At 46.5% G+C, this 61,346-nt stretch overlaps 1 long non-coding RNA gene and 3 pseudogenes across 1 annotated transcript; all 4 read left to right on the forward strand.

The window, feature by feature from the left end:
- Window positions 1–14,679: 14,679 nt before the first annotated feature.
- Window positions 14,680–18,584, forward strand: LOC123404816. The gene is made up of 4 exons (XR_006611920.1): window positions 14,680–15,595; window positions 15,672–15,856; window positions 15,963–17,862; window positions 17,932–18,584. It is a non-coding gene; the product is annotated as an uncharacterized LOC123404816 (long non-coding RNA).
- An 8,585-nt stretch (window positions 18,585–27,169) lies between these two features.
- LOC123395554 lies at window positions 27,170–29,303 on the forward strand (annotated as a pseudogene).
- Window positions 29,304–37,761: 8,458 nt separating this feature from the next.
- LOC123395563 lies at window positions 37,762–39,572 on the forward strand (annotated as a pseudogene).
- Window positions 39,573–54,755: 15,183 nt separating this feature from the next.
- On the forward strand, window positions 54,756–60,122 carry LOC123395573 (annotated as a pseudogene).
- Window positions 60,123–61,346: the final 1,224 nt, after the last annotated feature.

The following is a 61,346-nucleotide window of genomic DNA, read 5'->3' on the forward strand; positions in this document are numbered from 1 at the left end:
TTTGGCTCGGACGTTCGGAACACCTTCATCATTGGATAGAAGTAGCGACATATGTTGTCAAGATGACGGCTTCAAACATACTGATGTATTACTTTGTAAGATCTTTATGAATAATTAATAAAGTGGTTGCATGCATCTACCAAATGCAGAGGCCGGGGTCATCCTCCTTTTCTAAACAAAAGCCCATGAGTGGCATGCTCACCTCCAATGTATATTGTTAAAAACTTAGACACATACGACCTACACAATTTGACAACACAATGTTCAGTCCATTTGGATGATTGTCCAATAATAGTTAGGTTATATATCATCCTATTATCGATCAACTATTGTTAGGTTATATATCATCCTATTATCGATCAACTATTGTTAGGTCTTGTCATCACTTTGTAAAACATTTCAAACATTTGTTATGATACTTTAATGAAAATGGTTACGTGCGTCGAGTGATGCATATGACCACCGGGGGAAGGGCAGTTCAACCTCATTTCCAAAAAAGAAATTTCACAACAAGAGAGAAAATATAACTATCGCTACTTTAGAGGGCTGTTATAGTGGGTTTAGACGCGTGGACCACTCAAGCGAGAAATCCCAATAAATAAGTAAAGATGACTTCGGCCAATTGAATCATTCATGTCAAGGCCAGGATGAATACACTATGCCATCATGGTATAATAGTGTCGGACTACCTACCAAATAAAGAAACAAGATCCTTCGTGTCAATCGAGTCTGAATCCCAGGATTGGTCTATGGCTCCTGGACGTCAGCCATGTTTCTCTTAACATATATCCTTGGCATATGCTCACTTTTTCATGTCTTAGAGAGGCGCCTACTTTCACACATAGAAGTGTTTGCAGCACAATGTTGTTATAATTAAGTCATGTTGCAATTCGGAATTCAGTTGATTTTTTTTTTTTTGAGGAACCGACAGGAGCACTGCCTTTTCAATATAGAAGGAAAGCGGAAAACGCGATGTGCAGAGGGGCACACGTTTTTAGGGAACGCGGCAAAAAACCCAAACATGGCACTACCACAAAAAAACTAAATTAGCCAATCCCCTCGGTTGGCATGGACCCAACAAATGCTAGCTCGCGTTGTTTAATTGCCTCGAAAGCCAGCATAGCAACCTTCGTGTGCGTCATACGAATACCGGTGAAAACACGCCTGTTTCTCTCCTTCCATACTGACCATAGGGTGTAGATGATCCTCCCGCTACGCCGCCGGCGCACCTGCTTTGATTGGTTTGCAAGCAAGGCATCCCACCAATCCGACACGCTTCCGGGCTCAGGTAAGAAACCTGAAATCGGCAAGCCCTCGTCCGTCCATGTGTGCACTTGGTTCCATACCACGACTGTAAAGGGACATTCCTTGTAGAGGTGGCTTGCAGTTTCTGGCTCCCGAAGGTAGAGCAGGCATCTGGGGTCAAGCGGCCAGCCCCGCAATGCCAGCCTGTCCGCCGTCAAAATCTTCCCGTGAAGGGCCAGCAAGGTGAAGAATTTGCACTGGGCTCAGCATGAGCAGACCAGACCTTGATGGGGGTAAACCTAGGATGAGAGCCATAGAATTGCGCCCCATACGCTGACGCGGAGTAGTAGGCCCCGTTGGCAGTCAGGTTCCAGGAAATGTGATCCTCAATGGCCGGCAACAGGGTGGTTTGGCTGATCCAACCCCAAACGGACACGAATTCCCCCAGCTGATGTATGGACCGAAGGCTAGAGACCACCCTGATCCAACTCTCGTTCGATAACTCTTCGTGCACTGTTCTGTTCTTCCTGGAGGCTATCTTGAACAGCTCACGGGCGATAAGCTTGAGGGGCCCATTGTTGGCTTTTGAACGTGCGTATGCAGCTGTACAGGCGTGCCTACGCGATTCTTGCTTCGGCCGGCTACTTGACGGAACTTGCGTAACTCGCGACACGAATAAAACTGATCGATGGATTTGATGGCTAAAGGCCCGTGTCGAGCCTTTGCTTTGTATTGCTTTTCGTTTTTCTGGTGTTACAATCAACACCCATAGGGTGTCTTTTATACACGTCCACAAGGGACTATGGAAATAGACTAGGACTAGGAATCCTAATACTACTAGGACTCGGTTTGGCTTTCTTTCCTAATCCTAAAGAAACAACATGATTAACTTCTACATTCACCTCCTTAATCTTGTTGCTTGACTTCACTTCTTGCACTCCGACTTTCCTCCTCATCTCGATGAACTTCTGTCGACCGAGGGACTTGGTGAAAATATCGGCAAGTTGGTCTTTTGTGTTCACATGTTGAACCTCGATCAACCCTTCTTCAATGCACTCCCGTATATGGTGGAACCGGGTATCTATGTGCTTGCTCCTTTCGTGATGAACCGGATTTTTGCACAACGAGATTGCAGCTTGGCTATTGATCTTCAGTGACACCTTCTACACCTCCCGCTTTGCAAGAATAGCTAGGAGTCTTCTCAGCCACACTGCTTGACAAGCCGCCGTGCTTGCCGCTATGTATTCTGCCTCGCATGAAGACAGTGCCACCACCTTTTGCTTCTGAGAATTCCAGCTAATCGGATTCGGGCCAAGGTAGAAAACCATGCCCGTTGTGCTCTTTCGGTCATCCACATCACCTGCCATGTCGCTATCTGAATATCCACGAAGGATCAATCCTTCCTTTCCCTTTCTATACGTGCAGCCAAGATTAATTGTGCCTTTCACATAGCGTAGAATTTGATTGACCGTGCTCATGTGTTCGGTTGTCGGATTCTCCATGAAACGACTCACGATCCCGACTGAATACGCCAAGTCAGGTCGGGTATGCACCAAATATCTTAGGCTGCCCACAACGCTTCGATACATTATGGTGTCCACCGGCGGATTTGAGCTACGCTTGCTCAACTTGTGACCTTGGTCCATTGGAACTTGTGTCTCGTAGCAATCTGACATGCCACACTTTTTCAATAACTTGACCGCGTAGGCCGATTGACATAGGGAAATCTCTCTGGAGCTTTGCTTCACTTCGATGCCCAAGTAATAGCTGAGTAATCCCAGATCACTCATGCTAAACTTGTTCTTCATTTGCGCCTTGAAACGTTCAATTTCTTGTACGTTATCTTCGGTGATAATCAGATCGTCGACATAAACTACAACTAGCAGGTTTGAGCCTTTGGAGTTCTTTGTATAGACTGCGTGCTCGAGGGGACATCTCTTGAACCCGAGCGAGACCAGACTTCGGTCTAACTTTGAGTTCCAAGCTCTTGGCGCTTGCTTCAACCCGTAAAGTGCCTTCTTGAGCTTGTAAACTTTCCCTTCTTCGCCTTTCTTCTCGTAGCCGAGGGGTTGTTCCACGTACACTTCTTCTGTGAGATCGCCGTTGAGGAAAGCGGATTTAACATCCATATGATGAACCTTCCAATCCTCTTGTGCTGCCAAAGCTAGGAGCACTCTCACCGTCTCGATTCGAGCAACCGGTGCAAACACCTCATCATAGTCAACTCCTTGACGTTGAACGTAGCCCTTTGCAACGAGTCTTGCCTTGTACTTCAAAATGGCATCCTGCGTGTCCTTCTTTAACTTGTAAACCCACTTCAAACCTATCGCCTTTTGGTTTGGAGGTCGGGTTACCAAAGTCCACGTGCCATTGCTCTCAATCGCTTTCATCTCCTCATCCATGGCGTGCGTCCAGCTAGGACTTTTGCTGACCTCTACGAAGTTCGCCGGCTCCTCAACTCCGAACAGACATAGTCCGGAGTACTCGAGCGTAACTGGCTTTGTGTACTTGTAGACTTTCTTGAGGGTCTTGTAGCGACGAGGCCCTGAGGAGTCCGTTGTGTCTTGCGAAGGAGGCGACACAAATTGTGTCGGTGTTGATGCCCTTGAGGAAGATGGCTGAGACCCTGGTGTGTCATCGACATCCGTGTCGTCGGCGTAGTCGTCGTGACCGTGACCATCATCTTGATTGTCGTCGTCACTATGCGCCTCGTTGTCGATGTTGTCGTCGAGATCTCCGCCTGTGTCGTGCGCGGCGTTGTCGCTATCTCCTTGCGACCTATGCGCGTCGTCGTCGGTGTCGGCACCATGATGATCACTACCATTGTGGTCACCTTGGTTGGGCGTCTTGCCAACCACCTGGAAATCTTCTCCTGCATCATCGTCAGTTGGAAATTCAACTGCAAATATGTTACTGTTTGGAGCATCGTCGGCTGCGGCGCTCCAATTCCACGGTTGGTTTTCTTCAAACACGACGTCGCGTGAAATCCGTAGACGCTTGGTTTGTGGATCATAGAAGCGGTATGCCTTGGTGCCGGAACTTCTCTCGTATCCGATGAACACCATCTTGGTGCTACGATCGGCAAGCTTCGAGAGGTGCGGCTCCGCCGTCTTCACATGTGCCACGCACCCGAATGTCCGTAGATGAGACACATTCGGCTTACGTCCGTAAATTGCTTCATACGGAGTCTTGCCGATCACCGCCTTCGTTGGAGCCCGGTTGAGAAGATAGACCGCCGTCGAGACAGCTTCTCCCCAAAAAGTCTCCGACAGGTTCTTGCTCTTGAGTAAACTCCTTGCCATGTCAACGACGGTTCGATTGCGCCTTTCAACGACTCCATTCAGCTGCGGCGTGTAAGGTGCCGTGAGGAACCTCTTTATGCCAATCTTTTCGCAGTAGTCGTTGAACTCATTCGACGTAAACTCTCCGCCGCGATCTGTCCGTAGAGCGCGAACCTTCAGCTTGTGTTCCATCTCTGTTGCAGCCTTCAGCTTCTTGAATGCTTCAAACGCCTCATCTTTAGACCGTAGGAGAACGACCCACATATATATCGAGTAGTCGTCTACCACGAGGAAGAAATACTTCTTTCCCGCGTGAGTTGTTGGGGTGATAGGGCCACATAGATCACCATGGAGCAGCTCGAGTGCATCACTTGCACGATAGGTAGACTGAGCAGGGAACGGCCTGCGGTGCTGTTTTCCAACCAAGCACCCGTCACATACTCGATCAACATGGTCGATAAATGGCATCCCGGATACCATCTCCATCTTTGACATCTTCAAGGCGTAGAAGTTAACGTGTCCAAATCTAGCATGCCATAACCATGAATCATCATCACTCTTGGCGAGCCAACACTCCGGTTGAGATTGATCAAGGTTGAGGATATAGAGCCTATTCCGTGTGCGATTAACACGAGCTAGCACGTTTCGGAGGTTGTCGAAGATCGTCATCACTCCGTTCTCGATATTCACCTTGCATCCATTCTCGTCAAGCTTCCCAATAGAGATAATGTTGTTGCGAAGCCGTGGGATGTAGTACACTCCGGTGAGTATGCGATGTTCGCCTATAAGACCCTCGAAGAGGACAGATCCTTGCCCGCAAATCTCCACAGCTGAACCATCGCCGAACTTGACCGAGCCTTCAACATCGTATTCCAGCTCGAGGAATTTCTCCTTGCATCCCGTCATGTGGTTACTGGCACCCGTGTCGAGATACCACGACCCATTGTGATCCCCGGATAACTTAGGTGTCACATTCTTCTCATGAAGTAGCACCTTCCGGGTTGGTTTCACAAGCACCGTTTTAGCGAGATCACAAACTTCGACCATCAGAAGACCTGGGCCTTCGTCTTCCTGCTTTGCCAAATTTGCCTTGATCTCCCGCTTGTTAGGCTTCGGACAATCCTTTGCAAAGTGACCCATCTCGTTGCAGTTATAGCACTTAACCTCAGATAAATCCAAGTTCCGTGGCTTCCGCCCTTTAGATTGGTCCGCCTTACCACGACCTTGTGGCTTGCCTTTTCCTTTGCCTTTTCCGGTTTGTCCGTCGCGCTTCACGTTGCTTGAGCCTTCGCCACCATCACGCCTTCCTTTGCTACTTGGGGCCTCCCAATCTGCGCGCGAGTACATGAGTTGGTCGCTACCTCCTCCTTTGCCTTTCCGACAACCACGAGCATTCTCTTCCCATGTCCGCAAGCGTCCGATTGCCTCCGTTATGGTCATGTCGTCGATGTCGTAAAGCTGCTCGAGTGTGCCGATGATGTACGTGAATTTATCAGTCACCGAACTGAAAAATTTCTCCACAATCTCGGTCTCATTGAGCTTTGCACCAAGCGCGTGGATCTCTCCCACCAAAGTAGTAAGACGCATGGCATAGTCGTTCACCGATTCAGTTTCCTCCATCTGCAACTTGTGAAATTGGCGCTTCAACACTTGTGCCCGAGCCTTGGTGACGCGATCTTCTCCGATCCTCATCTCCTTGAGTGCGTTCCATGCCTCTCTTGCCGTCTCGAACTCCGCCAATGTCATTAGTACGGAATCCGGCACGGACTGGGCTATGGTGGCCATGGCACCTTCGTCGGACTTGTCATCGACGTCGTCGTCCGTGATTGCCTGCCACACTCGAAGGGTTCGGAGAATAATTTTCATCTTCACCGCCCACACGCCTTAGTTGGCGTCGGTGAGCATCGGGTACTGGATGGGGATGTTGCGATGCGCCTGGACGTTGGCGCCGCTCGTTTCTCCACCACTGGTTGCTGACTTGACGCCCTTCTTCACCTTGTCGTCATTCTTGCCGGACTTGACCGACTCAACGTCGCTGTCCGTCATCGTAGATCGTCGAGGCTCTAGATACCAATTGTTGGCTTTTGAACGTGCGTATGCAGCTGTACAGGCGTGCCTACGCGATTCTTGCTTCGGCCGGCTACTTGACGGAACTTGCGTAACTAGCGACACGAATAAAACTGATCGATGGATTTGATGGCTAAAGGACCGTGTCGAGCCTTTGCTTTGTATTGCTTTTCGTTTTTCTGGTGTTACAATCAACACCCCTAGGGTGTCTTTTATACACGTCCACAAGGGACTATGGAAATAGACTAAGACTAGGAATCCTAATACTACTAGGACTCGGTTTGGCTTTCTTTCCTAATCCTAAAGAAACAACATGATTAACTTCTACATTTACCACTCCAGTTGTCATGCCAGAAAAGTGCCTTTTTCCCATTGCCCAACGAAATGGTAGTGCAGGCACGAAAAAGGTTCAGGGCAGCTGAGAACCCACCCAAGGCCTTTCAGGGTTCGTCCACCGAAGCCATGGCTAGCGGAGACGAAGCGCCCGGCCAAATCTCTCAAGGTCCATAATCCCGAGACCGCCCAGATTCTTGGGGCGTCAGACCGTCTTCGAGCTAACCAGGGCGTGCCCGCCAGATGTCTGAGTTTGGTCCTCTTTTTGCCAGACGAAGTCGCGTATTATCTTGTCAACCTTACGCAGGGTTCCCTTTTGGAAGGCTAAGGGCGGTGATGTGAAAAGTTGCCATGGCCGTAAGGACTAATTAGCAAACACCAGCGGAATTAAGCAAAAGAGATTAATTACCCGAGCAAGGCACTGAAGAAGAGGTAGACGAAGATCTCGGTGGTCAGCTTAGCTCTGCTCTTCCTACATTGACACCACATAGAAATTAGCTAATTTACGGACGGAAATTGGTGACTCCAGGCCTCTTCATGGATGATGCATATGCCGCAAGTGATCGAAATACAATTAACTACTCCCTTCGTCCTAAAATTCTTGTCTTAACTTTGTCTGGAAATAGATGTATCTAAATACTAAAACTTAACTAGATACATTTATATCTAAACAAATTTAAGACAAGAATTTTGAAACGGAGGAAGTATAACTCTAAGGTAATCAACGAGTGCTTACACAAACCTCTCTTCGAAAAATGCGACCAGGACGAGAAAGAGGGTGGCGACGAGCAGATGGAGGACGAGGAGGATGGTCAGGGGCGGAGCCAGTGTATGAGCGTTGGGTTCAAGTGAACCCAAGGGAACATGCCTCGTATGTGCATGTAGATACAATTTGGTTCACTTGAATCCAATGAAAAGTGGTCGCTGACCCCATCAAATTTTCTTTGAAATGACGATGACCACATCATAATCATGTCACGTGGGTTGCAACATAAAGGGCCCAAAAGCCCATAAGCAAACGTCAATAAATCCATAGCCCTCCCTTTGTGGTTGATTAGCCTAAACTAGCAAAATGGCCCGTGCATTGCCACGAAAAAAAAACATAATCTTCAATGATGGTGACCACATTATGTTCACATATCATCGCTTGATTTTGAAATTTTATGCACAAATGCAAGAAAATGTTTCTTATTTTAAATTTATTCACAAGTTGAAGCAATCTTTACATTTTCAAAAAATATATATTATGGTTGTCAAAAATCTTGGTAACTCTAAGATTTATTCTGAATTTCAATAATTGTTTTAGAAAACATACAATAATAATTTGATCCATCTAACAGTTAATTCTTCAAAATTCACATAGTTATATTGTCACAAAGACTTAGAAGCATTAATGTTTAACTACATACATTAGATCTTTCGTGAATAATTTTACAAATATGGGAACAATTTTAAAATCGAGAACATTTTTTACAATTAATATTATTTTTGAATTTTTGAATTTTCCGGGCGGTACCCAAAACCTGATCAGCAGTACAACACTACACTATTTGCTCTAAGTTGTGCACGCTGACGAATGATGCCAATATGTGCAGTTGAGTACTTGCATAGTGGCATTAAGTTATCTAGACAGGTTATCAAAAGTAATCTAATAAGACAAAAATTTGTGCTTCTGTATTTGTTCTTTATTCTACCTCTATGCAATGTTAGGGATATCACTTATCGGCAACTTATCGGTCGACCCAAGATAAGGGGTAAATCGCCTGATTTATCGGCATATATCAGCTGATTTATCTTACGCCGATAAGCGATAGATCGGCTAATTTATCAACATGTCGGTTGATTTCTTTAACAGTGCCTCTATGTGTATTTTGAATTTGGATTTGAACTTTTTGTGGATTGTAAACGGGTGTGTTGTGAAGATTCACAAACAAAATTTTGAATTAAAACATGGTATCGTGTGAGTTGGTATAACTGGATATCTTCCTAGCACGGGGTAGACTAGAATGGGATCTCACAATAGGTGACAACTTCTTGACACTATTCACACCAGATTTTGTCTTTTTTGTTTCTATCAGTGTAGGTCGAATTAGGAGCTGAAACTTTGATAGGTTCTACATCAAACATTGATATGTGCCTACAATTTTTTTTGAGAATGTTTGAACATGTTTTGTATTTTCAATTTTTTTGATCTCACCTAATGTGAGATCCTATACTTGCCCCTCCCTGCCTAACACATAGGGAACTACTGTTTGTATTAATTCCGTCCCTGCAAATCATCCAAGGGAGGGGAAATTGTATATAGTTATTAACGTAGGAAGAGGATGGTAGGGTAGTGAGACTTCCATTACTCAGAATATCTGATTTTAGTAAGGTACCTTCTAAATAAAAAAGGGATAACTAATCTTATGCATCTACTTGTGTTCCATTCGACTGCTTTGATTCTAGTTTCTAGAAAACCTTGGTTCTGTCCAAGGCCACTTCGTTCCTCTTATGCATTTTCCTTTTCACCGTCCTTTTACCATTTGACCGTCACTTGGAGAACTCCATAACAAGTTGATATTAACACACAAAATATAAAAAATATATTAAAATATTCAGAAAACGATGGCCTATACGTGCATGTCATTCGCATTCAGGACAAAAGTGTTGTTTAAACCACATGAGGTTATTAATATTATTAAATCTAAAAATGTATGAATAATAATAATTATTATTTTCATGAAGGCAAATAACATCCACATATAGGTCAAATGTATGAATAATATTTTGATATCCTTTTTTTGCATATGAATTCGTTATGAAGTTTTTAAAATAATGGTCAAATGGTCAAAAGACGGTCAAAGGCCAAGTGCATAAGAGGAGAGAAATCACTTGGGTAGGACCAAGGTTTTTTTTAATATTAGGAGCAAAACATCCAAGTGAGACATGACTAGGAGCATAAAATTAACTACCCCAAATACAAATGAAGGGAGTTAAAAATAGACGACAAGTTTTTTTAGCAAAGCAACAAGGATATTTTATGGTCTGGATACCTTAGGAACAATGAGGGCAGCGTTTCAGTGCCCAGGCTCATCTGCACACGCGCCAAAGAAAAAATTCAAAGCAAATACTATAAAAATTCAAAAATAAATAAATTGTATGGTAAATATTTTGGTGTGTGAGATGCGTTCCAAATTTCAAATCATTTGGACATATGATTATCTCTCAGCAAAAAAAAAATAGGGTGTGTAAAAAAGTTACTCTTCATGTACTATTCTGACCAAATTTGTCTTTTTGCTGAAAGCTACATATATGTTAAAATGATCTAAAGTTGGAGCACACTTCATGCATCATGTTATCTACTATGCAAAAAATATTGTTTTATTATTTGTTTGTATTATTTGTTATTTATTTTGATCACCATGGGTTCAGAAATGGATATTCGGAAATAACAATCTATAGAGCCATCCAATTTTACACAAATCAAGTACTACACTCTTGGGGCCTAGAATTTATGCGCACTGAAGAATGATCCCAATATGTTGGGCCATGAATGATTATTATTAGTTTTATAGACCAATCCAAAATTACTGGAATGAGAACTTAGTTTTCATCTTCCAGAGGAAATGGAAGAATTCCTGCATCTAACTAGTTTCTTGTGTGTGTGTGTGTGTTTGGGGGGAGGGGGGGGCTCGCACATCTAACTATCTTTATGCGAGAAGGAAAGACAGGAAATGATTAAGGCTAGATGCTATAAAAAAAGAGAGGAGGTGCAAACTTAGTTTTTTTATAGGAGGAGTACCTCGTGTCTTTATATCAACCGATGCACACAACCATTTTTATTACATTATCCAAAATGATCCAATAAAATACATAGATTAACCTAAAGCCCCTTGACAACCAATGTCGCTATACCTACAAACCCGATGATGTGTCGTGACCTCGCATCAACACACACCATCTAATTCGATGGACTCATCAAGTCATCCACAGGCAAGACGAGAGCATCAACTGGTCTAGTAGACCCTTTGCGCGCATCGCATGCACACGCTTTAGAATTAGTTGCTTCCATCTTCTGCCTTCCCATCTTCAGGAACGATCACCACATTCACCTTGCCACATCAGTCTGCCATCAATGCCACCACATCACGGATAGCGCCACCGTCGTGCAGTCGTCCATCAAGACACATCCACCGCTAAGACTCTGTCGTACCATGCCGCCAAGACCCATCTTCATCGACACGATAGATACGAGACCGCTCCACCTTAGGACCCATCCATCCATCACTTGCTCCAAGAACGATGGCCCCAAGAGGGGCTGCGATGCCAGACGCTATCATCATCTGATCTCAGAGACACAAATCCAGGGTTTCCCCTAGAGAAATGATCCTTCTCGGCTAGTCCAACGTCGCTACGCCTCCGAGACCACCCCCCTAGAGGATATGAGATCGAAATTAGTGCCTCCAAATAGGTAAATGACTCCACATGCTGCCACTCTCCGTTTTGGCAAGCCAAATCCATGGTCTCCCTCAGAGCTCGACATGACCGTCACCGTGACGATTCCCTCCAAGCATGTTAGTGGCTTCCGTAGACATCGCCGCACCATTTGCACCGGCAGATCCAGGCAAAGGATTTCTCCTTGGTGGTAGTCCTTTGAAGATCAGAACGCAAAACGGTCGTCGGAGAAGCCCACTGACATGGAAGGAACGACCGCATCTGAAGAAACAAATCCGGGAACATGGCCCAAACCCATCCAACCCAACCCGACTAGAGAAGCCGCCGCCGATAGGGAGAGCATCAGGACGCGCCAGCCCAGGATCCATCGCCACCATCTACGGCCCGACCCCATCACGACCACCGGAGATCCGCCACCACGCTTCGCCCAAGCACCTCTGTGCAGGCCGCATTACATCTAACCTCCGAGTTGCCACTGATGCAAGCACTGCGAGAGCCGCCACTCACGGCCTAGAAGAACGCCACGGGAGAAAGCCCTGTAGTCGCCGCCGTTCACGTGGGCTTTGCTCAACGGCCTAATCCGGCAACGGCGTGGAGAAGAGATTGAGAAGGCGGCGACTGTTCTAGGGATGGCAGGTCGCCCTCGATTTGCGTTTGGTAGGAGCGGCACCCTTTTTTTGCATCCGCAAACTTACTTGAGTATATAAAAAATTAAATTATTGTGATTTCTAAGCAAAATTAATTTTCATAGTTGTCATCTATTTTTTTTCAAAGTTGCATTAGACATGCGGCATATAATTTGGATCGGATGGAGTAGTACATTCCTCCATGGGTCATGTGTTTGCAGAAGAAAATGTCCATTTTTTAACAATAATGTGTTTATAGTGGACTTCGAACTTCTCAAAGCTGTTTTAACTAAGCCCTATCTCGGTTTTGGATAGTAGTTTTATCGCTCAGTACCTTTAAGAATTATGGTTGCAACAAACACTGTGAAACGATACCTACAGAAATTTGTCAAAAGATATGTTTATTAATTTGTGTTCTAGAGAAGATGATATGTGATCTTTTCATTTATCTCATGTCCTTTTTGTTAGAAAAGATGACAGAGAGCTAAAGATTAAAGATCATCCGCACCAATAAATCAACATAGCAACTCAAGGCTAAGCCAACACATGACTTTTCAGGAATCTGTGGTATGAAGGCCTAATTAAACCGGAAATTCGCAGGGGCATGTAAGTGCGGGGGCACTCAAGTGCCAAGCCCTACTGTCCGCTCTATTTACCTCGCAATTCGTGAAGTAGTCGAATCCTGCATGAGGGCAGCGTAAAAAACAAAATTCCTAAAGATGATTTAAGTTTCAATGATATGAAAATTATGGGTTTTGCATCTAAAACTGCCCATGTCACAGAAAACATGAATATGAAAACATAAGTTAATTTGGAATTTGCGTTTAAAAGATATAAAACTTTAAAATCGGAAGCCAAAATAAAATGCCGGCATCAGGGGCCTGGGTGCCCTAGCATTTGTGCGTCGCAAATCCTCGTCCCTAATTAAACCAACATCTTATTTCTTTCGCATACTTCAGATCAAGTTTGTCACGCGTTTGGAATCCTTGGCAATTCCTCCAAAAACAAAGGAAGTGAGTTTTCCTCTCCTACAATGTCCAAATTTCCTGTGGCCACTCCCGTGTTCCAAAAGCTAGGATATGACTTTTCTCCCTTACGAATAGTATCCCTGACATTTCCACGTTTTCCCCGTGACCAGAACATGTTTCATTTGGGAGGAGCTCTCAGAGCTTGGGACAAGTTTTGTGTCGGCAATACAGTTGAAAAAGCACAATAGAGACCGGGCTCCAGTGAGGCCGATATTTTTTTACCAAAATACTATTTCCATAAATTGAAAAAATCTGAAAAAAATTATATACATAGATGTGTATTTCTAATACACGCGTATTAATTTTCACTAGCATTTATGCTTTCATGTAGCATACACAAAAATGATAAATACACAGATAAAAATGGGCTTTATCTTTGTTGTGTCTGGGTCAGATATTTATCTATTTTATGTAGCGTGCAAATAGACGAATTACCTGATGAAATTTTTTAGTATGTTTTGAAACTTTTAAGTATATACTAATTTTTTTAGTATACCAGGCTCACTGGAGCCTGGTCTCTGCGACGAGAACCTTTCTGTGTACGCGATAGCTCGGGATCACCATCTCTCGACCATTAATTCAACCACATCGCGTCCCGTCATGCAGGAAGATACCCCGTTGCAGTGTACCATCACCATCTCTTCGGAGCACGTACCATCATATCGGAACGAAAAAGATGTACTCCTTCTCATCTTTTCTATTTTGCGTGTTAGATTTATGTCAAGTTAAACTTTGTATGATTTGAGCTAATTTAAATTTAAAAATGTCGACACCTACAGTACCAATATATGTACTATGAACATTTCATAATCTATACCTATAATTAAGCACTCTCAAAGAATTACCACGTTAATTAGAATTTATGAGCCGTTTATTTTGGTGGGACCAAATTATTACGTGAAGATTAACCCAGTTGGCCTATTTTTCTTTCTCCCCTAATAATAAAGCACGCACTGCTTCCGACGTCCATCGCGGCTTTTTTGCAAAAAACACCCCTGTAGTTTCCTCTAATTAACCCGTGGTACGTTTTTAAGTGAGGCCGAACCGTTTTTTCACATTTTACACAAAAGCCCCTTACTTTCGTGCTAAATAACCCGCGGTCCAAATTATATTCAGAGTGAATCGTTTTTTAAAATTTTTGTGCACACCCCTCACATATGCGTTAATAACCTCGAAGTCCACTCAGAATAAATATGCATTTTCAAATAACAATATCTTTTAAACCATAAATTCAATTTAAACATGTTATATATGAAACTTGATTAGAAAAATGTGCAGAGTTTGAATATGTTGTTATTTTACATATTAAATATTTTAAAAAATACTATTTAGGATACAATGCTAATCAATATTTGTCTTTATTTCGTACCGACTATTTGTATTATAACATATTAACTTAAGCATCAATATTTGGGAAATGTTATAATCTTTGGACATGATATACTTGCACTAGGTTCTTTCTTTGTACATATTTTATAATCTAAGACCTTACGTACGTGTCTTTTTTTGACAGTATCCACGCGTGTTTTTATCAATGGACTACACTTTTTTTATTGTTCACTTTTCTTCCGTTGCAACGCAAGGGCATTTGTGCTAGTTTATAGAAATCCAAAGGAGCCACGTCAATCAGAATCTCCTTCGCTCTCCCCGTTAGGAAAAACAACAACAATCTGAGCCCACTATTTTCTTAATTATAGAAAACCAAAGGAACCACTTCAATGTCTATCTCCTTCTCTCCCCGTTAGAAAACACAACAACAATCTGAAGCAGATCTTGCGGCCTGAAATATCTACTTTCACCCCTCCCCACGAGATCTGGATCAAGATAAGATTCTCCTTTGGTTTTGGTTCTCTGGATCAGGATGAGGTTCTCTTTTTGTTTTTGATTCAGTTTTTTTTTCTTGCTTTCTACAGATTGAATCTCAAAGATCTCCGCAAGCTCTTCGCCTTTGTTTGATTTCTGCTACTGATTCTCTCCCACGTTTACCTACTGTCGTGGATTGGTTCGTCTGTTGATATCCAATAAAACACATGAGCATGTGTGCGTTCCACCCAGATTCTCCATGTGTTCTCCAATCTGATTCTTGATTGGGTGATGGTGGAAAAGTTGTTATTTAAAACAACAACAATCTGAAGCTGATCTTGCAGCGTGAAATCTCTACTATCACCCCATCCCCCGAGATCTGGATCAAGATGAGGTTCTCCTTTGGTTATGGTTCTCTGGATTAGGATGAGGTTCTCTTTTGGTTTTGGATTCAGTTTTTTTCTTGCTTTCTATGGATTGAATCTCGAAGATCTGCGCAAGCTCTTCACCTTTGGATTTCTGCTGCTGATTCTTTTCCACGTTTACCTATTGTCCTGGATTGGTTCGTCTGTTGATGTCCAATAAAATACATGAGCATGTGTACGTTCCGCCCAGGTTCTCCATGTGTTCTCCAAACTAATTCTTGACTGGGTGATGGTGGAAAATTTATTATTTACGTCTTGAAAGTGGGGTAGCAAGATTTGTGCGAAGAGTACTTCAAGTCCAACAATTTCTTTCCTGACAAGTTCCGATCAAAGTCAATATGCAGGAATCGGTACGGGCTTAGTCTCCATGGATTGATTCTCGAATCTCTCCCCAAGCTCATCTCTTCCACTGCCTATCTTATGCAGTTCTTTTTTTGCACGTTACATGGCTGCCACCTCCCAAGTAACTATGATGCGCCTCAGCCCGGCAATTGCCCCCACTGCACCCTTACCTCCTGCAGCCATCTTCTAAGCATGTACCTAAGTGCTTAGCAACGTCCTCTTGGAACAACAACGACCACATCACTATCATGAAGACTGGCAAGGAAGAGGTCGGTGGTTTGCTTCAATTTCTTCTTAGAGTTTTGAACTGATAGATTTATCGTTCCTGTTATCTCCTGTAATATCTATGGGTGATGTATTGCATATTTTTCATAGAGGTTGATCAAGGCGCGGGACTATGCCTGAGTTATATTTCAGCGTGTCATGCAACCACATGTTGACACCCACTATTGCATGTGACTTGCAAGAAGCAATAGCTTGCCATCCATCGACATAACAAGCACGATGCTGACCCCCATCTACATGCATTACTCGCGTGGCACAATACAATAAATGTTGCAGCATATATCCCTTTTCTCCAGTCAGTTTCAAACATCCCTCTGTCTACCTGTTTGACCTGCTCCCCATGCATGTGCTTGAGACTTTGAGCCTTTGAAGTGATGTTTAGAGGAAATAGCTATGAGTGGGTCTTTTCTTTTCTGATGATTGTTTAGAGAAAATAGCTATATATATATATATCCGATATAACCTTTGAACCAATGCTCAAGGTCCTATATGTAAGACACAGTGCATTACATGGTATACTCTAAGTAAGAGTAGCTTCTGTTGTGCAGGTATTTCTCCTACATGCAGATTCTTATCAACAAAGTGAATCTCATAGAATATTTATACTCATCATGTAACAGTAACATTAGCTATTTTGTTATGTGTATATTAAACAGTTTGTCTACCAACCATTATTTTCGATTATGTACTTTAAACAAAGTCGATCCTCATCTCCCTGATGTTTACTGCTACAAAATTGGTGCACGCATGGTTCTGGCACTCAATTTCTTTTATGATCCGCCAAGTAGTAGTTAAATTTTTTCTTGCAAAGTATAGTTGACTAAATTTTAACATCCGCTATTTTGAAGGAACGGTTTAGAGAAAACAGCTATAACAGTTTTTTCTGGTCCTATTATACTTGGATCTGGTTTCTTCTAATATCGTGTTACTCCTAAATAGTTCATGTTTCATTTTTCTCTTCATTGTATGTAATCTTGTCAAATGCCAGTTGTGCGCCTATCTAAATATTATAATTTCTTTACTATTAGAACTTGGTTTAATCTATATGATTACTTTCCTACTAGATTTGTACTGTCCATGTTTAGACATTTACTTAGATGAACAAAATCCACTTATTTGGCAAGATGAGCATCTATAGATGGTTCTTTATTTATCAAGTATCCCATAAGTCATAATGCACAAAAACGGATGTTCATAGTGTCAATCAGTATCTCCAGGTCGTGTGGTACAAAGTCAGGGATGGCCGGCCTAAGAATAAGAACATTTTATATCAACGATCAATGCAACATTCCCTGAGCTTATTAATCTATATCTATACTTCTACTAATTAGGCACTTCCTAGAAATTCCCACGTTAATTAGAAATTACGAACCGCTAATCTATGTGGGGCCAAATTATTACGGTGTAGATTAACCCAAAAGGACTCAATAAAAAAATCATTTTTCTCAGTTGAAAAACATAGTAAGAAAAAAAAAACTTTATCTCCATCTATTCACATAATAACAAAAAACTTTTCCTCATGTTGTCACGCCCTAGATGCCATCTAATTCTTCAGATGAAATTTTTTTCATATCTATCCTCACCGATCATAAAGTGAAGCGCTCACGTCAAGGAGCCCTCTATCTTCCATCTCAGAAAATAAATCACGTTAATCCTCACCCCCCGTTTAAAAAAAACACATCTATCCACACCTGCCAATCCTACAAAGAAGCAGTCACGCCCAAGTCCCCATCTATCTTTTGTCTCAAAGAAAATATCACGTATATCCTCACAACAAAATCCCCTTCTACATGCAAGGGACTCCTCTTTCGCTATTATTTATCCAGCAAGCAACGTGTTCCAGCCTGCAGGAGAGCCGCCCAATTTATTTCTGGATTGCTTCAGTCTCATGGTCATGCAGGTCCAAACTGATGGGTTTTTTTTCTGGTGAACTTGCATGGACTACTTGCTGCAATTGTTCTCGGGCGAGGGAAACAAATACATACAATGGGTAAGCAGATTCATTGATTCCTTCCATGAACATACGTATATGCAATTAACAGTGATTGCATTCTTCTAGGTGGATGTGCATGAGGCAACACAGTCAATTGATCACCGACAGGTTGATTGATTCTTTCTATGAACATACGTACATGCAGTTGACAGTGATTGCTTTCTTCTAGGTTGATGTGCATGAGGCAGCGCACTCAATTGATAACCGGCGGCACATGACGCGCCCCGACCCGTCAAAGGTTGAATCAAAGAAGGCATAAGTTCTTCTACTGATATGAGTTCATGGAGTCAATCATTGGTTCAGATTTATAATGCTCATTATGTCTAGAAACATTAAGGGTACAATAAGTTCACTTGCAGATGAGACACTTTCAACGTATATGCATGACACTTCTGATTTAATCATGGTGATACATATAGGTCGTCGATAATGCCAAAACATGCACATACCTTTCATGGTAGATTAATTGTTGACTAATAAGATAGTATCTTTACTTCATGCATCTCCCTTTACTAATCCGTCCGTCTTTAACTAATTTATATTCACATGGCGCTATATACGTGTTCCGACATGTAGAAGATACGCCCAATTTGTTGGTACGCTGAAGACACCATGTAGTGAATTTTTTTACATACCTGACTACCATGTATATGTAGTTGTATAAGAAATTTAGTATGTTTTGAAGCTTTCAAGTATATACTAATTTTTTTTAGTATACCGGGCACATTGGATCCCGGTCTCTGCGACGCCGTTCTCGCAATACAGTGTCCTTTCTGTGTACGCGATAGCTCGGGATCGGTATCTCTCGACCATTAATTCAACCACATCCATGTCCCGTCGTGGAGGAAGATACCCCGTTGCAGTGTACCATCACCATCTTTTCGGAACACGTACCATCATATCCAAACGAAAAAGCTGTACTCCTTCTCATCTTTTTTATTTCACGTATTAGATTTATGTCAAGTCAAACTTTATATGATTTGAGCTAATTTACATTTAAAAATATCGACACCTGCAGTATCAATATCTGTACCATGAAACTACATTTCATAATGAATCTAACAATGTTAATTTGGCATTTTAAATTTTGATACTTCTTTTATAAATTTGATTAAGGTAGAGATACTTTGATTTTAATTTTTTTATATGCATACTAAAATGCACCGGGGTACTAGCAGAATACAGTAGCGTGCTACAACATACAAATAAAGAGGAAAATGACAGGACCACTTGCAATATCTAGTACAGCCACCCGCAAAATAAAAAAATACTAAATACTTCAGTAATTTTACTGGTCATTCTGACAAGTCATTTTCCAAATGTACCATCACTGACTCGTGATTGAAAACAGGCTATTCATCATGTGTTCAAAAAATGAAAAAAAAAACGCTTTCATCAAAGGAGCATCTTCTATTCTATCTTCTAATTAGAGGCACCATGAGGCACCCCCTTAATTGTCACACTTAAATCATTACTAACCATTGGATAAAAATATGATTAAATGAACAGTTGAGATGTCTCCTTTCACCCCGTAAAAGCAAAAGAAAAAAGATGACTCCTTTCACCGTAATCATCCTCACCAAGAGTCCGGAGCAATATCATTATCAAACTGTTATCTGCCTCTCTCTTCTTTCTATCCATGTCGTCATGTCGTCCTACTTCCGATATCTATAAGATTACCTATAGGATCGAGCCGCCACACCCACCACATCCTCCTATGTCAATTTTCTTTGCAGGGTCCGATGTCTCTATCTCCTTTCTCTTCATGTTGTGATGTTGGGGTCCTCTCAATTTCTATCAGACTGGCTCTAGGTCCTCCTCTGCCTCTTTTCTCTCCACGATCTATCAGGACTAGACATTTGATCAGGGAGCTAGACCTATAAGAGCAACTTTAGCAGATCTCGTGTATTGCGGACCTGTATCACATAATTACAGTTTGCAAAAATCTTTTTTACAGGCCGATGAGGACCGCGGTAGAACATAACCCGCATCGTGGAACTGTAAATATTCCGTTTTACAGTTCCGCGATGCGGGTTCTGTTCTACCGCGGCCCTCGCCAGCCCACAAACTATAAAAATTCAAACTTACAATTCGACATCAATTCTGCTTATTTGTGGCAAATTTGAACAATCAAACACAGTCCTTATACAAACTACACCATAGTTTTCGATCAAGACTCTAAAGAACGTCATCTAAAAGCATCCATATCTTCACCACCGTCTTACTATTCCTCCATCTCACAATACTCCCTTCACGTATAAGATTTCTATGAAGTTATACTTTTTAAAGTTTGACCAAATTTATATTAAAAATTATTAACATATATAATACAAAATATGTATAGTATGGAGTGCAGCGCTTCGGTGTCCAGGTTTACCTCCACCCGGTCAGAAATCACCGGACGAAGGGAGTATTTTGGAGAGCTAGATCGGTTATCGCCACCATCCATCACCACAAAAAAGGGTTTCCCCTCGGTTTGTATTACAAAGCGATCAACCGATACAACCAACGATAGATGCTGGGGCGGAAGCAGTACAGTCACTCACAAAAAAAAATGAAAGACATAAACAAAAGAAGTAAATGCCGACAACGGCGGATCGATCAAAACAAAGTAGCCTCGCGATCACTGCACGCACCGAAGACCGTTCACCAAGCTCCAAGACTTCGGAGCGCCGTTACCAATCAAAACCTTCATGAAAGAACGCGACGATGACGACTCTGATGCCAAGGGTTTTCCCCGGTACGCGACGAGGCGAGAGGAAAGGTAGTCCCCGACGCCCTTCAGGAAGGTCTGGAGGCACCCACAGGCGCCACCGCGTCGGTGTCGGCCAGGCCGACAGGGGTTTCCCCCAATCCCCGCCTTCACCCCGGACGCTCTGGAGACTGTCACCAAACCGACCACTACCCAGCGCCAACGCGATCTTGAAGCCTCCACGATGTCTCACCACGGCACCTCGAGGTGAGATGTGCACAACGACGAAAAAGAGCCGTGACTAGAGGTAGCAGCATCGTCGACACGCGGGAGGGCTCAACCTCCACCGTCAACGACGGTAGCCGATCGGACACAATAGCAGGAGCATACCAGGCTTGTGGGCCCACAAGCTGGCCGGGTCCTCATACGCCCATAAAGCTCCCGCCATCGCGCTACAGCAGGCACGCCATCGGTGTCGCCGCGCCCCATCCGAGCTGCTCCTCCTCCTCACCACACAGAAGACCACAAAGTCATGCCGGAGGCCGGTCCGCTAGGACCCAGATGGGGCCCGTAAGGCCCAGATCTGGGCCGTGGGCGCGCCACCGGCCACTCCCCGCCAGCACACCATCCCGTTGCCAAGAGGCTACGCCACCACCTCGCGTGCCGTTGGCCACAACCGCGGGGCCACCGGGCCGTCACCATACCGAGGAGCACCGCCCCCGCCCCCTACCCCGGGAAGGGGAGACGCACGCGCGGGTCTGAAGTTCCCGCCACAGCCGACCCCACCTGACCCAGGGCCGGGGGCGGTGGGGGGGGAGGGAGGGAGAAGGGGCCGACGAAGGGAGAGGGAGCATGCCGCCTCGGCAGCCTCCCGGGGAGGCGGCGTTAGGGTACCGGGTGGAGGATCAGATGCGGGTAATCACACAAGGCAAGAACTTGGAAGACAAGAAAGCATTAGTGAGACCACCATCCATGACCTCTCTAAGGCTGAACGTAATGGGAGTATCATATGTGGTATCATGCATGCCAACTGCCGCCGCTGCCGCCGTCGCCTGGATCGCCGCCGCGATCTCCGCCTCTTCCCTCGCCGCCGCCGCCGTCGCCTGAGACGCCCGCATGGCGATGAGTAGCCCCGGCGAGTCGTCAGGGTCGCCGTCCTCGCGGAGGACAAACTCTTCCGGCGGCACCTCGTACTCCGCCGGGACAGCCGGGGCCACCACCGGGGCCGCCGGAGGTGGGTGGGGGATCGCCGCCGCCTGTCGGTAACGCGTGATGACGTCGTTGTAGTTTTTCCCGTCCCAATAGGCGTGCCGGCCGCGGGTGTTGTAGGGGTCGCCAGGGTGGACCCGGAGCTGCTCCAGCGTCGCGGGGTTGTCCAGCGTCGGATAGCCGTCCTTGCAAATACTCCACGGTTTTGCAAGGCGGCACCCCGGCGGGACGAGGAGGCCGAAGTTGTACAGCTCTTGTGTCAGCGGCTTGTCGAGGCTCTAGCGCCAGTTGCTCTCCGGCGCGCCGCCGCCGCCGGAGCTGCTGCCGCCGACATGATCCACCGTCGGGACGTCGGAGAACGGGGGAGGGAGGAAGAGAACGTCGGGACGACGGGGATCTGCGGCGGGACGACGAAGAGCGGGGGAGAGAAGGAGAGCAGGGGAGCGACGGGTGTGCCGACGAGCCGCGGGACGACGGGTATATATAGCGCCGCGACGGTAGGGGAGGCGACGGGGAAGCTGGCCGGCGTAACTCCCCCGGAGTGAATGCACGTCGCCTCGGGAGCCGTCGAACCAACGGGCCAACGACGACGGTCTCGAGAACCGACGCGATGGGCTCTGACGACGGGGCCGTCATTAATGGCGTCACCTCGGGAGCCGGCGAACCAACGGGCTAACGACGGCATCGGACGACGAGGCGCTGACTGGTGATTAATGTCGTCTTCGGGAACCGACGCGATGAGCTGGCGACGCGGTGGTTAATGGCGGCGGCTTCGGGAACCGGCGCGGACTGGCGACGCAGCGCGGGATTAATGGCGGCGGCGTCGGGAACCGACGCGAACTGACGACGCAGCGCGGAATTAATGTCGCGGTCTCGGGAACCGACGGATTGACCGCTGTCAGACCGACGTGAAGACGCCACGTCGCAGCGGGTGGACGCGGGTACGACGCGTGTACCGGGCCTCCTGTACGTCGCCGTTTCGTCAGCTGGCGCCCGTCGGGCTGACGTGCGTACGTCGGGACGGGGAAAAGACAATTCTGCTCTTTGTTACGAAGGGGTATCGTTTAATCTCAGCCGTCCTTGTATTTGGGGTTGTACCGAAGAAGAAGTGTATTTATATATAGAGTGTAAGTACGAACTTTCCTTGCTTCATCAAATGTCACGTGTACACCTGTTTATTTTCGGTCCTTCAAGTGTATTCATACTTTTCAAGGAAGTAACATCTCCAAGATACATTACTGCTGCCACAAGCTGGGATCCACCATGATAATTAAAATAAGGCCCACAGGGTTAAAAAATGTCTCCATGCAACTACAAGTGCCATTCATCTTGCCAACCATTTTTGCTCTATCTCCATAGAATTCTCCTTATGTGGTTTCCTGACACATATCTGTTATAGTTTCGAGCATTGCTTTTACATGCATAAAGAAACTAGCTAAAATTCATGCAAGGATTTTTCCTTCTTGAACCAAACAAGGATGCTCTCAAGTCAGGTAATGACAATCACCCTTGGTTTGAGTCTGTCTGAGGGCCCTCGAGTCTAAAATTCAAGCAAGAATTTCCCTTTCTGAACCAAATAAGCTTGCTCCCAATCTGGAAGATGGAAATATGGTTGGGACATGGTGCAAACCACTTGTTGTTCCCCTCATCACAACCCTTATCTGTCAAGACTTCAAGCTTCGAACATCCTGGACCGTCAGCACGGTTTGGTCTTGCATCCATCCGTGTTCAACCACGCGGTTGGATCAAATTTTGCTTTCCCCTCTAACGTGCTGACCTATTGTTTCTGTATGTGAGCTCTGGAGTGAATCTAGTTTTTTCCGTAACCCACTCATCTTTCTAGAACATGCTATGTGTCACATGTTAAATTTCAACCTTTTCAGAATTTATTTATAGTGCTTTTCAATTTCAGGGTCATTTAGCTAAAAAATTCATTAAGTGCATGGAAAATAGAAAATGATGTTAGAAAGGGTTGAAATTTAAGGATGTGTCATTGAATGATGCATATTAAATTCACAAAAAGTGTGGAGTTGAAATAATTTAAAAAAAAATGCCTTTGTAACAGATGAATTTTCGTCCGAAACCCTCATTCTTCGAAGTAGATGGTCCAGCTTGTACACAAAGTGCATCCAGTTTTTGCCGTAACCCGCTCAACTTTTTAGTACATGCTATGTGTGTGAAATTATGACACCATGCCATATTTCAACCTTTTAGCATTCATTTGTAGTCCTTTTCAATTTCATGGTCAGTTAGCACAAAAACAAATCACCAAGTGCATGAAAAAAAAAATGAATTTAGAAAGGGTTGAAATTTGAGATGTGGCACGACGACAAGATATTGGACAGCGACAAAACAGGGTGATTTAGCACGAAGAAAAAATGATCAAGTCTCACGACGACAAGATATTGGACAGCGAAGACAGGGTGATTTAGCACGAAGAAAAAATGATCAAGTCTCACGATGACAAGATATTGGACAGCGACGAGACAGGGTGATCTAGCACGAAGAAAAAAATTATCGAGTCTCACCATAACAAGATATTGGACAACGACGAGACAGGGTGATTTAGCACGAAGAAAAAATGATCGAGTCTCACGACGACGAGATATTGCACAGCGACGAGGCAGCGGTACTGTGGAAAGTGATGGGCATTCAGCCATAGTTGAACCGAATCACATGAATGAGACAGATTTCGTACGAAGAAAACTGTTGAGTCTTACGCGGGGCATGCAGCCTTACGTGGACCTAATAACATGAATGAAGCGACCTGGTGATTTCGCACTAAGAAAATTAGTTGTAGTAAAGTGTGAAGATTTGAGTGCGAAATCTTCGGCTATAGTGATAGGGACAAATCGTTATGTGAGATATGTGCAACCATGAACCAAAGTGGTCTCCAGCTATCGATCATATGTGCAACCATGAACCAAAGTGGTCTCCAGCTATCGATCGCTGCCGTGGTTGTTGAGATGTCCTCTTGAGATGTCCTGTGGTTGTTGAGATGTCCTCTTCCTACGTACATATTCCATTCATTGTCACGTATAGTTATGTAGTTCTTTTTTAATTCTTCAATTGTAACCAATTATTGTCGCTTTTGCAATTTACTATGAAATGATGGGCTTATCGGGTATGAACCATACATACATGTGTCTTCTATTCCTATGCATTAACACCGTGTATTGGGGAAAAAAAATTCCAAGATGACTTTTGAACATGAGCTTAACCATATAAAAGTCTTGGATGATAAAATCGCCTCCCAGATGCTTCAGTGGTTGTGGCTGCCGGCGAGGCTAGGCAGCGCGGGGCGAAGGCAGCGGCCGGCGGGGGCTCCGGCGGTCACGGGCGACGGCGGCGCGGGGCTGGCTCGAGCCCCTCTGCTCGGGCACGGGACTGTAGGGAACGCGGCTCGGCAGGCTGCGGGCTAGCGGCTACGGCATGGATCCGCCCTGGAATCCTGACCGCGGGTTGATTTCGGAAAAGCACAGTGGATTTTCTGTAAAATTACAAAAAAAAATTCGTTTTCTCACTTAAATCCGGACTGTAGATTTTACTGTTCATCCGAGAGCATATGAGCTCGAGCTCAGAATAGCACTTCCCAAAGTAAACGGTATATTCAGTGAAACAAATTATTTTTTCATTTACTCGGGTTGCATAGGTGTAATTATTGGCAATTATAGGGGCAATTTTCATGACACACAGCAAAAATAAATACTCCCTTTATTATTAGGTGTAAATTTGGATTATTACATTTTTAGTCCGACGACATGTTGATAGTTGCAATAAAGGAATAAACTAATATTAATCCATTAAGTCCAGAGAGCTTTACATAAAAAAGTGAGTGGCCACGGGCATTTAAGGTCTTGATGGATGTACCCGTTCTTAGATTGTGATGCAAACATTCGGTTAGTCTTGATTAGATATATTAGTGAAGAAAGAGACTTACAAGAGAAAAACTATTGTTTTTTATGGCTCACGATTCAGCATATCTTCTTTTATATATTAATTTTTTTAATGTTTCTGTGAAGGGTCTTGCATCTAGTTTCACCTTGGCCACCCGAAATCCGAGGACTGGACTTGGTCAGTGGTCTGGTGGCGAGGCCCGGTGTTCGTGTGGTGACCTCTTCGACACAAACAGCAGCATTCGTTCTTCGACGACGACTTCAAATTCATCAGCCACCCCTTTCACTCGACTATAGTGCCTAGATTCTTCTGCCATTCTTGTGGAAAAGAAAATAAGAATTCTTCTAACATTCTTCTCTCACCTTCGGGCCGTGAAAATGCCCCAATCCCATGTTTTCCTTCTCCCCATCGCCGCTCTCCTCACCGCGGTCTTCCTCCTTGCACCTGACCGCTCCGACGCTGCTCGGCCACTCCGCCATGAACGAACCACGACCACAGAGCTTCATACACTCCTAGATATCAAGAACGAGTGGGGCAGCCCCCTGCAGCTTGCGTCGTGGAATACGACTAACCATTGCAGCTGGACTGGTATCACCTGCGTGACACGCGGTGGAGGCCTAGTTACAGGGATTTCCTTTAAGAGGTTGAATCTGGGCGGCAGCATCCCTCCGTCTATGTGCAACCTCAAGTACCTCACCCATCTTGACATTTCATATAATAATCTCACCGAGAGATTTCCTCGCATCCTGCTATACGCCTGCTCCAGGCTCCGATTCCTTGATCTCTCCCACAATGCCTTCTATGGAGCACTTCCTGATGACATTAGTAGGCTATCACCATTTATGAAGTATCTAAACCTAACTGATAACAACTTCAGTGGTGTTGTGCCGCCGGCGATAGCCGAGCTTTCAGCGCTCCAGGAGCTGCTTCTTGACAGCAATGGCTTCACCGGTGAGATTCCAGATTCATTTTCAAACCTAAAGGAGCTACGGGTGTTGGACATGTGGGGGAACCATTTCAATGGTTCAATCCCTGTATGGATCTGGCAACACCAAAAGCTCGAGAAATTATACCTGTATGACAATGAATTCACCGGGGAGCTTCCTCTCAATATCACGATGCTCAAGTTGGAGGAACTTGACCTCTCGAACAACAAGCTCAATGGAAACATACCAGAAGTTCTTGGGACTCTCAAGACACTAAGCTTCATCAGTCTAGGCAGCAATGAGTTCACCGGCCCCATCCCCAAAAGCATTGGACTCCTTCCTAACCTCCAAGGACTTAGGATATATAACAATAAGCTCTTGGGTTCCATCCCCAGAAGCATTGGAGTCCTTCCCAACCTCCAACTCATCCAGCTATATAAACAATATGCTCTCGGGTGAGCTACCACCAGAGCTTGGGATGCATTCGGCACTTTTTGTGATTGAGGTCTACAACAACAGCTTGTCTAGCTCACTCCGAGAGCACTTATGTGACAGTGGAGTATTCTACGACTTAGCAGTCATGAACAACAACTTTTCCGGTGAGTTCCCGACGAGCATCCAGAATTGCCTCTCATTGAAGAACATCATGATCTCGAATAATAACTTCTCTGGGGAGTTCCCAAAAAATATATGGTTGTTGCCATTGCTGACAAAAGTGGAAATATCATACAACAGCTTGACTGGCACTTTGCCGACCGAGATATCTTCGAATATCTCTAGAATTGAGATGCAAAACAACCGGTTCTCCGGTCCCATCCCATCATCTGCGACTGGATTGTTGATCCTGACGGCGCAGAATAACCAGTTCTCGGGAGAGCTACCGGTCGACGTAAACAATCTCCGCACACTTACTGTGTTGTTGTTGTTGTCTGGGAACAAGATCTCTGGACCAATACCAACATCGATTAAATTATTGCAAAGTCTCATGTCACTTGACCTCAGCAATAATAATATATCAGGCACAATACCACCAGTAAGCATAGGGATGATGTCAGCCTTGGGTGTTCTTGATTTGTCCAACAACCAACTAACAGGTGACATTCCGCCTGACTGGGACAGCCACTCATTTACATCCCTGAATTTGTCACTGAACCAGCTCAGTGGGGAGGTGCCCCTCAGTCTGCAAGATGCGAAGTACAACCGTAGTTTCCTTGGCAACCAGGGGCTTTGTGCAACGCGGGACTGGACGATAAATCTCCCAAAATGCCACAAAAGCACCCACATGTCGAAGACTAATATGATAATCTTGTCGGTGCTTGGTGTCACTCTGTTCATTGTTATCATGAGCATCGTAATATGGCGGTTCTTCCGTAGCTGGAAGAACACACAAGTGGTGACAGAGGTCGTCAGTGATTGGAAAATGATATCATTCACATCTTTGGACTTCACCGTGTACGACGTGGTCAATAATATATTTGAGGAGAACATAATCGGCAGAGGTGGCTCTGGGATTGTGTACCGTGTCCACCTCCCTAGCCTTGATGGTGCCACCCAGGATCGCAGTAGCAAAATCGTGGCTGTAAAGAAGATATGCCTCACGATAAATTTGGACCAGAGGCAGTTTGACTCGGAGGTGCAGACATTGGGCAGCGTCAGGCATAGGAACATCGTCAAGCTGTTGTGCAGTATCTCCGGCTGAGATGCCAACCTGCTCGTTTACGAGTACATGGAGAAGGGCAGCCTCCATCACTGGCTGCACCGCCGGGACAATGTGGGTCCAGAACTATTGAACTGGCCGAGGAGGCTGGCCATTGCTATTGATGTGGCCAAGGGGCTGAACTACATGCACCATGAGCGTGGAGAGGCTCCTATCATCCACGGGGATATCAAGCCAGAAAACATCTTGCTTGACCCAGAGTTCAATGCAAAGATCTACGACTTTGGGCTCGCTCGGATGCTTGTTGTACCAGGCGATTCCTATGAGCCACACCTCCAAGGGACATTCGGGTACATGCCCCCTGGTGAGAATCTCAAATCCAGCAAGTCGTATCAATATTTTATAATTTACTATTGAACACTAATTCAGGTGAATTTTGCAGAATCGTCATATGGAAGGGCGAACGAGAAGGTTGACGTTTACAGTTTTGGCGTCGTTCTATTACAGCTGACCACCGGCAAGGCTGCCATTCACGAAAGTCAAAGCTCGGACATTGCCGTTCAAGATTATCAAAGCCTGGCCGGATGGGCATCTAGGCTATCCAATCTATCCGACGACATCATCGACAACAATATCCGTGATCCAGCTCACTCTTCTGATATCTTAGCGGTGTTCAAACTCGGCGTGTCATGCACGAGTGAATACCCGCGTAACCGGCCGACCATGAAGGACGTCTAAACCGAGCTCATTCAGTGGGACAAGAGGCAGATAGAGGCTGAGGCAGAGCTACATAGGTCATGCAACGATGACAGTGCGGCGCTTCTAGCCAGCATGCCCAGGAGCATGTCTGATGTCCGTCAGCGCAGCGGCTGCCGTGAGGTCCTTACGCGCTCAAGAACATCCTAGGGATGAGTTGTTGCGTTGGGGACCATAGTTGATGATATGGCTCCTGTTGTCGATGGGTTTTCAGCTGAGGGTATCTCATCTATGTGAAGCTATTGAAGACGTTAACATACATGATATCCAGGAGGGCGCCCCCTACAATTCTGCTACGTAGAGATATATTAGTTGTGAGCTTGGCTTGTGCCTATCTTGTAAGCAGTTTAAACCACTTGCTTGATTCTCAAGCTTTGTAACAATTTGTATGCAAACCATGGGATAAGCCCCATCATATAACACGCACCCATCTGCCTCAACAGGCATCGATGTGCAGAGAAGTCCACACACCGAGCCAACCATGGTGACATCCCAGAACCGCGCCTCGACGACCATTGGACACTGGTAAAATTGTGGTCATCCCACCGGTAGGGCCACGATGAGGATAAGAGAGGATGAACCACTACAAAGTAGAACAACCCTGCTGGCGTCGCCGCTACGTGATCACTTCCCAGGGACGCCCTCTGGTGAAGGCGAGGGGAGGAGGAGAGTGAAGTAGCAGCTGGGTAGGGGTGCTGCGGGTTCTGCCAGAGGGCTGCTCGTAGAATCAGTTCACAAGCGATATCAAAACAAGGCAACACATATGTTCTAAGAGGTGCTTCCATGTTTCAAGTATTTTACATCCACCGACATGTCACACGGATGAGGTATATCTATTTACTATGTCAATCTGGCTTTAGCTGAGAAAATGCTTTCAACTTTAATTTGTACCCCTTTTTTCACCTGGTAAATCTTGTCCCATTTTAACTTAAAATGATTTCAGCTTCTTCTTAATAAAGGGCAGCGCTCCTGCCTGTTCCATAAAAAAAAAGACTATGAAGGCTAAGGAGGAGACCAAAGAGCGACGACCTCTAATTGAAGGGAGCAATGATGACCGATATTAACAACATGGCACTTTATTTAATTGGTTCGCCTGGTCACTCTCTCGCTTCTCCTCCAGTCGTACCTCCCGATGGCATGCGCGCTGACATGAATGGCGATGTTTCATCTCGATGGAGCCCACGATTTGGAATTATTGTGGATGGGTGTTGTCGGTGCAAGGGTTCGGCAGACAACTTGAACATACGCAGCTGCAAATAAAGCAGACCAAGACGTACCATACGTTTTCTCTCCACGATCTATCAGGACTAGACATTTGATCAGGGAGCTAGACCTATAAGAGCAACTTTAGCAGATCTCGTGTATTGCGGACCTGTATCACATAATTACAGTTTGCAAAAATCTTTTTTACAGGCCGATGAGGACCGCGGTAGAACATAACCCGCATCGTGGAACTGTAAATATTCCGTTTTACAGTTCCGCGATGCGGGTTCTGTTCTACCGCGGCCCTCGCCAGCCCACAAACTATAAAAATTCAAACTTACAATTCGACATCAATTCTGCTTATTTGTGGCAAATTTGAACAATCAAACACAGTCCTTATACAAACTACACCATAGTTTTCGATCAAGACTCTAAAGAACGTCATCTAAAAGCATCCATATCTTCACCACCGTCTTACTATTCCTCCATCTCACAATACTCCCTTCACGTATAAGATTTCTATGAAGTTATACTTTTTAAAGTTTGACCAAATTTATATTAAAAATTATTAACATATATAATACAAAATATGTATAGTATGGAGTGCAGCGCTTCGGTGTCCAGGTTTACCTCCACCCGGTCAGAAATCACCGGACGAAGGGAGTATTTTGGAGAGCTAGATCGGTTATCGCCACCATCCATCACCACAAAAAAGGGTTTCCCCTCGGTTTGTATTACAAAGCGATCAACCGATACAACCAACGATAGATGCTGGGGCGGAAGCAGTACAGTCACTCACAAAAAAAAATGAAAGACATAAACAAAAGAAGTAAATGCCGACAACGGCGGATCGATCAAAACAAAGTAGCCTCGCGATCACTGCACGCACCGAAGACCGTTCACCAAGCTCCAAGACTTCGGAGCGCCGTTACCAATCAAAACCTTCATGAAAGAACGCGACGATGACGACTCTGATGCCAAGGGTTTTCCCCGGTACGCGACGAGGCGAGAGGAAAGGTAGTCCCCGACGCCCTTCAGGAAGGTCTGGAGGCACCCACAGGCGCCACCGCGTCGGTGTCGGCCAGGCCGACAGGGGTTTCCCCCAATCCCCGCCTTCACCCCGGACGCTCTGGAGACTGTCACCAAACCGACCACTACCCAGCGCCAACGCGATCTTGAAGCCTCCACGATGTCTCACCACGGCACCTCGAGGTGAGATGTGCACAACGACGAAAAAGAGCCGTGACTAGAGGTAGCAGCATCGTCGACACGCGGGAGGGCTCAACCTCCACCGTCAACGACGGTAGCCGATCGGACACAATAGCAGGAGCATACCAGGCTTGTGGGCCCACAAGCTGGCCGGGTCCTCATACGCCCATAAAGCTCCCGCCATCGCGCTACAGCAGGCACGCCATCGGTGTCGCCGCGCCCCATCCGAGCTGCTCCTCCTCCTCACCACACAGAAGACCACAAAGTCATGCCGGAGGCCGGTCCGCTAGGACCCAGATGGGGCCCGTAAGGCCCAGATCTGGGCCGTGGGCGCGCCACCGGCCACTCCCCGCCAGCACACCATCCCGTTGCCAAGAGGCTACGCCACCACCTCGCGTGCCGTTGGCCACAACCGCGGGGCCACCGGGCCGTCACCATACCGAGGAGCACCGCCCCCGCCCCCTACCCCGGGAAGGGGAGACGCACGCGCGGGTCTGAAGTTCCCGCCACAGCCGACCCCACCTGACCCAGGGCCGGGGGCGGTGGGGGGGGAGGGAGGGAGAAGGGGCCGACGAAGGGAGAGGGAGCATGCCGCCTCGGCAGCCTCCCGGGGAGGCGGCGTTAGGGTACCGGGTGGAGGATCAGATGCGGGTAATCACACAAGGCAAGAACTTGGAAGACAAGAAAGCATTAGTGAGACCACCATCCATGACCTCTCTAAGGCTGAACGTAATGGGAGTATCATATGTGGTATCATGCATGCCAACTGCCGCCGCTGCCGCCGTCGCCTGGATCGCCGCCGCGATCTCCGCCTCTTCCCTCGCCGCCGCCGCCGTCGCCTGAGACGCCCGCATGGCGATGAGTAGCCCCGGCGAGTCGTCAGGGTCGCCGTCCTCGCGGAGGACAAACTCTTCCGGCGGCACCTCGTACTCCGCCGGGACAGCCGGGGCCACCACCGGGGCCGCCGGAGGTGGGTGGGGGATCGCCGCCGCCTGTCGGTAACGCGTGATGACGTCGTTGTAGTTTTTCCCGTCCCAATAGGCGTGCCGGCCGCGGGTGTTGTAGGGGTCGCCAGGGTGGACCCGGAGCTGCTCCAGCGTCGCGGGGTTGTCCAGCGTCGGATAGCCGTCCTTGCAAATACTCCACGGTTTTGCAAGGCGGCACCCCGGCGGGACGAGGAGGCCGAAGTTGTACAGCTCTTGTGTCAGCGGCTTGTCGAGGCTCTAGCGCCAGTTGCTCTCCGGCGCGCCGCCGCCGCCGGAGCTGCTGCCGCCGACATGATCCACCGTCGGGACGTCGGAGAACGGGGGAGGGAGGAAGAGAACGTCGGGACGACGGGGATCTGCGGCGGGACGACGAAGAGCGGGGGAGAGAAGGAGAGCAGGGGAGCGACGGGTGTGCCGACGAGCCGCGGGACGACGGGTATATATAGCGCCGCGACGGTAGGGGAGGCGACGGGGAAGCTGGCCGGCGTAACTCCCCCGGAGTGAATGCACGTCGCCTCGGGAGCCGTCGAACCAACGGGCCAACGACGACGGTCTCGAGAACCGACGCGATGGGCTCTGACGACGGGGCCGTCATTAATGGCGTCACCTCGGGAGCCGGCGAACCAACGGGCTAACGACGGCATCGGACGACGAGGCGCTGACTGGTGATTAATGTCGTCTTCGGGAACCGACGCGATGAGCTGGCGACGCGGTGGTTAATGGCGGCGGCTTCGGGAACCGGCGCGGACTGGCGACGCAGCGCGGGATTAATGGCGGCGGCGTCGGGAACCGACGCGAACTGACGACGCAGCGCGGAATTAATGTCGCGGTCTCGGGAACCGACGGATTGACCGCTGTCAGACCGACGTGAAGACGCCACGTCGCAGCGGGTGGACGCGGGTACGACGCGTGTACCGGGCCTCCTGTACGTCGCCGTTTCGTCAGCTGGCGCCCGTCGGGCTGACGTGCGTACGTCGGGACGGGGAAAAGACAATTCTGCTCTTTGTTACGAAGGGGTATCGTTTAATCTCAGCCGTCCTTGTATTTGGGGTTGTACCGAAGAAGAAGTGTATTTATATATAGAGTGTAAGTACGAACTTTCCTTGCTTCATCAAATGTCACGTGTACACCTGTTTATTTTCGGTCCTTCAAGTGTATTCATACTTTTCAAGGAAGTAACATCTCCAAGATACATTACTGCTGCCACAAGCTGGGATCCACCATGATAATTAAAATAAGGCCCACAGGGTTAAAAAATGTCTCCATGCAACTACAAGTGCCATTCATCTTGCCAACCATTTTTGCTCTATCTCCATAGAATTCTCCTTATGTGGTTTCCTGACACATATCTGTTATAGTTTCGAGCATTGCTTTTACATGCATAAAGAAACTAGCTAAAATTCATGCAAGGATTTTCCTTCTTGAACCAAACAAGGATGCTCTCAAGTCAGGTAATGACAATCACCCTTGGTTTGAGTCTGTCTGAGGGCCCTCGAGTCTAAAATTCAAGCAAGAATTTCCCTTTCTGAACCAAATAAGCTTGCTCCCAATCTGGAAGATGGAAATATGGTTGGGACATGGTGCAAACCACTTGTTGTTCCCCTCATCACAACCCTTATCTGTCAAGACTTCAAGCTTCGAACATCCTGGACCGTCAGCACGGTTTGGTCTTGCATCCATCCGTGTTCAACCACGCGGTTGGATCAAATTTTGCTTTCCCCTCTAACGTGCTGACCTATTGTTTCTGTATGTGAGCTCTGGAGTGAATCTAGTTTTTTCCGTAACCCACTCATCTTTCTAGAACATGCTATGTGTCACATGTTAAATTTCAACCTTTTCAGAATTTATTTATAGTGCTTTTCAATTTCAGGGTCATTTAGCTAAAAAATTCATTAAGTGCATGGAAAATAGAAAATGATGTTAGAAAGGGTTGAAATTTAAGGATGTGTCATTGAATGATGCATATTAAATTCACAAAAAGTGTGGAGTTGAAATAATTTAAAAAAAAATGCCTTTGTAACAGATGAATTTTCGTCCGAAACCCTCATTCTTCGAAGTAGATGGTCCAGCTTGTACACAAAGTGCATCCAGTTTTTGCCGTAACCCGCTCAACTTTTTAGTACATGCTATGTGTGTGAAATTATGACACCATGCCATATTTCAACCTTTTAGCATTCATTTGTAGTCCTTTTCAATTTCATGGTCAGTTAGCACAAAAACAAATCACCAAGTGCATGAAAAAAAAAATGAATTTAGAAAGGGTTGAAATTTGAGATGTGGCACGACGACAAGATATTGGACAGCGACAAAACAGGGTGATTTAGCACGAAGAAAAAATGATCAAGTCTCACGACGACAAGATATTGGACAGCGAAGACAGGGTGATTTAGCACGAAGAAAAAATGATCAAGTCTCACGATGACAAGATATTGGACAGCGACGAGACAGGGTGATCTAGCACGAAGAAAAAAATTATCGAGTCTCACCATAACAAGATATTGGACAACGACGAGACAGGGTGATTTAGCACGAAGAAAAAATGATCGAGTCTCACGACGACGAGATATTGCACAGCGACGAGGCAGCGGTACTGTGGAAAGTGATGGGCATTCAGCCATAGTTGAACCGAATCACATGAATGAGACAGATTTCGTACGAAGAAAACTGTTGAGTCTTACGCGGGGCATGCAGCCTTACGTGGACCTAATAACATGAATGAAGCGACCTGGTGATTTCGCACTAAGAAAATTAGTTGTAGTAAAGTGTGAAGATTTGAGTGCGAAATCTTCGGCTATAGTGATAGGGACAAATCGTTATGTGAGATATGTGCAACCATGAACCAAAGTGGTCTCCAGCTATCGATCATATGTGCAACCATGAACCAAAGTGGTCTCCAGCTATCGATCGCTGCCGTGGTTGTTGAGATGTCCTCTTGAGATGTCCTGTGGTTGTTGAGATGTCCTCTTCCTACGTACATATTCCATTCATTGTCACGTATAGTTATGTAGTTCTTTTTTAATTCTTCAATTGTAACCAATTATTGTCGCTTTTGCAATTTACTATGAAATGATGGGCTTATCGGGTATGAACCATACATACATGTGTCTTCTATTCCTATGCATTAACACCGTGTATTGGGGAAAAAAAATTCCAAGATGACTTTTGAACATGAGCTTAACCATATAAAAGTCTTGGATGATAAAATCGCCTCCCAGATGCTTCAGTGGTTGTGGCTGCCGGCGAGGCTAGGCAGCGCGGGGCGAAGGCAGCGGCCGGCGGGGGCTCCGGCGGTCACGGGCGACGGCGGCGCGGGGCTGGCTCGAGCCCCTCTGCTCGGGCACGGGACTGTAGGGAACGCGGCTCGGCAGGCTGCGGGCTAGCGGCTACGGCATGGATCCGCCCTGGAATCCTGACCGCGGGTTGATTTCGGAAAAGCACAGTGGATTTTCTGTAAAATTACAAAAAAAAATTCGTTTTCTCACTTAAATCCGGACTGTAGATTTTACTGTTCATCCGAGAGCATATGAGCTCGAGCTCAGAATAGCACTTCCCAAAGTAAACGGTATATTCAGTGAAACAAATTATTTTTTCATTTACTCGGGTTGCATAGGTGTAATTATTGGCAATTATAGGGGCAATTTTCATGACACACAGCAAAAATAAATACTCCCTTTATTATTAGGTGTAAATTTGGATTATTACATTTTTAGTCCGACGACATGTTGATAGTTGCAATAAAGGAATAAACTAATATTAATCCATTAAGTCCAGAGAGCTTTACATAAAAAAGTGAGTGGCCACGGGCATTTAAGGTCTTGATGGATGTACCCGTTCTTAGATTGTGATGCAAACATTCGGTTAGTCTTGATTAGATATATTAGTGAAGAAAGAGACTTACAAGAGAAAAACTATTGTTTTTTATGGCTCACGATTCAGCATATCTTCTTTTATATATTAATTTTTTTAATGTTTCTGTGAAGGGTCTTGCATCTAGTTTCACCTTGGCCACCCGAAATCCGAGGACTGGACTTGGTCAGTGGTCTGGTGGCGAGGCCCGGTGTTCGTGTGGTGACCTCTTCGACACAAACAGCAGCATTCGTTCTTCGACGACGACTTCAAATTCATCAGCCACCCCTTTCACTCGACTATAGTGCCTAGATTCTTCTGCCATTCTTGTGGAAAAGAAAATAAGAATTCTTCTAACATTCTTCTCTCACCTTCGGGCCGTGAAAATGCCCCAATCCCATGTTTTCCTTCTCCCCATCGCCGCTCTCCTCACCGCGGTCTTCCTCCTTGCACCTGACCGCTCCGACGCTGCTCGGCCACTCCGCCATGAACGAACCACGACCACAGAGCTTCATACACTCCTAGATATCAAGAACGAGTGGGGCAGCCCCCTGCAGCTTGCGTCGTGGAATACGACTAACCATTGCAGCTGGACTGGTATCACCTGCGTGACACGCGGTGGAGGCCTAGTTACAGGGATTTCCTTTAAGAGGTTGAATCTGGGCGGCAGCATCCCTCCGTCTATGTGCAACCTCAAGTACCTCACCCATCTTGACATTTCATATAATAATCTCACCGAGAGATTTCCTCGCATCCTGCTATACGCCTGCTCCAGGCTCCGATTCCTTGATCTCTCCCACAATGCCTTCTATGGAGCACTTCCTGATGACATTAGTAGGCTATCACCATTTATGAAGTATCTAAACCTAACTGATAACAACTTCAGTGGTGTTGTGCCGCCGGCGATAGCCGAGCTTTCAGCGCTCCAGGAGCTGCTTCTTGACAGCAATGGCTTCACCGGTGAGATTCCAGATTCATTTTCAAACCTAAAGGAGCTACGGGTGTTGGACATGTGGGGGAACCATTTCAATGGTTCAATCCCTGTATGGATCTGGCAACACCAAAAGCTCGAGAAATTATACCTGTATGACAATGAATTCACCGGGGAGCTTCCTCTCAATATCACGATGCTCAAGTTGGAGGAACTTGACCTCTCGAACAACAAGCTCAATGGAAACATACCAGAAGTTCTTGGGACTCTCAAGACACTAAGCTTCATCAGTCTAGGCAGCAATGAGTTCACCGGCCCCATCCCCAAAAGCATTGGACTCCTTCCTAACCTCCAAGGACTTAGGATATATAACAATAAGCTCTTGGGTTCCATCCCCAGAAGCATTGGAGTCCTTCCCAACCTCCAACTCATCCAGCTATATAAACAATATGCTCTCGGGTGAGCTACCACCAGAGCTTGGGATGCATTCGGCACTTTTTGTGATTGAGGTCTACAACAACAGCTTGTCTAGCTCACTCCGAGAGCACTTATGTGACAGTGGAGTATTCTACGACTTAGCAGTCATGAACAACAACTTTTCCGGTGAGTTCCCGACGAGCATCCAGAATTGCCTCTCATTGAAGAACATCATGATCTCGAATAATAACTTCTCTGGGGAGTTCCCAAAAAATATATGGTTGTTGCCATTGCTGACAAAAGTGGAAATATCATACAACAGCTTGACTGGCACTTTGCCGACCGAGATATCTTCGAATATCTCTAGAATTGAGATGCAAAACAACCGGTTCTCCGGTCCCATCCCATCATCTGCGACTGGATTGTTGATCCTGACGGCGCAGAATAACCAGTTCTCGGGAGAGCTACCGGTCGACGTAAACAATCTCCGCACACTTACTGTGTTGTTGTTGTTGTCTGGGAACAAGATCTCTGGACCAATACCAACATCGATTAAATTATTGCAAAGTCTCATGTCACTTGACCTCAGCAATAATAATATATCAGGCACAATACCACCAGTAAGCATAGGGATGATGTCAGCCTTGGGTGTTCTTGATTTGTCCAACAACCAACTAACAGGTGACATTCCGCCTGACTGGGACAGCCACTCATTTACATCCCTGAATTTGTCACTGAACCAGCTCAGTGGGGAGGTGCCCTCAGTCTGCAAGATGCGAAGTACAACCGTAGTTTCCTTGGCAACCAGGGGCTTTGTGCAACGCGGGACTGGACGATAAATCTCCCAAAATGCACAAAAGCACCCACATGTCGAAGACTAATATGATAATCTTGTCGGTGCTTGGTGTCACTCTGTTCATTGTTATCATGAGCATCGTAATATGGCGGTTCTTCCGTAGCTGGAAGAACACACAAGTGGTGACAGAGGTCGTCAGTGATTGGAAAATGATATCATTCACATCTTTGGACTTCACCGTGTACGACGTGGTCAATAATATATTTGAGGAGAACATAATCGGCAGAGGTGGCTCTGGGATTGTGTACCGTGTCCACCTCCCTAGCCTTGATGGTGCCACCCAGGATCGCAGTAGCAAAATCGTGGCTGTAAAGAAGATATGCCTCACGATAAATTTGGACCAGAGGCAGTTTGACTCGGAGGTGCAGACATTGGGCAGCGTCAGGCATAGGAACATCGTCAAGCTGTTGTGCAGTATCTCCGGCTGAGATGCCAACCTGCTCGTTTACGAGTACATGGAGAAGGGCAGCCTCCATCACTGGCTGCACCGCCGGGACAATGTGGGTCCAGAACTATTGAACTGGCCGAGGAGGCTGGCCATTGCTATTGATGTGGCCAAGGGCTGAACTACATGCACCATGAGCGTGGAGAGGCTCCTATCATCCACGGGGATATCAAGCCAGAAAACATCTTGCTTGACCCAGAGTTCAATGCAAAGATCTACGACTTTGGGCTCGCTCGGATGCTTGTTGTACCAGGCGATTCCTATGAGCCACACCTCCAAGGGACATTCGGGTACATGCCCCTGGTGAGAATCTCAAATCCAGCAAGTCGTATCAATATTTTATAATTTACTATTGAACACTAATTCAGGTGAATTTTGCAGAATCGTCATATGGAAGGGCGAACGAGAAGGTTGACGTTTACAGTTTTGGCGTCGTTCTATTACAGCTGACCACCGGCAAGGCTGCCATTCACGAAAGTCAAAGCTCGGACATTGCCGTTCAAGATTATCAAAGCCTGGCCGGATGGGCATCTAGGCTATCCAATCTATCCGACGACATCATCGACAACAATATCCGTGATCCAGCTCACTCTTCTGATATCTTAGCGGTGTTCAAACTCGGCGTGTCATGCACGAGTGAATACCCGCGTAACCGGCCGACCATGAAGGACGTCTAAACCGAGCTCATTCAGTGGGACAAGAGGCAGATAGAGGCTGAGGCAGAGCTACATAGGTCATGCAACGATGACAGTGCGGCGCTTCTAGCCAGCATGCCCAGGAGCATGTCTGATGTCCGTCAGCGCAGCGGCTGCCGTGAGGTCCTTACGCGCTCAAGAACATCCTAGGGATGAGTTGTTGCGTTGGGGACCATAGTTGATGATATGGCTCCTGTTGTCGATGGGTTTTCAGCTGAGGGTATCTCATCTATGTGAAGCTATTGAAGACGTTAACATACATGATATCCAGGAGGGCGCCCCCTACAATTCTGCTACGTAGAGATATATTAGTTGTGAGCTTGGCTTGTGCCTATCTTGTAAGCAGTTTAAACCACTTGCTTGATTCTCAAGCTTTGTAACAATTTGTATGCAAACCATGGGATAAGCCCCATCATATAACACGCACCCATCTGCCTCAACAGGCATCGATGTGCAGAGAAGTCCACACACCGAGCCAACCATGGTGACATCCCAGAACCGCGCCTCGACGACCATTGGACACTGGTAAAATTGTGGTCATCCCACCGGTAGGGCCACGATGAGGATAAGAGAGGATGAACCACTACAAAGTAGAACAACCCTGCTGGCGTCGCCGCTACGTGATCACTTCCCAGGGACGCCCTCTGGTGAAGGCGAGGGGAGGAGGAGAGTGAAGTAGCAGCTGGGTAGGGGTGCTGCGGGTTCTGCCAGAGGGCTGCTCGTAGAATCAGTTCACAAGCGATATCAAAACAAGGCAACACATATGTTCTAAGAGGTGCTTCCATGTTTCAAGTATTTTACATCCACCGACATGTCACACGGATGAGGTATATCTATTTACTATGTCAATCTGGCTTTAGCTGAGAAAATGCTTTCAACTTTAATTTGTACCCCTTTTTTCACCTGGTAAATCTTGTCCCATTTTAACTTAAAAATGATTTCAGCTTCTTCTTAATAAAGGGCAGCGCTCCTGCCTGTTCCATAAAAAAAAAGACTATGAAGGCTAAGGAGGAGACCAAAGAGCGACGACCTCTAATTGAAGGGAGCAATGATGACCGATATTAACAACATGGCACTTTATTTAATTGGTTCGCCTGGTCACTCTCTCGCTTCTCCTCCAGTCGTACCTCCCGATGGCATGCGCGCTGACATGAATGGCGATGTTTCATCTCGATGGAGCCCACGATTTGGAATTATTGTGGATGGGTGTTGTCGGTGCAAGGGTTCGGCAGACAACTTGAACATACGCAGCTGCAAATAAAGCAGACCAAGACGTACCATACGTTCGAGATTTGTTGCGCAACCCATGTTTGTTGTGGTATATGGTGTATTGCCTATGGATGGACATGGACTGGGCAGCAAGCTTTCCCACTGCCGCAGTTGATAAAAGCACAGCCACGAACACGCCGCTGATTTAAAATCTTTCACGATGCAGCTAGCTTCACCAAAGCTGTCACTAAAAGCATGGTTAATAATACAACCACTTAATCAACAATAAAGAGTTGTCATGTTATATAAAACCAATCTCTCCGTTTCTAAATCTTTTTAGAGGTTTCACTAGTAGACTACATTCGGATGTATATAGACATATTTTAGAATATAGATTCACTCATTTTGCTTCGCATGTAGTCTTTTAGTGAAATTTAAAAAAAAAATTATATTTAAGAACGGAGGGAGTAGTCGACATACAACATGCAGACTATCCACGTCACTGATTGTCACGTCATCTTCAGTTTCCAATACCACCCAATCAGGCCCATTTCCCTGCGTTCACATCGGTGGAAAAAACAGCTGCAGTCGCCCAGCCTTTGCTTTCAGACGCAACCACAGCCGCTCCTCACCCACCTCCCTCCCGCAGCGCCCATCTTAGCCGCAGCCACTCGCCCGCTCCTCATGGCCGCTGCCTCCCCCCTCCCCCTCCTACAGCGCCCATCTCCAGCCACCGGCCCGCGCCTCCGCTGCTCACTGTCGGACCGCCTCTTCCGATGGACCGTCGCATCCACCACCTCCCCCACCACCGGAGCGCCTCCTCCTCCGCCGCATCCACCACCGGACTGCCTCCACCGCCTCCTGCTCGGACCGACGCCTCCACCACCTCCTCCACCGCCGCACCGCTTCCTCCTCCCCCCACCTTCCCGATCGTGTGGACGACATCGGAAGGAGCAGCTCGCGGTCTACCACCTCCCTCCCCGCTTCCTCGCTGCCATCACCATATTTTGAACACGTACCATCATATCCAAAGCGAAAAGATGTACTCCTTCTCATCTTTTTTATTTCACGTATTAGATTTATATCAAGTCAAACTTTATATGATTTGAGCTAATTTATATTTAAAAATATCGACACCTACAGACCAATATCTGTACCATGAAACTACATTTCATAATGAATCTAACAATGTTAATTTGGCATTTTAAATGTTGATACTTCTTTTATAAATTTGATTAAGGTAGAGATACTTTGATTTTAATTTTTTATGTGCATACTAAAATGCACCAGGGTACTAGCAGAATACAGTAGCGTGCTACAACATACAAATAAAGAGGAAAATGACAGGACCACTTGCAATATCTAGTACAGCCACCCGCAAAATAAAAAATACTAAATAGTTCAATAATTTTACTGGTCATTCTGACAAGTCATTTTCTAAACGTACCATTACTGACTCGTGATTGAAAACAGGGTATTTATCATGTGTTCAAAAAATGAAAAAAAACGCTTTCATCAAAGGAGCATATTCTATTCTATCTTCTAATTAGAGGCACTATGAGGCACCCTGTTAATTGTCACACTTAAATAATTATTAACCATTGGATAAAAACATGATTAGATGAACAGTTGAGATGAGTCATTTCACCTCGTAAAAGCAAAAGAAAAAAAGATGACTCCTTTCACCGTAATCATCCTCACCAAGAGTCCGGAGCAATATCATTATCAAACTGTTTTCTGCCTCTCTCTTCTTTCGGTCCATGTCTTGATGTCGCCCTACTTCCGGTATCTATCAGATTAGCTATAGGATCGAGCCGCCACAACCACCACATTGTCCTATGTCAATTTTCTCTCCAGGGTCCGATGTCTCCATCTCCTTTCTCTTCATGTTGTGATGTTGGCGTCCTCTCAATTTCTATCAGACTGGCTCTAGGTCCTCCCGTGCCTCTTTTCTCTCCACGATCTAATAGGACTAGACATTTGATCAGGGAGCTAGACCTATAAGAGCAACTTTAGCACATCCCGTATATTGCGGACGTGTATCACATAATTACAGTTTGCAAAAATCTTTTTTTACAGGCTGATGAGGACCGCAGTAGAACATAACCCGCATCGTGGAACTATAAATGTTTCGTTTTACAGTTCCTCGATGCGGGTTCTGTTCTACCGCGGCCCTCGTCAGCCCACAAACTATAAAAAAATCAAACTTACAATTCTTCATCAATTCTGCTGATTTGCGTCAAATTTGAACAATCAAAAACAGTCTGTATACAAATTAAACCATAATTTTCGATCAAGACTCTAAAGAACGTCATGCAAAAGCAACCATCATCTTCACCACCGTCTTACTATTACTCCATCTCACAATACTCCCTTCACGTATAAGATTTTTATCAAGTTAAACTTTATAAAGTTTGACCAAATTTATATTAAAAATTATTAACATATATAATACAAAATATGTATAGTATGGAGTGCAGCGCTTTGGTGTCCAGGTTTACCTCCACCCGGTCAGAAATCACACACAAAAAATCCTAGGAAAACTCAAACAATTACATATTTTATTTGCTGGTAGAAAATTTATTACGTGATGTCGTTATGACGTCTAGATCGTTTGAACATCTGAATACACTACAGAAACCTGTTAATACACGACGGATTTTGCTTGACGTTTTCCTACAGCACCCACGAGCCCGCGCACCCCTACAGCACCCACGAGCCCGCTAAAGCCCGTGTAACTATTCCCGCATAAAAGCTAACCCTGGAACCATTCTCCTCATCCACTACTCTCGATTCCCCACCATCTCCTAGCCGCCGCCACCCAGCAGCACCTCGTCTCCTACCTCCTCCCAAATATCGCCGCCGGCCTTCCCCCTCCCGTCTTCTCAAGTCCTGCTGGATCCACCGCTCCTAGTATCTGGCGCTCTCGTGCAACCCAACCCCGTGGGCTAGGGTTTCGGCTGCGGCTTCGCATCCACCGTCGGCGCATCTCCAGGTGCTCCTCCCCATCGCACACCGCGGCCACTTTGCGTCCACTCCGCCTCGTGGATAGTGGCCCCTAGCTCAGTGCGCTCGTGCTCGTTGGGCTGGACTGCGGCGACCATCGTGCCTGAGGCAGAGCAGTGTGGTCACTAAGGTCAAGGTCAAGCAGATGCGCTGCATGTGGGTAAGCTAAATCTGAAATTAGATCATGTTGCAGGGTGAGTTTCATTCCCTTCCGCTCTATACTTGTTATTCTCGATTTCCTATGCCATGTCTGCTGCACTGTCTGCTGAAAGTCGAATGTGATAGCAAAAGACATGTCAGACAATATTCAGTAAATAGCCTGAAGGACTGTTAGTTACGGTTGGGCCGGGGGGGGGGGGATTTTGTATAAGAAAAAAGAAAGATATGGTGAGATGTGCACAACGACGAAAAGGAGTCGTGACTAGAGGTAGCAGCATCGTCGACACGCGGGAGGGCTCAACCTCCACCGTCAACGACGGCAGCCGATCGGACACAATAGCAGGAGCATACCAGGTCTGTGGGCCCACAGGCTGGCCGACCCCTCATACGCTCGTAAAGCTCCCGCCATCGCGCTACAGCAGGCACGCCATCTATGTCGCCGCGCCCCATCTGAGCTCCTCCTCCTCCTCACCACATATAAGACCACAAAGTCATGCCGGGGCCGGTCCTCTAGGACCCAAGATGGGGCCCGTAGGGCCCAGATCAGGGCCGTGGGTGCGCCACCGGCCACTCCGCGCCAGCACACCGTCGCGTTGCCAAGAGGCTGCGCCAACACCCCACGTGCCGCTGGCCACAACCGCGGGTCCGCCGGGCCGTTGCCATACCGAGGAGCACCGCCGCCGCCTCCTACCCCGGGAAGGGGAGACGCACGCGCGGGGACTGAAGTTCTCGCCGCCGTTGACCCCACCTTACTCAGGGCCGGGGGCGGTGGGGGGGAGGGAGGAAGGAGGGGCCGACGAAGGGAGAGGGAGCATGCCGCCTCCCGGGGAGGCGACGTTAGGGTACCGGGCGGAGGATCAGATGCGGGTAATGAGACAAGGCAAGAACTTGGAAGACAAGAAAGCATCAGTGAGACCACCATCTATCACCTCTCTAGGGCTGAACGTAATGGGAGTATCATATGTGGTATCATGCATGCCAACTAGACATATTTGATGAGGTGGCATATAAGTAAATGAAGAAAGAAAAAGTTGAGTATCATAACATGATAACGTATCATATCATATCTATCCTCACCGATCATAAAGTGAAGCGCTCACGTCAAGGAGCCCTCTATCTTCCATCTCAGAAAATAAATCACGTTAATCCTCACCCCCCGTTTAAAAAAAAACACATCTATCCACACCTGCCAATCCTACAAAGAAGCAGTCACGCCCAAGTCCCCATCTATCTTTTGTCTCAAAGAAAATATCACGTATATCCTCACAACAAAATCCCCTTCTACATGCAAGGGACTCCTCTTTCGCTATTATTTATCCAGCAAGCAACGTGTTCCAGCCTGCAGGAGAGCCGCCCAATTTATTTCTGGATTGCTTCAGTCTCATGGTCATGCAGGTCCAAACTGATGGGTTTTTTTTCTGGTGAACTTGCATGGACTACTTGCTGCAATTGTTCTCGGGCGAGGGAAACAAATACATACAATGGGTAAGCAGATTCATTGATTCCTTCCATGAACATACGTATATGCAATTAACAGTGATTGCATTCTTCTAGGTGGATGTGCATGAGGCAACACAGTCAATTGATCACCGACAGGTTGATTGATTCTTTCTATGAACATACGTACATGCAGTTGACAGTGATTGCTTTCTTCTAGGTTGATGTGCATGAGGCAGCGCACTCAATTGATAACCGGCGGCACATGACGCGCCCCGACCCGTCAAAGGTTGAATCAAAGAAGGCATAAGTTCTTCTACTGATATGAGTTCATGGAGTCAATCATTGGTTCAGATTTATAATGCTCATTATGTCTAGAAACATTAAGGGTACAATAAGTTCACTTGCAGATGAGACACTTTCAACGTATATGCATGACACTTCTGATTTAATCATGGTGATACATATAGGTCGTCGATAATGCCAAAACATGCACATACCTTTCATGGTAGATTAATTGTTGACTAATAAGATAGTATCTTTACTTCATGCATCTCCCTTTACTAATCCGTCCGTCTTTAACTAATTTATATTCACATGGCGCTATATACGTGTTCCGACATGTAGAAGATACGCCCAATTTGTTGGTACGCTGAAGACACCATGTAGTGAATTTTTTTACATACCTGACTACCATGTATATGTAGTTGTATAAGAAATTTAGTATGTTTTGAAGCTTTCAAGTATATACTAATTTTTTTTAGTATACCGGGCACATTGGATCCCGGTCTCTGCGACGCCGTTCTCGCAATACAGTGTCCTTTCTGTGTACGCGATAGCTCGGGATCGGTATCTCTCGACCATTAATTCAACCACATCCATGTCCCGTCGTGGAGGAAGATACCCCGTTGCAGTGTACCATCACCATCTTTTCGGAACACGTACCATCATATCCAAACGAAAAAGCTGTACTCCTTCTCATCTTTTTTATTTCACGTATTAGATTTATGTCAAGTCAAACTTTATATGATTTGAGCTAATTTACATTTAAAAATATCGACACCTGCAGTATCAATATCTGTACCATGAAACTACATTTCATAATGAATCTAACAATGTTAATTTGGCATTTTAAATTTTGATACTTCTTTTATAAATTTGATTAAGGTAGAGATACTTTGATTTTAATTTTTTTATATGCATACTAAAATGCACCGGGGTACTAGCAGAATACAGTAGCGTGCTACAACATACAAATAAAGAGGAAAATGACAGGACCACTTGCAATATCTAGTACAGCCACCCGCAAAATAAAAAAATACTAAATACTTCAGTAATTTTACTGGTCATTCTGACAAGTCATTTTCCAAATGTACCATCACTGACTCGTGATTGAAAACAGGCTATTCATCATGTGTTCAAAAAATGAAAAAAAAAACGCTTTCATCAAAGGAGCATCTTCTATTCTATCTTCTAATTAGAGGCACCATGAGGCACCCCCTTAATTGTCACACTTAAATCATTACTAACCATTGGATAAAAATATGATTAAATGAACAGTTGAGATGTCTCCTTTCACCCCGTAAAAGCAAAAGAAAAAAGATGACTCCTTTCACCGTAATCATCCTCACCAAGAGTCCGGAGCAATATCATTATCAAACTGTTATCTGCCTCTCTCTTCTTTCTATCCATGTCGTCATGTCGTCCTACTTCCGATATCTATAAGATTACCTATAGGATCGAGCCGCACACCCACCACATCCTCCTATGTCAATTTTCTTTGCAGGGTCCGATGTCTCTATCTCCTTTCTCTTCATGTTGTGATGTTGGGGTCCTCTCAATTTCTATCAGACTGGCTCTAGGTCCTCCTCTGCCTCTTTTCTCTCCACGATCTATCAGGACTAGACATTTGATCAGGGAGCTAGACCTATAAGAGCAACTTTAGCAGATCTCGTGTATTGCGGACCTGTATCACATAATTACAGTTTGCAAAAATCTTTTTTACAGGCCGATGAGGACCGCGGTAGAACATAACCCGCATCGTGGAACTGTAAATATTCCGTTTTACAGTTCCGCGATGCGGGTTCTGTTCTACCGCGGCCCTCGCCAGCCCACAAACTATAAAAATTCAAACTTACAATTCGACATCAATTCTGCTTATTTGTGGCAAATTTGAACAATCAAACACAGTCCTTATACAAACTACACCATAGTTTTCGATCAAGACTCTAAAGAACGTCATCTAAAAGCATCCATATCTTCACCACCGTCTTACTATTCCTCCATCTCACAATACTCCCTTCACGTATAAGATTTCTATGAAGTTATACTTTTTAAAGTTTGACCAAATTTATATTAAAAATTATTAACATATATAATACAAAATATGTATAGTATGGAGTGCAGCGCTTCGGTGTCCAGGTTTACCTCCACCCGGTCAGAAATCACCGGACGAAGGGAGTATTTTGGAGAGCTAGATCGGTTATCGCCACCATCCATCACCACAAAAAAGGGTTTCCCCTCGGTTTGTATTACAAAGCGATCAACCGATACAACCAACGATAGATGCTGGGGCGGAAGCAGTACAGTCACTCACAAAAAAAAATGAAAGACATAAACAAAAGAAGTAAATGCCGACAACGGCGGATCGATCAAAACAAAGTAGCCTCGCGATCACTGCACGCACCGAAGACCGTTCACCAAGCTCCAAGACTTCGGAGCGCCGTTACCAATCAAAACCTTCATGAAAGAACGCGACGATGACGACTCTGATGCCAAGGGTTTTCCCCGGTACGCGACGAGGCGAGAGGAAAGGTAGTCCCCGACGCCCTTCAGGAAGGTCTGGAGGCACCCACAGGCGCCACCGCGTCGGTGTCGGCCAGGCCGACAGGGGTTTCCCCCAATCCCCGCCTTCACCCCGGACGCTCTGGAGACTGTCACCAAACCGACCACTACCCAGCGCCAACGCGATCTTGAAGCCTCCACGATGTCTCACCACGGCACCTCGAGGTGAGATGTGCACAACGACGAAAAAGAGCCGTGACTAGAGGTAGCAGCATCGTCGACACGCGGGAGGGCTCAACCTCCACCGTCAACGACGGTAGCCGATCGGACACAATAGCAGGAGCATACCAGGCTTGTGGGCCCACAAGCTGGCCGGGTCCTCATACGCCCATAAAGCTCCCGCCATCGCGCTACAGCAGGCACGCCATCGGTGTCGCCGCGCCCCATCCGAGCTGCTCCTCCTCCTCACCACACAGAAGACCACAAAGTCATGCCGGAGGCCGGTCCGCTAGGACCCAGATGGGGCCCGTAAGGCCCAGATCTGGGCCGTGGGCGCGCCACCGGCCACTCCCCGCCAGCACACCATCCCGTTGCCAAGAGGCTACGCCACCACCTCGCGTGCCGTTGGCCACAACCGCGGGGCCACCGGGCCGTCACCATACCGAGGAGCACCGCCCCCGCCCCCTACCCCGGGAAGGGGAGACGCACGCGCGGGTCTGAAGTTCCCGCCACAGCCGACCCCACCTGACCCAGGGCCGGGGGCGGTGGGGGGGGAGGGAGGGAGAAGGGGCCGACGAAGGGAGAGGGAGCATGCCGCCTCGGCAGCCTCCCGGGGAGGCGGCGTTAGGGTACCGGGTGGAGGATCAGATGCGGGTAATCACACAAGGCAAGAACTTGGAAGACAAGAAAGCATTAGTGAGACCACCATCCATGACCTCTCTAAGGCTGAACGTAATGGGAGTATCATATGTGGTATCATGCATGCCAACTGCCGCCGCTGCCGCCGTCGCCTGGATCGCCGCCGCGATCTCCGCCTCTTCCCTCGCCGCCGCCGCCGTCGCCTGAGACGCCCGCATGGCGATGAGTAGCCCCGGCGAGTCGTCAGGGTCGCCGTCCTCGCGGAGGACAAACTCTTCCGGCGGCACCTCGTACTCCGCCGGGACAGCCGGGGCCACCACCGGGGCCGCCGGAGGTGGGTGGGGGATCGCCGCCGCCTGTCGGTAACGCGTGATGACGTCGTTGTAGTTTTTCCCGTCCCAATAGGCGTGCCGGCCGCGGGTGTTGTAGGGGTCGCCAGGGTGGACCCGGAGCTGCTCCAGCGTCGCGGGGTTGTCCAGCGTCGGATAGCCGTCCTTGCAAATACTCCACGGTTTTGCAAGGCGGCACCCCGGCGGGACGAGGAGGCCGAAGTTGTACAGCTCTTGTGTCAGCGGCTTGTCGAGGCTCTAGCGCCAGTTGCTCTCCGGCGCGCCGCCGCCGCCGGAGCTGCTGCCGCCGACATGATCCACCGTCGGGACGTCGGAGAACGGGGGAGGGAGGAAGAGAACGTCGGGACGACGGGGATCTGCGGCGGGACGACGAAGAGCGGGGGAGAGAAGGAGAGCAGGGGAGCGACGGGTGTGCCGACGAGCCGCGGGACGACGGGTATATATAGCGCCGCGACGGTAGGGGAGGCGACGGGGAAGCTGGCCGGCGTAACTCCCCCGGAGTGAATGCACGTCGCCTCGGGAGCCGTCGAACCAACGGGCCAACGACGACGGTCTCGAGAACCGACGCGATGGGCTCTGACGACGGGGCCGTCATTAATGGCGTCACCTCGGGAGCCGGCGAACCAACGGGCTAACGACGGCATCGGACGACGAGGCGCTGACTGGTGATTAATGTCGTCTTCGGGAACCGACGCGATGAGCTGGCGACGCGGTGGTTAATGGCGGCGGCTTCGGGAACCGGCGCGGACTGGCGACGCAGCGCGGGATTAATGGCGGCGGCGTCGGGAACCGACGCGAACTGACGACGCAGCGCGGAATTAATGTCGCGGTCTCGGGAACCGACGGATTGACCGCTGTCAGACCGACGTGAAGACGCCACGTCGCAGCGGGTGGACGCGGGTACGACGCGTGTACCGGGCCTCCTGTACGTCGCCGTTTCGTCAGCTGGCGCCCGTCGGGCTGACGTGCGTACGTCGGGACGGGGAAAAGACAATTCTGCTCTTTGTTACGAAGGGGTATCGTTTAATCTCAGCCGTCCTTGTATTTGGGGTTGTACCGAAGAAGAAGTGTATTTATATATAGAGTGTAAGTACGAACTTTCCTTGCTTCATCAAATGTCACGTGTACACCTGTTTATTTTCGGTCCTTCAAGTGTATTCATACTTTTCAAGGAAGTAACATCTCCAAGATACATTACTGCTGCCACAAGCTGGGATCCACCATGATAATTAAAATAAGGCCCACAGGGTTAAAAAATGTCTCCATGCAACTACAAGTGCCATTCATCTTGCCAACCATTTTTGCTCTATCTCCATAGAATTCTCCTTATGTGGTTTCCTGACACATATCTGTTATAGTTTCGAGCATTGCTTTTACATGCATAAAGAAACTAGCTAAAATTCATGCAAGGATTTTTCCTTCTTGAACCAAACAAGGATGCTCTCAAGTCAGGTAATGACAATCACCCTTGGTTTGAGTCTGTCTGAGGGCCCTCGAGTCTAAAATTCAAGCAAGAATTTCCCTTTCTGAACCAAATAAGCTTGCTCCCAATCTGGAAGATGGAAATATGGTTGGGACATGGTGCAAACCACTTGTTGTTCCCCTCATCACAACCCTTATCTGTCAAGACTTCAAGCTTCGAACATCCTGGACCGTCAGCACGGTTTGGTCTTGCATCCATCCGTGTTCAACCACGCGGTTGGATCAAATTTTGCTTTCCCCTCTAACGTGCTGACCTATTGTTTCTGTATGTGAGCTCTGGAGTGAATCTAGTTTTTTCCGTAACCCACTCATCTTTCTAGAACATGCTATGTGTCACATGTTAAATTTCAACCTTTTCAGAATTTATTTATAGTGCTTTTCAATTTCAGGGTCATTTAGCTAAAAAATTCATTAAGTGCATGGAAAATAGAAAATGATGTTAGAAAGGGTTGAAATTTAAGGATGTGTCATTGAATGATGCATATTAAATTCACAAAAAGTGTGGAGTTGAAATAATTTAAAAAAAAATGCCTTTGTAACAGATGAATTTTCGTCCGAAACCCTCATTCTTCGAAGTAGATGGTCCAGCTTGTACACAAAGTGCATCCAGTTTTTGCCGTAACCCGCTCAACTTTTTAGTACATGCTATGTGTGTGAAATTATGACACCATGCCATATTTCAACCTTTTAGCATTCATTTGTAGTCCTTTTCAATTTCATGGTCAGTTAGCACAAAAACAAATCACCAAGTGCATGAAAAAAAAAATGAATTTAGAAAGGGTTGAAATTTGAGATGTGGCACGACGACAAGATATTGGACAGCGACAAAACAGGGTGATTTAGCACGAAGAAAAAATGATCAAGTCTCACGACGACAAGATATTGGACAGCGAAGACAGGGTGATTTAGCACGAAGAAAAAATGATCAAGTCTCACGATGACAAGATATTGGACAGCGACGAGACAGGGTGATCTAGCACGAAGAAAAAAATTATCGAGTCTCACCATAACAAGATATTGGACAACGACGAGACAGGGTGATTTAGCACGAAGAAAAAATGATCGAGTCTCACGACGACGAGATATTGCACAGCGACGAGGCAGCGGTACTGTGGAAAGTGATGGGCATTCAGCCATAGTTGAACCGAATCACATGAATGAGACAGATTTCGTACGAAGAAAACTGTTGAGTCTTACGCGGGGCATGCAGCCTTACGTGGACCTAATAACATGAATGAAGCGACCTGGTGATTTCGCACTAAGAAAATTAGTTGTAGTAAAGTGTGAAGATTTGAGTGCGAAATCTTCGGCTATAGTGATAGGGACAAATCGTTATGTGAGATATGTGCAACCATGAACCAAAGTGGTCTCCAGCTATCGATCATATGTGCAACCATGAACCAAAGTGGTCTCCAGCTATCGATCGCTGCCGTGGTTGTTGAGATGTCCTCTTGAGATGTCCTGTGGTTGTTGAGATGTCCTCTTCCTACGTACATATTCCATTCATTGTCACGTATAGTTATGTAGTTCTTTTTTAATTCTTCAATTGTAACCAATTATTGTCGCTTTTGCAATTTACTATGAAATGATGGGCTTATCGGGTATGAACCATACATACATGTGTCTTCTATTCCTATGCATTAACACCGTGTATTGGGGAAAAAAAATTCCAAGATGACTTTTGAACATGAGCTTAACCATATAAAAGTCTTGGATGATAAAATCGCCTCCCAGATGCTTCAGTGGTTGTGGCTGCCGGCGAGGCTAGGCAGCGCGGGGCGAAGGCAGCGGCCGGCGGGGGCTCCGGCGGTCACGGGCGACGGCGGCGCGGGGCTGGCTCGAGCCCCTCTGCTCGGGCACGGGACTGTAGGGAACGCGGCTCGGCAGGCTGCGGGCTAGCGGCTACGGCATGGATCCGCCCTGGAATCCTGACCGCGGGTTGATTTCGGAAAAGCACAGTGGATTTTCTGTAAAATTACAAAAAAAAATTCGTTTTCTCACTTAAATCCGGACTGTAGATTTTACTGTTCATCCGAGAGCATATGAGCTCGAGCTCAGAATAGCACTTCCCAAAGTAAACGGTATATTCAGTGAAACAAATTATTTTTTCATTTACTCGGGTTGCATAGGTGTAATTATTGGCAATTATAGGGGCAATTTTCATGACACACAGCAAAAATAAATACTCCCTTTATTATTAGGTGTAAATTTGGATTATTACATTTTTAGTCCGACGACATGTTGATAGTTGCAATAAAGGAATAAACTAATATTAATCCATTAAGTCCAGAGAGCTTTACATAAAAAAGTGAGTGGCCACGGGCATTTAAGGTCTTGATGGATGTACCCGTTCTTAGATTGTGATGCAAACATTCGGTTAGTCTTGATTAGATATATTAGTGAAGAAAGAGACTTACAAGAGAAAAACTATTGTTTTTTATGGCTCACGATTCAGCATATCTTCTTTTATATATTAATTTTTTTAATGTTTCTGTGAAGGGTCTTGCATCTAGTTTCACCTTGGCCACCCGAAATCCGAGGACTGGACTTGGTCAGTGGTCTGGTGGCGAGGCCCGGTGTTCGTGTGGTGACCTCTTCGACACAAACAGCAGCATTCGTTCTTCGACGACGACTTCAAATTCATCAGCCACCCCTTTCACTCGACTATAGTGCCTAGATTCTTCTGCCATTCTTGTGGAAAAGAAAATAAGAATTCTTCTAACATTCTTCTCTCACCTTCGGGCCGTGAAAATGCCCCAATCCCATGTTTTCCTTCTCCCCATCGCCGCTCTCCTCACCGCGGTCTTCCTCCTTGCACCTGACCGCTCCGACGCTGCTCGGCCACTCCGCCATGAACGAACCACGACCACAGAGCTTCATACACTCCTAGATATCAAGAACGAGTGGGGCAGCCCCCTGCAGCTTGCGTCGTGGAATACGACTAACCATTGCAGCTGGACTGGTATCACCTGCGTGACACGCGGTGGAGGCCTAGTTACAGGGATTTCCTTTAAGAGGTTGAATCTGGGCGGCAGCATCCCTCCGTCTATGTGCAACCTCAAGTACCTCACCCATCTTGACATTTCATATAATAATCTCACCGAGAGATTTCCTCGCATCCTGCTATACGCCTGCTCCAGGCTCCGATTCCTTGATCTCTCCCACAATGCCTTCTATGGAGCACTTCCTGATGACATTAGTAGGCTATCACCATTTATGAAGTATCTAAACCTAACTGATAACAACTTCAGTGGTGTTGTGCCGCCGGCGATAGCCGAGCTTTCAGCGCTCCAGGAGCTGCTTCTTGACAGCAATGGCTTCACCGGTGAGATTCCAGATTCATTTTCAAACCTAAAGGAGCTACGGGTGTTGGACATGTGGGGGAACCATTTCAATGGTTCAATCCCTGTATGGATCTGGCAACACCAAAAGCTCGAGAAATTATACCTGTATGACAATGAATTCACCGGGGAGCTTCCTCTCAATATCACGATGCTCAAGTTGGAGGAACTTGACCTCTCGAACAACAAGCTCAATGGAAACATACCAGAAGTTCTTGGGACTCTCAAGACACTAAGCTTCATCAGTCTAGGCAGCAATGAGTTCACCGGCCCCATCCCCAAAAGCATTGGACTCCTTCCTAACCTCCAAGGACTTAGGATATATAACAATAAGCTCTTGGGTTCCATCCCCAGAAGCATTGGAGTCCTTCCCAACCTCCAACTCATCCAGCTATATAAACAATATGCTCTCGGGTGAGCTACCACCAGAGCTTGGGATGCATTCGGCACTTTTTGTGATTGAGGTCTACAACAACAGCTTGTCTAGCTCACTCCGAGAGCACTTATGTGACAGTGGAGTATTCTACGACTTAGCAGTCATGAACAACAACTTTTCCGGTGAGTTCCCGACGAGCATCCAGAATTGCCTCTCATTGAAGAACATCATGATCTCGAATAATAACTTCTCTGGGGAGTTCCCAAAAAATATATGGTTGTTGCCATTGCTGACAAAAGTGGAAATATCATACAACAGCTTGACTGGCACTTTGCCGACCGAGATATCTTCGAATATCTCTAGAATTGAGATGCAAAACAACCGGTTCTCCGGTCCCATCCCATCATCTGCGACTGGATTGTTGATCCTGACGGCGCAGAATAACCAGTTCTCGGGAGAGCTACCGGTCGACGTAAACAATCTCCGCACACTTACTGTGTTGTTGTTGTTGTCTGGGAACAAGATCTCTGGACCAATACCAACATCGATTAAATTATTGCAAAGTCTCATGTCACTTGACCTCAGCAATAATAATATATCAGGCACAATACCACCAGTAAGCATAGGGATGATGTCAGCCTTGGGTGTTCTTGATTTGTCCAACAACCAACTAACAGGTGACATTCCGCCTGACTGGGACAGCCACTCATTTACATCCCTGAATTTGTCACTGAACCAGCTCAGTGGGGAGGTGCCCCTCAGTCTGCAAGATGCGAAGTACAACCGTAGTTTCCTTGGCAACCAGGGGCTTTGTGCAACGCGGGACTGGACGATAAATCTCCCAAAATGCCACAAAAGCACCCACATGTCGAAGACTAATATGATAATCTTGTCGGTGCTTGGTGTCACTCTGTTCATTGTTATCATGAGCATCGTAATATGGCGGTTCTTCCGTAGCTGGAAGAACACACAAGTGGTGACAGAGGTCGTCAGTGATTGGAAAATGATATCATTCACATCTTTGGACTTCACCGTGTACGACGTGGTCAATAATATATTTGAGGAGAACATAATCGGCAGAGGTGGCTCTGGGATTGTGTACCGTGTCCACCTCCCTAGCCTTGATGGTGCCACCCAGGATCGCAGTAGCAAAATCGTGGCTGTAAAGAAGATATGCCTCACGATAAATTTGGACCAGAGGCAGTTTGACTCGGAGGTGCAGACATTGGGCAGCGTCAGGCATAGGAACATCGTCAAGCTGTTGTGCAGTATCTCCGGCTGAGATGCCAACCTGCTCGTTTACGAGTACATGGAGAAGGGCAGCCTCCATCACTGGCTGCACCGCCGGGACAATGTGGGTCCAGAACTATTGAACTGGCCGAGGAGGCTGGCCATTGCTATTGATGTGGCCAAGGGGCTGAACTACATGCACCATGAGCGTGGAGAGGCTCCTATCATCCACGGGGATATCAAGCCAGAAAACATCTTGCTTGACCCAGAGTTCAATGCAAAGATCTACGACTTTGGGCTCGCTCGGATGCTTGTTGTACCAGGCGATTCCTATGAGCCACACCTCCAAGGGACATTCGGGTACATGCCCCCTGGTGAGAATCTCAAATCCAGCAAGTCGTATCAATATTTTATAATTTACTATTGAACACTAATTCAGGTGAATTTTGCAGAATCGTCATATGGAAGGGCGAACGAGAAGGTTGACGTTTACAGTTTTGGCGTCGTTCTATTACAGCTGACCACCGGCAAGGCTGCCATTCACGAAAGTCAAAGCTCGGACATTGCCGTTCAAGATTATCAAAGCCTGGCCGGATGGGCATCTAGGCTATCCAATCTATCCGACGACATCATCGACAACAATATCCGTGATCCAGCTCACTCTTCTGATATCTTAGCGGTGTTCAAACTCGGCGTGTCATGCACGAGTGAATACCCGCGTAACCGGCCGACCATGAAGGACGTCTAAACCGAGCTCATTCAGTGGGACAAGAGGCAGATAGAGGCTGAGGCAGAGCTACATAGGTCATGCAACGATGACAGTGCGGCGCTTCTAGCCAGCATGCCCAGGAGCATGTCTGATGTCCGTCAGCGCAGCGGCTGCCGTGAGGTCCTTACGCGCTCAAGAACATCCTAGGGATGAGTTGTTGCGTTGGGGACCATAGTTGATGATATGGCTCCTGTTGTCGATGGGTTTTCAGCTGAGGGTATCTCATCTATGTGAAGCTATTGAAGACGTTAACATACATGATATCCAGGAGGGCGCCCCCTACAATTCTGCTACGTAGAGATATATTAGTTGTGAGCTTGGCTTGTGCCTATCTTGTAAGCAGTTTAAACCACTTGCTTGATTCTCAAGCTTTGTAACAATTTGTATGCAAACCATGGGATAAGCCCCATCATATAACACGCACCCATCTGCCTCAACAGGCATCGATGTGCAGAGAAGTCCACACACCGAGCCAACCATGGTGACATCCCAGAACCGCGCCTCGACGACCATTGGACACTGGTAAAATTGTGGTCATCCCACCGGTAGGGCCACGATGAGGATAAGAGAGGATGAACCACTACAAAGTAGAACAACCCTGCTGGCGTCGCCGCTACGTGATCACTTCCCAGGGACGCCCTCTGGTGAAGGCGAGGGGAGGAGGAGAGTGAAGTAGCAGCTGGGTAGGGGTGCTGCGGGTTCTGCCAGAGGGCTGCTCGTAGAATCAGTTCACAAGCGATATCAAAACAAGGCAACACATATGTTCTAAGAGGTGCTTCCATGTTTCAAGTATTTTACATCCACCGACATGTCACACGGATGAGGTATATCTATTTACTATGTCAATCTGGCTTTAGCTGAGAAAATGCTTTCAACTTTAATTTGTACCCCTTTTTTCACCTGGTAAATCTTGTCCCATTTTAACTTAAAAATGATTTCAGCTTCTTCTTAATAAAGGGCAGCGCTCCTGCCTGTTCCATAAAAAAAAAGACTATGAAGGCTAAGGAGGAGACCAAAGAGCGACGACCTCTAATTGAAGGGAGCAATGATGACCGATATTAACAACATGGCACTTTATTTAATTGGTTCGCCTGGTCACTCTCTCGCTTCTCCTCCAGTCGTACCTCCCGATGGCATGCGCGCTGACATGAATGGCGATGTTTCATCTCGATGGAGCCCACGATTTGGAATTATTGTGGATGGGTGTTGTCGGTGCAAGGGTTCGGCAGACAACTTGAACATACGCAGCTGCAAATAAAGCAGACCAAGACGTACCATACGTTCGAGATTTGTTGCGCAACCCATGTTTGTTGTGGTATATGGTGTATTGCCTATGGATGGACATGGACTGGGCAGCAAGCTTTCCCACTGCCGCAGTTGATAAAAGCACAGCCACGAACACGCCGCTGATTTAAAAATCTTTCACGATGCAGCTAGCTTCACCAAAGCTGTCACTAAAAGCATGGTTAATAATACAACCACTTAATCAGCAATAAAGAGTTGTCATGTTATATAAAGCCAATCTAATAATTTCTTTTTTTTTAAATATAAGTCTTTTTATAGGTTTCACTAGTAGACTACATTCAGGTGTATATAGACATATTTTAGAATATAGATTCACTCATTTTGTGCAGCTAGCTTCACCAAAGCTGTCATTAAAAGCATGGTTAATAATACAACCACTTAATCAACAATAAAGAGTTGTCATGTTATATAAAACCAATCTCTCCGTTTCTAAATCTTTTTAGAGGTTTCACTAGTAGACTACATTCGGATGTATATAGACATATTTTAGAATATAGATTCACTCATTTTGCTTCGCATGTAGTCTTTTAGTGAAATTTAAAAAAAAAATTATATTTAAGAACGGAGGGAGTAGTCGACATACAACATGCAGACTATCCACGTCACTGATTGTCACGTCATCTTCAGTTTCCAATACCACCCAATCAGGCCCATTTCCCTGCGTTCACATCGGTGGAAAAAACAGCTGCAGTCGCCCAGCCTTTGCTTTCAGACGCAACCACAGCCGCTCCTCACCCACCTCCCTCCCGCAGCGCCCATCTTAGCCGCAGCCACTCGCCCGCTCCTCATGGCCGCTGCCTCCCCCCTCCCCCTCCTACAGCGCCCATCTCCAGCCACCGGCCCGCGCCTCCGCTGCTCACTGTCGGACCGCCTCTTCCGATGGACCGTCGCATCCACCACCTCCCCCACCACCGGAGCGCCTCCTCCTCCGCCGCATCCACCACCGGACTGCCTCCACCGCCTCCTGCTCAGCCGGACCGACGCCTCCACCACCTCCTCCACCGCCTGCACCGCTTCCTCCTCCCCCTCACCTTCCCAGTACGTGTGGACGACATCAGGAAGGAGCAGCTCGCCGGTCTACCACCTCCCCCTCCCCCTGCTTCCTCGCTGCCATCACCATATTTTCGGAACACGTACCATCATATCCAAACGAAAAAGATGTACTCCTTCTCATCTTTTTTATTTCACGTATTAGATTTATATCAAGTCAAACTTTATATGATTTGAGCTAATTTATATTTAAAAATATCGACACCTACAGTACCAATATCTGTACCATGAAACTACATTTCATAATGAATCTAACAATGTTAATTTGGCATTTTAAATGTTGATACTTCTTTTATAAATTTGATTAAGGTAGAGATACTTTGATTTTAATTTTTTTATGTGCATACTAAAATGCACCGGGGTACTAGCAGAATACAGTAGCGTGCTACAACATACAAATAAAGAGGAAAATGACAGGACCACTTGCAATATCTAGTACAGCCACCCGCAAAATAAAAAATACTAAATAGTTCAATAATTTTACTGGTCATTCTGACAAGTCATTTTCTAAACGTACCATTACTGACTCGTGATTGAAAACAGGGTATTTATCATGTGTTCAAAAAATGAAAAAAAACGCTTTCATCAAAGGAGCATATTCTATTCTATCTTCTAATTAGAGGCACTATGAGGCACCCTGTTAATTGTCACACTTAAATAATTATTAACCATTGGATAAAAACATGATTAGATGAACAGTTGAGATGAGTCATTTCACCTCGTAAAAGCAAAAGAAAAAAAGATGACTCCTTTCACCGTAATCATCCTCACCAAGAGTCCGGAGCAATATCATTATCAAACTGTTTTCTGCCTCTCTCTTCTTTCGGTCCATGTCTTGATGTCGCCCTACTTCCGGTATCTATCAGATTAGCTATAGGATCGAGCCGCCACAACCACCACATTGTCCTATGTCAATTTTCTCTCCAGGGTCCGATGTCTCCATCTCCTTTCTCTTCATGTTGTGATGTTGGCGTCCTCTCAATTTCTATCAGACTGGCTCTAGGTCCTCCCGTGCCTCTTTTCTCTCCACGATCTAATAGGACTAGACATTTGATCAGGGAGCTAGACCTATAAGAGCAACTTTAGCACATCCCGTATATTGCGGACGTGTATCACATAATTACAGTTTGCAAAAATCTTTTTTTACAGGCTGATGAGGACCGCAGTAGAACATAACCCGCATCGTGGAACTATAAATGTTTCGTTTTACAGTTCCTCGATGCGGGTTCTGTTCTACCGCGGCCCTCGTCAGCCCACAAACTATAAAAAAATCAAACTTACAATTCTTCATCAATTCTGCTGATTTGCGTCAAATTTGAACAATCAAAAACAGTCTGTATACAAATTAAACCATAATTTTCGATCAAGACTCTAAAGAACGTCATGCAAAAGCAACCATCATCTTCACCACCGTCTTACTATTACTCCATCTCACAATACTCCCTTCACGTATAAGATTTTTATCAAGTTAAACTTTATAAAGTTTGACCAAATTTATATTAAAAATTATTAACATATATAATACAAAATATGTATAGTATGGAGTGCAGCGCTTTGGTGTCCAGGTTTACCTCCACCCGGTCAGAAATCACACACAAAAAATCCTAGGAAAACTCAAACAATTACATATTTTATTTGCATGGTAGAAAATTTATTACGTGATGTCTGTTATGACGTCTAGATCATTTGAACATCTGAATACACTACCAGAAACCTGTTAATACACGACGGATTTTGCTTGACGTTTTCCTACAGCACCCACGAGCCCGCGCACCCCTACAGCACCCACGAGCCCGCTAAAGCCCGTGTAACTATTCCCGCATAAAAAGCTAACCCTGGAACCATTCTCCTCATCCACTACTCTCGATTCCCCACCATCTCCTAGCCGCCGCCACCCAGCAGCACCTCGTCTCCTACCTCCTCCCAAATATCGCCGCCGGCCTTCCCCCTCCCGTCTTCTCAAGTCCTGCTGGATCCACCGCTCCTAGTATCTGGCGCTCTCGTGCGAACCCAACCCCGTGGGCTAGGGTTTCGGCTGCGGCTTCGCATCCACCGTCGGCGCATCTCCAGGTGCTCCTCCCCATCGCACACCGCGGCCACTTTGCGTCCACTCCGCCTCGTGGATAGTGGCCCCTAGCTCAGTGCGCTCGTGCTCGTTGGGCTGGACTGCGGCGACCATCGTGCCTGAGGCAGAGCAGTGTGGTCACTAAGGTCAAGGTCCAAGCAGATGCGCTGCATGTGGGTAAGCTAAATCTGAAATTAGATCATGTTGCAGGGTGAGTTTCATTCCCTTCCGCTCTATACTTGTTATTCTCGATTTCCTATGCCATGTCTGCTGCACTGTCTGCTGAAAGTCGAATGTGATAGCAAAAGACATGTCAGACAATATTCAGTAAATAG

This window comes from Hordeum vulgare, chromosome 1H, assembly GCF_904849725.1.
Source record: "Hordeum vulgare subsp. vulgare chromosome 1H, MorexV3_pseudomolecules_assembly, whole genome shotgun sequence".
Taxonomy (NCBI): Eukaryota; Viridiplantae; Streptophyta; class Magnoliopsida; order Poales; family Poaceae; genus Hordeum; species Hordeum vulgare.